Genomic DNA, 72,089 nt, shown 5'->3' with positions numbered 1-72,089 from the left:
CGAAGATCCGCGATCCGACCCCCGCCAACAGCCCCATCACCGGCCAGCAGACATCCAGAAAACAGTAAAACCGGATTTTATTCACTCACCCTTTCGACGAAACTGTCACTTAGATCGATAACTCTGGGGCAGATATCTTTAGCGTAAGTGACGTCAAGTGCGCCTGTCAACGAATTCTCGCTCGTTGGTGGTGGACAGAGGTTCTCTGTTATGGGTAAAACTTTTTTATAAATAGAGATTCAAGTTAAAATAATTAGTTATGCATTTTCAAAATATATTAAAATAAGAAGGTTGGATTTGGTGTCTACTGTGTTTGTCATCAAATATGATCAATTCTTATTTTGTAACATTAAAGGTGCAGTCTCACAGATATAACTTTTTTACAACTTCCTAACTTTTTGTCTTGGAAAAAGCAAAGTTTTGCGTAAATATCTGCAAACCAATGATATAAGAGTGCTTACAAAAAATCAAGATAAATGATATCTTGCTTTTTATTCAGACAAAAATTATGGCCAACACGTTCATAATTTTTTTTAAATATTTCGATCGTTATAATTATCTTTATAGATAAAGCTACCAACATGAGGTAAAGCTGCACCCTCACAGATTGAACATTTTGACAACGTTTTTATTTTTTGTCTTGGAACGAGCCATTTTTTTTGCGAAAATCCTTGGAAAACAGCTATATAAGACTACTGACAAAAATGAGATCGCAGATTTTTATATTCAAGTTCAAAAATTGGTATTTTATGCATTTTTTTTAATCGTTAGACCCGGTTTTAAGTCTTAAAACAATAATTTTCGAAAGGAAATAGGAAAATCTACGATCTGATCTTTTGTCAGCAATCTTTTATCATGGGTTTGCAGATATTTAAGCAAACATTTGCCCTTTCAAAGATAAAAAAGGTGTAAATACGGTATATCTGTGAGAGTGCAGCTTTAACAAAATCCTACGGTATTAATTTATTTCTAGATAACACATGGTTTTCCAGCACATGTAGCAGATTTGGTAGGTACATCTGTGAGAGTGCAGCTTTAAAGAGTTTTGAACCTTTTAAAAAGAGGTAAGTCGGTAATTTTGCGAAATGAAATAAGATACTTGAGTAATAAACGCTGAAGAATTTAAAGGAAGATATATATCAGGAAACATCACAAATGTAGAAAGTTTTAAATTAATATTTTTTAACAATTTCACCCAAATATGAAAATAAGAAAAGTACTCAAAATTACGCATAACTATCGAAACGTAAAGGGAGAGGGAATGGTTAGGAGGAAAATAATGGTCGGTCGGGTAAATGGAATTTTGAATGGTTGGGAGGAAAATAATGGTCGGTCGAGTAAATGGAATTTTGAATGATCGGGAGGAAAATAATGGTCGGTCGGGTAAATGGAATTTTGAATGGTTGGGAGGAAAATAATGGTCGGTCGAGTAAATGGAATTTTGAATGATCGGGAGGAAAATAATGGTCGGTCGGGTAAATTGAATTTTGAATGATCGGGAGGAAAATAATGGTCGGTCGGGTAAATGGAATTTTGAATGGTCGGGAGGAAAATAATGGTCGGTCGGGTAAATGGAATTTTGAATGATCGGGAGGAAAATAATGGTCGGTCGGGTAAATGGAATTTGGAATGATCGGGAGGAAAATAATGGTCGGTCGGGTAAATTGAATTTGGAATTATCGGGGGGAAAATAATGGTCGGTCGGGAAAATGGAATTTTGTTTGTACGCCTTTCAAAGGTTAAGTGTGTTGAAGTTCACATATTTTTCAAGATGCATGTAATACTTACTTGAAATATATCCCCTCATCATTGAAAAATCTCTGCACAGGTCATCAAGCCATAAATCTGAAAGGAAAACAAGGCTATCACTGGAAACGAGGTATATGTATGTTTTCGCTGTACGTTCTTTAAACTGATAATCGGAACTCCTCGGCCATTTTCAATCGAAATCAACCTCGGATGTATATCGACGGTTTACATAGTCATCCATTGTTACATTTTACTCAATCTACTGGAAAAAAAATCTTTTCTATCTTATGTGATGAAATAATGGTGTACTTACAGTAAGAGAACGCAGGCTCATCTGAAAAGAATAAGAAAATAAACTGCCATTCTCTCTCAATATATCATAAATTGTTCGAAAAAAAAATGCATTCCGCATGTTTAAATAGTTTAGATTCTTTTATGTTTCCATGAAACTTATGCTACTGAATACATATAATTCATGAACACACTCTCACACGTATGGTTAATAGCAATGTGATAATTCATGAACACAATCTCACACGTATAGTTAATAGCAATGTGATAATTCATGAACACAATCTCACACGTATAGTTAATAGCAATGTGATAATTCATGAACACAATCTCACACGTATAGTTAATAGCAATGTGATAATTCATGAACACAATCTCACACGTATAGTTAATAGCAATGTGATAATTCATGAACACAATCTCACACGTATGGTTAATAGCAATGTGTTTTCGATATATTGCTATTTTTCCATTATCTTTTAAATCATTCCAATGTAAGTAAGAATAACCAAAACTGATTTCAACAAAAGCAGTCACAGCCTGCCTCATTCCACGCCGATTGAAGTGAAACATCTACTTGCATTTTGATTTGCCACAGGTCGTTTAAAGCTGCACTCTTACAGATTGAACGTTTTAACAACTTTTTTTTATTTTTTGTCTTGGAACGGACCAATTTTTGCGAGAATCCAAGGAAACCAGTTAAATAAGACAGCTGACAAACAAATACTAGATTGCAGATTTTTATAGTAATTTATTAAGTAATTATATTGATGTTTTAGGTATTTCCTCAATTTTGACTGATAAACCTTTAACTACTTACTAAATAATGCATTTATGGAAAAAATAAAATACTGATAACATGATTGTAACCGTGTATTTAATAGAAGAAAGCGCGAAAATATCAAATGATTGGTGAATGCTTAAAGATTTACTGTGGTCTACTATAGTCTCATAAGGTGGAATGTACTGTATTTTATGCTAATTTATTTCAAATTAAACTCGATATCCTTCATAAGAACCATTGTTTTCAATAATTCTTCATCCTTTTTGGAACATTAAACAATATTATTAATTGTGGTAAATCTTATTTGGGAGTAAGAGTGCATCTTTAAAGATCTTAAGATAAAGATTTTGTAAGAGTTATTTCATGTCGCAAAGAACACTAATGTCAAGTGTAAGTAACGTAAGCTCTGTAGAGCTTTTCAGCGACCAGCGACGAACGTGTGTACGGTTTTCAACATCTGTTATGTACATTGTTTGTATACCACGTGATAAATTACGTCATATATGCTACGTCGAAAGGCAAAGATTTGCTTAAAATGGAGATTTTAATCAAAGATAACTTTTCATTTACAACACCACTTTAAATGAAACAAAGGGCAGTCTATGCCGCTTAAAGAGCCACGCATTTGTTTTGTTCCGAAATTTGATTAGGTCATTAGTTTCATCCAACACTTCGACAACCCTGTTTCCAAAATAATGTTTTGACAGTGTTCCGTCAGACGGCCGTATTGTGAAAAGGTTTGTCGAAGTGTTTTAAGAAACTAAACTCGCAATCAAGTTCTGGTAAACGAACGAGGGCGGGGCTCCGTAAGCGGCGTAAACTGAGCTATGTTTCATTTAAAATGGTGAAGAAATTGTGAAGTTATCTTTGTTTGAAGTATTTTGTTTTCAAATCAAAATATAGTGCCTTCCGACGTTGCATTTATGACGCAATTTATCACGTGGTTTACACACACTGATGTACACACGATTAAGAATCATAACATCGACAAAGCTTCGAGTGGGTTCGAGAACCAACCCAGGACCCTTCTAGTCACAGTCCGATACTGTAGCCATTCGGCCATCGCCACCGCGTTTTGCAACTGCTCTGGGGCCGTATTCATGAGCATGTCTTAGCCTCAAATGTAGACTTAAGACTCAAGACTCAGACTTTGGGCTGTAAAACGGTATTCAATAATGTTTCTGAGATCAAAGTTTGAGTCCAAAGTCTGAGTCTGAGTCTGAGTCTGAGTCTGAGTCTGAGTCTCAAACGTTGAGTCTATAATTTAGAAGCTTTGCCACCTTCAAAGATGGCGGCTGGACATAGAGCTATCGTTAGTGATCGTATGTATCAGAGGCAAGTACCACGTCCTCGTGTTGTCCGCGATAGGAGTAACCCTCTAGAGGTATTCTCAGCTGAGTCTGAGTCTAAAATCGTTAGTGAATACGGAAATCAAAATGGTCTCAGCATTCTGAGACTGAGACTGAGTCTGAGTTTGAGTCTATAAAAATGTACGTGAATACGACTCCTGATTTTATGACAATACTACATGTTCTAGACCAATACCTTTAGTATATTTTCATTCATTAGTGATTTGACAACGATAAATTATACGTTGTACGCATAGCATCATCGCTCTTTTGTACGATAATGATCTAAGATATGAATTCCAAAACCCCTCAGCACAACTGTCTAACGCAATACAAATGCAACTTGGAACAAAAGAATGCCAGTAAGTATGTACATGTATTTGGAACTGCCTGTCATTTAAAGCTAAACTGTATCACGTGATCTAATATTAATGAAATTTCAACTTACATTCTGTCGAACTGCCCATACTACCGCCGTCTCCGTCAACGCCAACGGAACCTTCGCCATTTTCTCCATTCTGTCCACTATCGCCCGTAGGGCCGCCCTGTCTCTTGAATCCGCGGAGGGATGCTAGTTTCGCTGCAAGCAAGGATGTTCTTGCAGTATTTTTCCCGGTACGTTGAAAAGCAGCTCCTTCTGCTAAAGCAAGAACCAACGCCAAGCCAAGGCAGACAAGAAGCACCCGCATTGTCGCTCTGTGATTTCGATCCGTAGAATTGAACAGAATCTAAACAGCCCGCAACGAAAGAGTGATTATCTGGGTAAAGACGGAGCTCCTTTATACTGCTTCAGATCTTTCATTCTATAGCTCATCGGTGTCAGATTACCATCACCCCGATCACGCAGGCCCTGAACGAAATTTTGGTTGTCGATAACATTATTTTACTGTAGACATTGTCATTTGAATGTACGTTATATTTCCGTTCATGGTAAAAAGGTCAAAGCAAGATCAAAACAACAACAACAACAGCAACAACAACAACAAAAACTACAACAACAACTACAAAAAAACGAAGACACCACCAACAACAACAACAACAAGACTAGCAACTACTGTAAGAACAGCACAAACAACAATAACAAGAAGAACAACTGGAAGAAGAAGAACAACAACAACACCAACACAACAGCACCACCGACACAACAATCAACACCACCATAACCCCAATCACCACCACTACGATCATCATCAACACAACCACCACCACCAACAACAACAATAACTTTTTATGCACATTTTATAGTTGTAGCGATGCATGTATATTTCGTTACTTTCTTTGGTGAATAAAACAATCTTACCATGCAAATGTGGTTTAAGAGACACCATATTGATAAATAAGCTTTTAAATATTTATATTTTCATCACGATGGGCCTCAGTATTGACGGTGATTTTCAAATACTAACAATGAATAATTATCACAGGCTTATATTTCTTTTCTTCGTGGGCGTAAATTATAGATATGTGTGTTTAAATATACCAGTCTTTGTCAGTTGACAGCTTTGAATGTACCCAATTGTACAACTACTTTTTATTGAAAATCCGAATCTTTTTGAAAAAAAAATTCTTTGTGTAGAAATTAATGATCCTCCAGGTTGCAAATCTCCATTCAAATTCAAATAGGTCAATAATCCAATCATTTTTCATAATAAGAAAGAACTTATAATCTAGAATTTAACCCTGTTTCATAAGCATGATAAAAACAGGCCGTTCAGTAAGGTCTTCTTAAAGCAAGCACCGCTAATATATTGCCACACAAATGGTTTAAGAATATACTTAAAGTGACACCCTTATTCAAAATCAATACATACACGTGTTTAACAAACATACATTTTGATTGATAAACCTTGAACAACTGTCTTAATAATGCATTAATGGAAACCATTTATTGTTGATAACAAGATTTGAACCTTCAAGGCTGTATACGCAAACATATCAAATGAATGGTGAGTGCTAAAAGATTCACTGCGATCTAGTATCGATTCATGAGGTAGAAATGCCGTGTTTTCTGCCCCTTTGTTTCAAATTAAACTCGATTTCCTTCATAAATTCCCTTGGTTTCGACCTTTATTCATTCATTTTGGTGTATTAAAATAATTGTATTAATAGTAGTAAATCTTATTTCGTGGTAATATTGAATTGCAAACAAAATCAGTATATTCCATGCAACAAAACCCCCAGTATATCAATGAGATCTTTGGGGAAAGAAGCATTTCACAAGAGTATCGCATTACCTTGAGTAACGGAGGCGTTTAGCGATGAGGTAATTGCGTTATTAGATGAGGTCATCGTGTAACTTCTAGCCTGGGGTAAAGATGACGTTCATCGATGAGGCCACCAAGTAACGTCTTACCTCGAGTGACAATGGCGTTACGCGATGAGGCCACCAAGTAACGTTTAACCTCGGGTAACAATGGCGTTAAGAGATGAGGTCACCGTGTAACGTCTTACCTCGAGTTACAATGGCGTTACGCGATGAGGCCAACGTATAGCGGCTTACCTCGAGTAACAATGGCGTTCAGCGATGAGACCACCGTGTAACGTCTTACCTCGAGTTACAATGGCGTTCAGCGATGAGGCCAACGTATAGCGTCTTACCTCGAGTAACAATGGCGTTCAGCGATGAGACCACCGTGTAACGTCTTACCTCGAGTTACAATGGCGTTCAGCGATGAGGCCAACGTATAGCGTCTTACCTCGAGTAACAATGGCGTTCAGCGTTGAGACCACCGTGTAACGTCTTACCTCGAGTAACAATGGCGTTCAGCGATGATGCCAACGTGTAACGTCTTACCTCGAGTAACAATGGCGTTCAGCGATGAGACCACCGTGTAAAGTCTTACCTCGAGTAACAATGGCGTTCAGCGATGAGGCCAACGTGTAACGTCTTACCTCGAGTTACAATGACGTTCAGCGATGAGGCCAACGTGTAACGTCTTACCTCGAGTAACAATGGCGTTCAGCGATGAGGCCACCGTGTAACGTCTTACCTCGAGTAACAATGGCGTTCAGCGATGAGACCAACGTGTAACGTCTTACCTCGAGTAACAATGGCGTTCAGCGATGAGACCAACGTGTAACGTCTTACCTCGAGTAACAATGGCGTTCAGCGATGAGACCAACGTGTAACGTCTTACCTCGAGTAACAATGGCGTTCAGCGATGAGGCCACCGTGTAACGTCTTACCTCGAGTAACAATGGCGTTCAGCGATGAGACCACCGTGTAACGTCTTACCTCGAGTTACAATGGCGTTCAGCAATGAGACCAACGTGTAACGTCTTACCTCGAGTTACAATGGCGTTCAGCGATGATGCCAACGTGTAACGTCTTACCTCGAGTAACAATGACGTTCAGCGATGAGACCACCGTGTAACGTCTTACCTCGAGTAACAATGGCGTTCAGCGATGAGACCACCGTGTAACGTCTGACCTCGAGTAACTACAGCGTTCAGCGATGAGGCCACCGTGTAACGTCTTACATCGAATAACAACGGCTTTCAGCGATGAGACCACCGTGTAACGTCTAACATCGAATAACAACAGCGTTCAGTGATGAGGCCACCTTGTAACGTCTTACATCGAATAACAACAGCGTTAAGCGATGAGATCACCGTGTAACGTCTAACATCGAGGCCACCAAGTAACGTCTTACCTCGAGTAACAATGGCGTTAAGCGATGAGGCCACCGTGTAACGTCTAACCTAGAGTAAGAACGGCTTTCAGCGATTAGGCCACCGTGTAACGTCTAACCTTGAGAAACCATGGCGTTAAGCGATGAGGACACCGTGTAACGTCTTACATCGAGTAACAATGGCGTTAAGCGTAGATGATACCGTGTAACGTCTAACCTCGAGTAACAATGGCGTTCGGTGATGAGACCACGGTGTAGCGTCTGACCTAGAGTAACTACAGCGTTCAGCGATGAGGCCACCGTGTAACGTCTAACATCGAAAAACAACAGCGTTCAGCGATGAGGCCACGGTGTAACGTCTTACCTCGAGTAACAACGGCTTCAGCGATGAGGATACCGTGTAACGTCTTAACTCGAGTAACAACGGCTTCAGAGATGAGGCCACCGTGTAACGTCTTACCTCGAGTAACAACGGCTTCAGCGATGAGACCACCGTGTAACGTCTAACCTCGAGTAACAACGGCTTCAGCGATGAGACCACCGTGTAACGTCTAGCATCGAATTACAATGGCGTTTAGCGATGAGGCCAACGTGTAACGTCTAGCATCGAATAACAATGGCGTTCAGCGATGAGGCCACCGTGTAACGTCTAACATCGAGTAACAATGGCGTTCAGCGATGTGACCACCGTGTAACGTCTAGCATCGAATAACAACAGCGTTTAGCGATGAGGCCACCGTGTAACGTCTAGCATCGAGTAACAATGGCGTTCAGCGATGAGGCCACCGTGTAACGTCTTACCTCGAATAACAACAGCGTTCAGCGATGAGGCCACCGTGTAACGTCTAGCATCGAATAACAACAGCGTTTAGCGATGAGGCCACCGTGTAACGTCTAACATCGAGTAACAATGGCGTTCAGCGATGAGGCCACCGTGTAACGTCTTACCTCGAATAATAACAGCGTTCAGCGATGAGGCCACCGTGTAACGTCAAACATTGAGTAACAACGGCTTCAGTGATGAGGCTATCGCATAACGATACACATCAATAAAAATAGCGTCAAGCGATGAGGCCACCGAGAAACGTCTAACATCGAGTAACAACGGCTTTCAGCGATGATGCCACCGTTTAACTAATAACATCGAATAACAACAGCGGTCAGCGATGAGGCCACCGTGTAACGTCTAACATGGAAAAACAACAGCGGTCAGTGATGAGGCCACCGTGTAAGGTCTAACATGGAAAAACAACAGCGTTCAGCGATGAGGCCACCGTGTAACGTCTAACATGGAATAACAACAGCGTTCAGCGATGAGGCCACCGTGTAACGTCTAACATGGAAAAACAACAGCGTTCAGCGATGAGGCCACCGTGTAAGGTCTAACATGGAAAAACAACAGCGGTCAGCGACGAAGCCACCGTGTAAGGTCTAACATGGAAAAACAACGGCTTTCAGCGACGAGGCCACCGTGTAAGGTCTAACATGGAAAAACAACAGCGGTCAGCGATGAGGCCACCGTGTAAGGTCTAACATGGAAAAACAACAGCGGTCAGCGATGAGGCCACCGTGTAACGTCTAACATGGAAAAACAACGGCTTTCAGCGACGAGGCCACCGTGTAAGGTCTAACATGGAAAAACAACAGCGTTCAGCGATGAGGCCACCGTGTAAGGTCTAACATGGAAAAACAACAGCGTTCAGCGATGAGGCCACCGTGTAAGGTCTAACATGGAAAAACAACAGCGGTCAGCGATGAGGCCACCGTGTAACGTCTAACATGGAAAAACAACAGCGTTCAGCGACGAGGCCACCGTGTAAGGTCTAACATGGAAAAACAACAGCGTTCAGCGACGAGGCCACCGTGTAAGGTCTAACATGGAAAAACAACAGCGTTCAGCGATGAGGCCACCGTGTAAGGTCTAACATGGAAAAACAACGGCTTTCAGCGATGAGGCCACCGTGTAACGTCTAACATGGAAAAACAACAGCGTTCAGCGATGAGGCCACCGTTTAAGGTCTAACATGGAAAAACAACAGCGTTCAGCGATGAGGCCACCGTGTAACGTCTAACATGGAAAAACAACGGCTTTCAGCGACGAGGCCACCGTGTAAGGTCTAACATGGAAAAACAACAGCGGTCAGCGATGAGGCCACCGTGTAAGGTCTAACATGGAAAAACAACAGTGTTCAGCGATGAGGCCACCGTGTAAGGTCTAACATGGAAAAACAACAGCGTTCAGCGAAGAGGCCACCGTGTAACGTCTAACATGGAAAAACAACGGCTTTCAGCGACGAGGCCACCGTGTAAGGTCTAACATGGAAAAACAACAGCGGTCAGCGATGAGGCCACCGTGTAAGGTCTAACATGGAAAAACAACAGCGTTCAGCGACGAGGCCACCGTGTAAGGTCTAACATGGAAAAACAACGGCTTTCAGCGACGAGGCCACCGTGTAAGGTCTAACATGGAAAAACAACAGCGGTCAGCGACGAGGCCACCGTGTAAGGTCTAACATGGAAAAACAACAGCGGTCAGCGATGAGGCCACCGTGTAAGGTCTAACATGGAAAAACAACAGCGGTCAGCGATGAGGCCACCGTGTAAGGTCTAACATGGAAAAACAACAGCTTTCAGCGACGAGGCCACCGTGTAAGGTCTAACATGGAAAAACAACAGCGTTCAGCGACGAGGCCACCGTGTAACGTCTAACATCGAATAACAACAGCGTTCAGCGATGAGGCCACCGTGAAACGTCTAACATCGAATAACAACAGCGTTCAGCGATGAGGCCACCGTGTAACGTCTAACATCGAATAACAACAGCGTTCAGCGATGAGGCCACCGTGTAACGTCTAACATCGAATAACAACAGCGTTCAGCGACGAGGCCACCGTGTAACGTCTAACATCGAATAACAACAGCGTTCAGCGATGAGGCCACCGTGTAACGTCTAACATGGAAAAACAACAGCGTTCAGCGACGAGGCCACCGTGTAAGGTCTAACATGGAAAAACAACAGCGTTCAGCGACGAGGCCACCGTGTAAGGTCTAACATGGAAAAACAACAGCGGTCAGCGATGAGGCCACCGTGTAAGGTCTAACATGGAAAAACAACAGCGGTCAGCGATGAGGCCACCGTGTAACGTCTAACATGGAAAAACAACAGCGGTCAGCGATGAGGCCACCGTGTAACGTCTAACATGGAAAAACAACAGCGGTCAGCGACGAGGCCACCGTGTAACGTCTAACATGGAAAAACAACAGCGGTCAGCGATGAGGCCACCGTGTAACGTCTAACATGGAAAAACAACAGCGTTCAGCGATGAGGCCACCGTGTAAGGTCTAACATGGAAAAACAACAGCGTTCAGCGATGAGGCCACCGTGTAAGGTCTAACATGGAAAAACAACAGCGTTCAGCGATGAGGCCACCGTTTAACGTCTAACATGGAAAAACAACAGCGGTCAGCGATGAGGCCACCGTGTAAGGTCTAACATGGAAAAACAACAGCGTTCAGCGATGAGGCCACCGTGTAAGGTCTAACATGGAAAAACAACAGCGTTCAGCGATGAGGCCACCGTGTAAGGTCTAACATGGAAAAACAACAGCGGTCAGCGATGAGGCCACCGTGTAAGGTCTAACATGGAAAAACAACAGCGGTCAGCGATGAGGCCACCGTGTAAGGTCTAACATGGAAAAACAACAGCGTTCAGCGATGAGGCCACCGTGTAAGGTCTAACATGGAAAAACAACAGCGTTCAGCGATGAGGCCACCGTGTAAGGTCTAACATGGAAAAACAACAGCTTTCAGCGACGAGGCCACCGTGTAAGGTCTAACATGGAAAAACAACAGCGTTCAGCGACGAGGCCACCGTGTAACGTCTAACATCGAATAACAACAGCGTTCAGCGATGAGGCCACCGTGTAACGTCTAACATCGAATAACAACAGCGTTCAGCGATGAGGCCACCGTGTAACGTCTAACATCGAATAACAACAGCGTTCAGCGATGAGGCCACCGTGTAACGTCTAACATCGAATAACAACAGCGTTCAGCGACGAGGCCACCGTGTAACGTCTAACATCGAATAACAACAGCGTTCAGCGATGAGGCCACCGTGTAACGTCTAACATGGAAAAACAACAGCGTTCAGCGACGAGGCCACCGTGTAAGGTCTAACATGGAAAAACAACAGCGTTCAGCGATGAGGCCACCGTGTAAGGTCTAACATGGAAAAACAACAGCGTTCAGCGATGAGGCCACCGTGTAAGGTCTAACATGGAAAAACAACAGCGGTCAGCGATGAGGCCACCGTGTAACGTCTAACATGGAAAAACAACAGCGGTCAGCGATGAGGCCACCGTGTAACGTCTAACATGGAAAAACAACAGCGGTCAGCGACGAGGCCACCGTGTAACGTCTAACATGGAAAAACAACAGCGGTCAGCGATGAGGCCACCGTGTAACGTCTAACATGGAAAAACAACGGCTTTCAGCGACGAGGCCACCGTGTAAGGTCTAACATGGAAAAACAACAGCGTTCAGCGATGAGGCCACCGTGTAAGGTCTAACATGGAAAAACAACAGCGTTCAGCGATGAGGCCACCGTGTAAGGTCTAACATGGAAAAACAACAGCGGTCAGCGATGAGGCCACCGTGTAACGTCTTACATGGAAAAACAACAGCGTTCAGCGACGAGGCCACCGTGTAAGGTCTAACATGGAAAAACAACAGCGTTCAGCGATGAGGCCACCGTGTAAGGTCTAACATGGAAAAACAACAGCGGTCAGCGATGAGGCCACCGTGTAAGGTCTAACATGGAAAAACAACAGCGGTCAGCGATGAGGCCACCGTGTAACGTCTAACATGGAAAAACAACAGCGTTCAGCGACGAGGCCACCGTGTAAGGTCTAACATGGAAAAACAACAGCGGTCAGCGATGAGGCCACCGTGTAAGGTCTAACATGGAAAAACAACAGCGGTCAGCGATGAGGCCACCGTGTAAGGTCTAACATGGAAAAACAACAGCGGTCAGCGATGAGGCCACCGTGTAACGTCTAACATGGAAAAACAACAGCGGTCAGCGATGAGGCCACCGTGTAAGGTCTAACATGGAAAAACAACAGCGGTCAGCGATGAGGCCACCGTGTAACGTCTAACATGGAAAAACAACAGCGTTCAGCGACGAGGCCACCGTGTAACGTCTAACATGGAAAAACAACGGCTTTCAGCGACGAGGCCACCGTGTAAGGTCTAACATGGAAAAACAACAGCGGTCAGCGATGAGGCCACCGTGTAAGGTCTAACATGGAAAAACAACAGCGTTCAGCGATGAGGCCACCGTGTAAGGTCTAACATGGAAAAACAACAGCGGTCTGCGATGAGGCCACCGTGTAACGTCTAACATGGAAAAACAACAGCGTTCAGCGATGAGGCCACCGTGTAAGGTCTAACATGGAAAAACAACAGCGTTCAGCGACGAGGCCACCGTGTAAGGTCTAACATGGAAAAACAACAGCGGTCAGCGATGAGGCCACCGTGTAACGTCTAACATGGAAAAACAACAGCGGTCAGCGACGAGGCCACCGTGTAAGGTCTAACATGGAAAAACAACAGCGGTCAGCGATGAGGCCACCGTGTAACGTCTAACATGGAGAAACAACAGCGGTCAGCGATGAGGCCACCGTGTAACGTCTAACATGGAAAAACAACAGCGGTCAGCGATGAGGCCACCGTGTAACGTCTAACATGGAAAAACAACGGCTTTCAGCGGGTCAGCGATGAGGCCACCGTGTAAGGTCTAACATGGAAAAACAACAGCGGTCAGCGATGAGGCCACCGTGTAAGGTCTAACATGGAAAAACAACAGCGGTCAGCGATGAGGCCACCGTGTAAGGTCTAACATCGAATAACAACAGCGTTCAGCGACGAGGCCACCGTGTAAGGTCTAACATGGAAAAACAACAGCGGTCAGCGATGAGGCCACCGTGTAAGGTCTAACATGGAAAAACAACAGCGTTCAGCGACGAGGCCACCGTTTAACGTCTAACATAGAATAACAACGGCTCTCAGCGATGAGGCCACGGTGTAAGGTCTAACATAGAATAACAACAGCGTTCAGCGATGAGGCCACCGTGTAAGGTCTAACATAGAATAACAACGGCTTTCAGCGATAAGGCCACCGTTTAACGTCTAACATAGAATAACAACGGCTCTCAGCGATGAGGCCACCGTTTAACGTCTAACATGGAAAAACAACAGCGTTCAGCGACGAGGCCACCGTGTAACGTCTAACATATAATAATAACAGCGTCCAACGATGAGGCCACCGAGTAACGTCTAACATCTAATAACAACAGCGTTCAGCGATGAGGCCAGCGTGTAACGTCTTACATCGAGTAACAACGGCTTTCAGCGATGAGGCCAACGTGTAACGTTTAACATCTAAGAACAACAGCGTTCAGCGATGAGGCCACCGTGTAACGTCTTACATCGAGTACCAACGGCTTTCAGCGATGAGGCCAACGTGCAACGTCTAACATCGAGTAACAATGGCGTTCAGCGATGAGATCACCGAGTAACGTCTTACCCAGAGCATAGACGGAGTTAAGCGATGAGGTCACCGAAAACGTTTAACCTGGAGTGTAGACGGCGTTCACCGATGAGACCACCGAGGAACGTATAACCTCGTTCGCCTTTGTGAAATTTATTTATCATATGGTATTTCCTCATTTATCCATGTTTTTGAAATGAGTGAAATAAAGGAATCTTGACTTCCAAAAAAATCACCATTGACCCTCGGGGTTGTGATTATACATTTCTGCTAAATCACTCTTATATAATCTTAATAACTCAGGTTGACGGTGTCATAACTATAACATATACCATATATACCGTCTCCGTGGCCTAGTGTTTAAGACGCCCGCCTACAGAGTAGGAGGTCGAAGGTTCGAGTCTCACACGGGGCTTGTTCTGACATTGCCGGTAGCCGCCCCAGCAGCTAGTTAAATCGAGGGTACCGATTGCCTTCCTGCCAGGCGCCTGGCATATGGAATGGAAATTTGATTAAAGATGTTCACAAATGTAGGTGTCTCATAAGCCCAAACGGCTGGCCCTCAACTAACAGGGGTGACACTTTAATAAACTAACACGTTACACTTTTACAAACCTATGACCTACAATCTCATTTACTTTACTGGAAAACGGCAAACGAGCTTTTAATATTTTAATTTAACAATAAGTCAATACATTTCACTTTTGAAGCGTTTTTTTAATTACTTTCTGTTAACCTTATTTTCGAACAAAACAGTTTCTTTCGAAATATTATCTTTTGTTTGAAAAAAGTACAAATAATAAAACTATGTCGTTGCGGACAGCAACTCCGTAAATATTTTGTACAAATTTTATTTCTTTTGTATGCATTTCTGTGTCGAATGAATACAGTCAAAATCTATCTCGTAAACCTGACCATGAACTTATGATCCCCATATTATGAGATCGGACGATTTCACAAAAGAATATGGCATTTTAATAAATTATATTTGAGGCCAAACTTATGAAAGTTATGAGTACTGCGTCTTGACATAAATCGCGTAGAATTCCTTCGTATTGTTTCATGAGAAAAGCGCAACTGTTGTTCATTTTTTTTTAATTTAATGTAAAAACGACACTAACGATTCAGCGTTCTGTTGAACCGTACAAAAAGGCAATGCGTGGAAAACTCGCAACTTTTAAGAAGCTATTGGTTTGATTCTAAAAATGCGTTTAAGCCCTTTTTGACGACGGGCAAACTATTAAGCTTTACCTCTGACTTTTAACTTCATAATGCAGAACTGGTTATAACTTAAGTCCAAAAACATAATGAATTGAAGGTAATAAAGAGTGTTTTCATTTAAACACTTGTTTGTAATTATAATTATTCATTTCAAAATAAACTGCAGCTTTAAAGCTGCACTCTCACAGATTTATCGTTTTTACAACTTTTTTTATATATTGTCTTGGAATGAGCAAATCTTTGCGGAAATATCTGCAAACCAGTGATATAAAACATCTGACTAAAGATCAGATCGCAGATTTTCATATTTCCGTTCGAAAATTAATGTTTTATGGCTAAAAGCGTTACTAAAGGTTAAAGGAAAACGCATAAAACATCATTTTTTGAATAGAAATATGACAATCTGCAATCTGATATTTTGTCAGCAGTCTTATATCACTGATTGTAAGATAGTTACGCAAAAATTGGCTCATTCCAAGACAAAAAAAAAGTTGTCAAAACTTTCAATCTGTGAAAGTGCAGCTAAAATGTGTCAATATTTCATGACCCGAAACCAGTGAGCCCAAATTTAAACTTTCACGGGTAATATGATATGTTATTCAGTTGACGAATAGGTAAATAGTTTGGTTAACAAAGCTCCTATAGAGTGTTTTCAATAACGGACTAGATTAGGAGATTCAACTCCAATTAAGTTATAATTCGCTACCCCCTCCGAACAAATAGTATATGAACTGAAGGTACTCAGTTTATTTTCAATTCTTACAATGTCCCAGTTCAAGTTTTTAGTACGTCAAATGTTTAACTAACATTACTTTTGTGAGAGAGAATATTGAATTTCTTCATAGGTATAAAAGAACGATGTATGCGTATTCTTTAATTTGACCCAAGGCGAATTGAAGTATTTCACTCAATCTCAATTTGATTTCATATATCTCAATATTGAATATTATATTTTCGCTTAATTTTGCGCTGATTTATAAAGGACGCTTTATTGGACAAAATGAAAATGGAAGACTTTCAAATTCAACTGTATAAATTAAATATATATATTGAACCGAACTAATAATTTGATAAAGTTTATTGGCAATTGACATTATTTGCCTTTGGCCATTTACAAAACAATCATTTTATTGCAACATAACATATTTACATATATTCAAATATGTTAAATGTATATAATACATTACTATGATAATTGTATTGTAAATTGTGAAAATAACATGCGTACAGTATATATTATAGGATTATATGCTTAGTAAATAAATCTATATGAACTGCTTATAAAATATTATTGAAAACACTGTATATATTTAAACTAAATATATTGAATGTCCAGGTGAGTATTTCTAAGAAGCTGCTAACAATTTTGATTTTTATTCTCTAAGTTTCATTCCATGGTACCGGAATTTCGCAATGTTGTTAACAAGTTTCTTAATTTTTATTTCTTAATTTTCTTTATTTGATAAATGTATCCCAGTCCGTTAATTGGACGCAGTTTGGCAATTGGTGTCCTTTTCGTCGGACTATTTGTTTGCCTTAAAGCTGCCCTCTCACAACTTTTATTTTATTTTTTGTCTTAGAATAAGCCAATTTTGCGTTAATGTCTGAGGACCAGTGATAAAAGACTGCTGACAAAGGATCAGATTGCAGTTTTTCATAATTTAGTACGAAAATTGATGTTTTATGCGAAAATTCTCATTTTTTTTAAAGCGTTCATAACCTTTTAAGCCACAAAATCTAAATTTTCGAACGTACAAAAATATAAAATAAATATTAAGAACTGCGATCTGATATGTTGTCACCAGTTTTATATCACTGGTTTCCAGTTATTTACGCAAAGATTGGTTCATTCCAAGACAAACAATAAAAAAGTTGTCAAAACGGTCAATCTGTGAGAGTGCAGCTTTAAGCGAAAAATGATATGATCGACCATGTAATTAATGAAATTATAACTTCATAGTAACAAAATGTGTGACGACATATTTAAGTAATACGCATAGTGAGATGACATGAATTAAAATCTTAATGATACAGAAAGGGCGGAGTGAACGTAGCACACGAGCCCTTCTTAATCATGAACATTTACTTCAGGTCATCTAACTGACTTAGAATACAACCTCATTGGCTCATTGTCAGCGCAAAATCTGATGCAGGGATTGTGTATCGGATGAGTGGCAGTGAGCGGACCTTTAAACACCTGCGAAAGTTGAAATTCCTAATAATTTAGCCTAGTACTTAATGATTTCCTATCTGCAATTTCATTGGCTTAAATGCAGGATGTATTCTGATGAACAAAAGATCACATGACTCACGCATCTATCCAAGATAATGAACGGACCTTTGCGCACCATCTACCATAAGTGTTCAGACTCACGCCTCCACCAATCAGATCGCCGGACAGCTTCACACATACTAATTTAGAAGAGCTCTGACCATGTAGTAATAAAACAACCGCCAAATTCCTATTAAACTACTTATTTGTTGTATCAAGTGATATTTTATGTAGCTCGCGCATGCGCACTTAATGCTACTACAGAGGCATTTGTGGGGCATTTTTGTCCGAACAATGAAAAAAGTAGGTATTTATTTTAAATCTTGTAAACGATGAGTCTGTATCGGGCTGCGCCCAAGCCTACTGACCAGATTATTTGGGAGAACGATAACTTTAACATAATAATCAAGAATAATGACAGCTTTTATGACACAAAATATGGCTCACGAACTACTGATAAGACGTTTAGAAGTTTGGAATATATATCAGGTCAAATATAGGTATGGTCAGTGATAGTTAACACAGCTGTTTTAGTTTTGGATGTTTTAAAAAACACAATGTTTGGAGTTTTAGTCTTGTTGTCGCTAACAGGCTTTGGTAAATAAATTTACAATAAATGTTTTATCGTATGTGCACATGTAAATAGTCAAGTCGGCATGTTTCTCCTCGTCGCCGTCGGTTGCGTCGTCGTCTTGCAAATATTATTTTTTAAATTGATTCATTGCGCAAACTTTAATTTGTGATATATATATTTTTAGATTATTTAGACATTAAATAGGAATAATAATAATGAGAATCACAATAAACATTTTTCAATTATCTAAATCAAATTAAAGTATTATTTTAGTTAATTAAAATAAGCTCTTAAAGACCTAGTTTAATGAATGTTTGACATGAAAATCCCCTGCTGTGCATCTCTTGCTAATTGCACTGATGTCACAGTAGGGGCCAATTTCCTGTTTATATATTTATTGGCTCAGGGCCATTTTGGGTCCAATTCTATAATAAAACCTCAAAAACTGCACAGCGGGATATTCAGATTGGAGATCTGATAAGACAATTTAGCAATTAGATCAAGATCAATACATAGAGGTTGTGTACAAAACACGTTTTTTTTTTTTTTTTTTTTTTTTTTTTTTTTTGGGGGGGGGGGGGGTGGGTGGTTGCGGGTCACTTATAGAATAATTAAACTATGCCTTTAATCCTGAAAAGCTTCAGATATTTCGAGAAGTAAGCGCCTGCTGGTGTTATTTTTTTGTCAGGCTACTCGGCGTGTCCCCAGGGCTGGCAATCTGACTACGGACACTGCTACCAGTTCAACACCAGCAACCGTAAAACATGGACTGACGCCGCGGTAAGTATACTACACGAGATCTTCATACTACCTGAAAGCTGCACTCTCACAGAATTACTGTTTTGACAACTTTTTTTAATTTTTGTCTTGAGATGAGGATGAGCCAATTTTTGCGTAAATATCAAACAAGCAGAGATATATGACTGCTGGCAAAAGAGCAGATCTCAGATTTTCATATTTCTGTCAGAAAAATGTTTCAGGCGTAAAAGCGTTACTTACGGTTAAAGAAAAATGCACATATACTCTCATTTTTGAACTTTAATATCAAATTCTGCTATCTGATTTTTTGTCGGAACTTTTTTATCACTGGTTTCCATGCAAAAATTGGCACCTTTCAAAACAAAAAATAAAATTGATGCTGAACGGTTGATATGTGAGACTGCAGCTTAAAATAGTTGCTACTTATAATAAAATTATTCGAATTTGCTACTCATTTTCATAGCTTGCTGGGGCGGTCTAAAATTTTACGTTAAAGGTATAACTTAGGGGCGTAACCTGTTGTCTTGATTTAATGCACCAGTCAATTGTAACCACGCCCCCTCCTGGTCCGGAGAAATCCGAGGACTTTGACCTTCGGTTCAGCCAAACCCGGGTAAATTACCGACGAAATGTTTGTTAAATCCGCACTAAATGCCCCGCACCACAGGGCACCCTAGGTAAGACCCATCCCACGCTATCTTTGGCGCGAGGAAAAAATCACCGCATTCACCCGGCATTGTGGAGCAACCTCGAAGATAAAAAAATGGCTCATTTCCCCAGCTATCCCCGGTTTACCTTGGACCGGGGGATGGGGGTACAATTGACTGGTGCATAAAGTGTTGGCAGAGGTTTGGTTGAGGTCTCCTCCAAGAACATTTTGGCATGCCCTTTTTTACCGGCTTTATAAAAGGTTATTATTTGATGAAGTGTAAGATCGCAATATATTTTTCCACGTGAGCACCTGCTAGATAATTAAAAATGGCGATGTTTTGTTGACTGAAGTCGATCTGAATTAGTGTTTCATGTAACACTTAAAGGAGCTGTACACCGAATGATGAAATAGCGAAAACAAAAGAAAATTGTCGAAAACTTACATAAGCTTGGTATCGATGTGTACAATGCATTGAAACTTAATAACTGAAGTACCGCAATTATTTATTTTTTTTACAGTTTTTTCGTATTTTTCCAATTAACTTTTTTTCGTTGCCATACTGGTGTACAGTCCCTTTACGTGTAATGAGAGAAAGGTATTGGTTAAAATAATTTATGTGTTTTTTTTGTTTTTTTTAACAATGCAGTGTTAAACATTGTGGAGTTACAGCTGAAGGTTATATTTAACATTGGTATGAATCTATCGACTTGTGGCGTTGAGTGAACAAAATGAATATATAAATGTTAAAAAAGTCCTTTAACGCACATTATAGTGGCTACATTTTAATCAGAGGAATGGCCATCGGCAATTTAATTTCAGACAGCATGTCGCTATGAGGACGTGCGCGCGCATTTGGTTTACATCGATTCTGCAGAAGAAGACCTTTACATTGTCTCCAAGCTAAAACCTCTTGTAGATACAGGTAATTCGGCGTAGTTACTGTACTTTGTAAGGCCAGAGTTTAACCCAAATAATAAAAAATAGTAGTTTTTATCTCGCCGAACGTTTCTCCAATGTAAAAAAGAAATTAAAATTAGTGTTCTATAATCCATATTACAGAACCAACAGGTGTACCAATTGACATTCATTATCTGTCTTTTTACTTCAATACCACGTAAACCAGTTGAAAATACGCAGGGAAACTCATTCGGAAGTCCTCGGCCATTTTATCGGAAACAACCTCGGATGTATTTGGACGGTTTACATACTCAAAAAGTGGTACGGATAAGACCGCTGCAAAAAGATCGCGTAGTAATCTTTTTGAGCAGTTAAAGTTTATGACTTAACTCTTGGGAATATTAATTATGTTTGCAATGTAACATTTCACTGGCAATCAATTTAACCTGAGATCAATAATACAACTCTTAAACACTACATTAAATTAATGATATTATTCAAAAATATAAGAACTACTTCAACTATTGTACCGGCATACATCCGAGGTTTTTTTTTAAAATGGCCGAGGAGCTCCGAATGGCGGAAACTTTACAGGTACCCGTAACCATACCAACGTCCTGTCAAAAGTGAAAGTAGTTATTCACAATGTCATAACCACTTATTTCTCGCGATTTCTGCAGATATAGAAAGGTTTTCCTGCAAAAACGTTGCGAAGTTTATGTTTCTTTATTTAAATCAAACCGTCGAGAACTTTAGGCGTGTACAATGTGATTTTTGTAAATCGAGCATACTCAATTGTGTTTATTCTTCTGTTCTTTTTGAATCAACATCACTATGGAAATAGTTCTTGTAAATATGATTATTGCTCGCAAATAGCCACGAAATTATCTTTGCATCAAGAACACAATTGCTATGTTGTTCTACAATAATAAACAGAAGGAGTTACAGTCGAAACCCTTTGCCGGCTTGAGCTCCAAAGGACCAGTGGAAATACCTCGAGCCTCGAGAAATACGAGTCAATCGGAAATTGATCATTTACCAGAGGTTTAATAATGATATATCTAACGCTAATGTTTTACGCATAGCATCCTCACTTTGGTGAACGAGAATGGATTTATTACATTCAGTAGAAACAATTCGGTTTTATACATCTAGTTCCAACCAAAGAGGAAATCGAACCAAGCGAGTTCGAGCTAACGGGTTTCGACTGTAACTGTTTCGAAATGCTCATACAACTGCAAGACAGACCTTCATCGATATGACCTAAAGTTAAAATTGTATCAGTTAACATTCCATTCAGGTCAATCGAGTGATAAGCTGACTTCCGTTTGGATTGGCGGGGAAGATCCGGTTGAAGGGGCGTGGCAATGGTACGGCACGGGCGACCCGATCGTCGAGTACACAAACTGGTACCCAGGTATGGAATTGAAGAACGCTTGGGAACAGAGGTATGCACTAACAGCATCTGGTTTATGGTCAAGTCCTTATATAACTTATGAAATGGAGTGAGGCCATCGTCACGACAGTTGAAACGGGTTACAATGATTTAAAATGTTGCTTCATGTCGAGGCCAACACAGGATATATGTTGTCGTGTATCGCGTGAAGTTGAAAACTAGCCGTTATAACTCGCGCAGTGACGGAACCAGCTTTTAGGAACTTTAAACACTCTAAAACATAAACAGTCGAACCTCGCTGGCCATCCAAACAACCTCGCATGTATGATGGACGTATGTATGATTGTACATCAACCAATGAACGCTGGCAAGGGTTTTCAATGTCGGAAATCTTTACATTTTAACTACGCAGGAAGTAGTTCTCGTAGTAATTTGAATTAAGCGGATAGACTTCAAGACTTTACTCTTTGGAATCTTTTTTAACAATTCAATCATACACTTCACTGGCAATCAATTCAAACTTAGATATAATAAAAAATACACGTTAAAACACTATGTACAAATAATTAATACTATAATTTAAATGTAAACGAACATCTTCTACTGATGTACCGGCATATATCCGAGGCTGTTTTCGATGGTAAATGTCCGAGTGGTTCCGAATGAACTAAGCTGATAATCTAATTAGACATCGTCGTACGCCTGTCGGACACGCTATCGCCATACGTTGTCGCCGTCCATTTAAAACTCCTGCTGGTTACTGACGAACAAATACAACACAATGCGGGTGATGCATGACTTGGTGGCTTAGTTGCTCCATTAAACGGATTCCTTTCGAACACGCACACAACCCGTATCCCCGTCACATTTAAGGGCGAGTTTGACCTCGTCATTTATTAGTTTCTATATTTGATATTACTTTAGAAGTATTCCAACTAAGGGACTAGTTCATAAATTGCAGAACAATGCTTTCAATATTTTCCACGTTGCATGATAAAATGTGAAGTTTAGTATGTTTTATAAAACTTAAGCACTTTAATTGATAATGAAACCTTAAGTTATTATAGCCCTGCTTATCATTTTGAAATATTTGATTTTAAATACCAACTCAATCATAACAACTCGGCCATCTCCGGCAAGATACAGGCCGAGGTGTTCCGATTGATACCAACTTCCTCCCAAATAGCTGAAGGTTACACAGTACTATTACAATATCCTTTATGTTTATAAACCTCCTACGCAGTAATCTGCCTTGGCGACAGCAAAAGGGAGAGTTTTGAAAAAATAACATTAAGCTTAATTTTTTGTTTTGAAAATATCATTCGAACGAATGAACTTTCGATAATTCCCTCTTAATGTATAGTATTTTTTATCCCCGTTCTTTTTACTCATAAGAGTAAAATGTTTTACAAAAACATATACAATATATAAAGCCAGGAATTCACATAACATGCCGGTACAAATAAAAGGTTAATTTCAAAATACGTGTGTATTCAGTTTGTACCGGAGGATTAGCTGCTTGAAAACAACAACAACAACAACAACAACAACAACAACAACAACAACAACAGAATATCTATAATTTCGTGCGTAAACTATCGTAACAATATTATCAACCATAATGTCCTTCGAACATATGTATACCCAACATATTATCATTGAAATAATAACCGTTTTTTGTTTATCTACATGCACTTTTTTCTTCTCATTTTATTGCGCTAACTTGATGCTATGCATCATTTTTTTTCTTTTCGCTATTTGAAATGCCGTGGCATGGGTTTTAAGGTAATGTAGACGCATCTGGTATAGAAGCGGAGATATGTGTTATCTGAGCCTGCGGGAATGGGACATGTGCTTAAAACATCTTTTGTCATTACCTAACATATGTAATTTTCCTTAATTAAGTATCGTTCACTGCTGCTACTTCTGCTTCTGATTTTGTTGTTGCTGCTGCTGCTGTTTCTCATGGTGTTGTTGCTGCTACTGTCCTGCTGCTTTTGATGCGCCTGTTGCTACTGCTGCGGCTACTGCTGCTGCTGCTGCTGCTGCTGCTGATAATGTTTAACGCAATAACAGTTGCTGACTTGATGATGTTATTGAATGGTTCCCTAGTTTCAAATTAACCCCATCCTTTCCATCCAATCCATCCAATCCCAGGTCAGCCTGACAGCGGAAGTGGCGACCACGATGAGGACTGTGTTTGTCTGGTCGGGAACCACAACTACCTCTGGCAGGACCACAGGTGCACGGAGCCCATGTTCTACGTCTGTGATATGGAGTAAGTAAACAGCGACGATTTAACTTTTGTTTCAAAGTTTTGGGGCTTTATTGTATTTAATTGTCCTGAGATAATATTTCGCATTTTCGTGGCGAAAAGCGACAATGCTAAAATTGTAAAATACTACAGGTGGCGGGGCGAAAATGCGGCAATGCGCCAATTTGACAAAGGCTTGACTTATTACTCTAGCCAGAAATGACACCAAAAGTAAATAATTATGAGGTTATCAGGTATCGATAGTTCATCCCTGTTTGGAAATCGTGAACATTTTCATTGATTGATCTAAAATATTTTAATATATTTTGTTATAAGGGACATAACACCAATCATATATCACTAATCGGAAGTGTTATATTTGCCTCCCATGCAGAAAAGTTGCTAGATCATTTATACCTTGAATGTATTTTACATGTTCACTGCATGTTACATTTGTGTGATGTTGTATAATATGTTCGTTCGGCTTGACGTTTTATTGAGATGAATAGGCCTGACACGTGGCGGCTCCGTGATTTGATCTTATATGCGGGTTTACCTTTGGCGGGGCGAAGGGAAGGGGGGATGCGTGCCCGGGCCCTTACACAGAGACGAAATAAAAATGGTTTTAATGTTCTAGTGGGAGGGGGGGGGGGGGCTCTTCTACTGCCAAAATTAGTTGTATTTTTAAGTTGAAATTATGCATTATGGTGTATTTTTTATCTCCGATGTTGTCATTCAAATGCTGCTTTTGACATAGGAGTGGGGCTAGTAAGAAAGTGCGACTCCACCCTAAATCCGCTAGTTAAGTGTATATTCCAGAAACACTTTTATCAAAGCTTTTCCCTTTTTCTTCAGAGATCCAGCCCGTACAGTGGTCGGCTAAACACGCATTAAATTTGAGATATTGTTTATAAATCATTAAAAATATTAAAAATTCGATCTAACAGTGTTATCATTCAAAACAAATGTTCCTTATATACGTTTCAATCAGCGAAACTATCCTTTTCTTGGGCTAATATACTTTAATATGATTTAAACAGCTAACGATCCCTGTTTATTTATGATAAGTTCGCGTTTATGTATCATAATTATTGTAAACAAATTTGTTTACAATAATTTAAATAAATAAACACAAATTTCCGTTGTGATGATTAAGTATACACGTGGCGAAAAGTAAATTGATTCGTTAGATAGTACATCAACCAATGAACGCTGACAATGGTATGGCCTGTTTGTCAAATATCACTCACGAAAACAATTAGTAATGACATCTGCTGACTATTAGCATACTTTCATATTTATCGTTTTCTTAAAAAACATTTCGTTACCGATAGTGACTTCTTTAACATGACCTCGACGGTTTAGCATTTCAGGTCATAGCTCGGAGCTTTTAACCAATCACATTCGAGCGCGCCTAACGATTAGCAAATCAATATCCAGCGCGAGGTCGTATGATCAGTGGTGAGATTTATTTAGAAGGTCAAATATTGTTCAAGTATGAGGCCCGTCACTCCAAAATTATTATCGCTAGCTTGTAACTTTTATAACTTTTATAAAAGCAAAATATATAGCTCCGTTTTGAAGGAAAGAATACTTTAATACACAGTTAAATATCCGAATAAATCCAACATTAATTGCGTGAATTAAAATAAACTTCAGTGTAATGTTAAGTTCACGTAGAGCTCTCTGTATCCTCAAGTTTGATAATATTTTATGATATAGAGGTCTTAACGTCATTAGACCAGGAAAAGCGGTTATTATTATAAAATAAAAGGTATATTAAAAATCGGCATATTTCAATGTAACATGTTTTTGGAGAAACTGAAAAACGGTAAACATTTAAAAAACAAAACAAAACAACCGTAAACACTCTTTAAGGTAGATTTGAATGAATAGTAAACCTGTTTAGATATTTAAAAAATGCGAGTAAAGTGATGGTTAGTTTGCGCTCGTGCATAAGTTCAGGTGCAATAAATGTTTACACCAAGATTTTTTTCAGTCTTACCGTGGAATAGTAGCGTGGGTATAAGTGAATATATACATATACCACGCCTCCAACATATATGACGCAACGCCATTGGTCCAGGACTGGTCATGCGGTGACCCCATTTTTCCATATTGGGTCACCAAATTTATATCGTACCAAAAATGACGTCTATTTTTTCGATTCCGATGAATATTCAGATGAATAATGGAAACATGTAAACAGGTTGTTGACGTGATATATACGTTGCGGGGTAAGTAGGTGATCCGATATGGGATGTACGGGGCGCAGGAAACCATATTCGGGTGAGGGCTTCTAAATCCCGTAATTTATATTATCATTCTTAATATTAACTTATTGCATGGAACTTCTAATATGAAAGTCAATGCATGCACGAAAACAAAGAAAAATACGGTACAAGAAGAAATATTGTTTAAATTAGTAATGTGATTCACCTGCCAATTGTTGGTATAAAAATGCGCCGACCCTAACTATTTTTTTCCGTTTCTGAGCAAAAAAAAAAATCGTTAGTGAAAAGAGAGTTACGAAGGGCGGATAAATGCAGATTTTAATCAGAATTATTGTTTATATGATAAAACAAAGTCAGGCAATGACAGTAATGTAGGAAAGACTGCCATATGCAAGAAAACACTCTGAACTTACGACAGATTAAAAAAAAATATCCCTACCTACCCTACCTAGAAATTTTGGGAAGGTTACCCTAAACAAACAATTATTTTGTGCCTAACACGTAATGCGTTTTTCATACAAACAGCTTATTTTTATGAAGGTAAGACTTCGTTTGTGTTTTATGGATTATATAGATGATATTTAAAAATACGCTGAAACGTTTTACGGTTTATTTACCTTTAAATTGAATACTTCATATTTCATTAATAGTTTATGAAAATAAATTTCAATTCCCTTGCCGGGCCGCATTGTATACAATCGTATGCAAATGAGTTTAGCGCATGATCAATATCATATACACGTGTTTCTGAATTATGGAACAAAACTACAAACGTTTAAGCTTTTATTCATGGATATTTTATTTTACTGGAATAAACTCATGTTAAGAAATGATATTTTATACAATTTACGCCAGATATGTTTATTAACTGCGGCACGGTAAGTTTCTTAATAGTTTGTCTTTCATTTGTTTTTGTTTTTCTAAAAATAGTTCGCGTAATCTGGTTTACATTTACACCGTCTGATCTCACGACGTTTGACCTAATTGTATTTCTACCTTGTCAGCGATCTGCTCTTATTAGTTATGCTATCTGTTATGCACATTCCCATTTTGTTTACTTATGGTTTCAATGAAATAAAATGTTTATCATGATACAAAGAATGTCTCAGTTTTGCAAACACGCAGTCGGTTGATAAACTAAATTTAAACTGTTACCAACATGTACACACGGTCATGTATATTATACACATGTATATAACATACTTCAGATTATCATACGATATTCGACAGACGTCTTGTATTTAATGTAGAACTGTGGGAATCAATGCTTGCCAACAAAAGATTATCTTCGTAAAACAAATGATTAGGTTTTTTTTGCTATGAATGCATTAATATATTTATATATAGGTCGTAATAATCGTTGTTCATAATCGATAAATGAAGTTAATAGGTGGGTTAATCATACTTAATGACAGTGATTGAAGAAGCGCAGCATCTTGTATCGATAATTATGATTGATAACATACAGCCGGAAGGTTAATGTGTACCATCATTGATATTTCTTATTAAGGGTGAGTGTAAATGCTTTAGATATTTTGTTTAAGGTAATGGTTATTAAAAGGTTATACATGCATTTACGACGCGGCTTTTTTATGGGCATACCTTTTACCCGCTATTCAGTGACAGGTGTCTGAAATTATGTTTTGTCTACTGGCCGAGCCTCTGTGAAATTTTACGGATTCACCTGATTTTAATCAATACCGACTGACTGCTATTTACCAACACGAATGTATGGCAGTTTAAAAAAAAAACTGCCATCTCATTGGACAAAATTTAAATTTCGTTCACTAAGGCAAATAAAAACGAGTTTATTCCAAATAGAAGAAGCTTAATCGTATGCGTAGTCGGTAAATTATAACTGTCATTGCTGTGTATATAACTATTGGCTTACCATCTCGCATACATTTGTTAACATATCTTAGTGGTCAACATTCTATTTTGTTTAAAAGACTACAGTATTTTTCAGTGTTACCATACATTTATTTCAGTAAGAAAATCAGTCAGCCGTTATTGATTTTTATAAGGTGAAGCGTTATATGAAAAAGTGGCTGGTCAGTTCGTGCCGCTAATACAGCATTGCTTTCGTAACTTAGTGTGAATCATAAATATATGCGTTCAGTACTTTTTGTAAACATGCATTTCAATTTCTTTGCTTTCTCAGTATATATACGCGATGCCCCTTTGGGCAGTAACATAAAATATTCTCAGTAATGATTCAAATAGCATGTTAAATATTTTAAAAGAAAATAATACTTCGAACATCACGTCCTTGCGTTCGATAACATAATTGCCTAATTTAAATATCCGTTTTGATGGTTTGGAATGCGGATACAAATTAAGGAGCTTCCTGTTTCATAAGTTATTTAATTTCTGAGACAAAAACATACGCGACGTAATTGGTTAAAAAACACTTCTTCATCAAAACTATCGCCTATTTTGATCTCAAGGAGAACGGGATATTTAAAGGAACTCAGTCACTGGTTTTAGCATTTTTTTTTCTCACTTTTCACATCAAATTTCACATCAAATTAATGTTCTGAGGTCTGATCCTATATATAAACATGAACGAGTTTCTTTAAAGGGACTCGCTCATGTTTTGGCATCAACATTTCTTTTATAACTATTTTCTCTCTCATACCGAAATTGCGGAAATACACTTGAGTATAAAAACAATTGTTCTGGTGTAAGAAGGATTCGAACCTCCGCCGCGTTATGGTCAATGAAAAATAAGAAAACAAACAACAAAACCTCACGCCCACAAGGGCTCATACTGAAATTTAAGAATAGCTTAACCTTTAAAGCTTTTGTTAAATCGCGTAACTAACCCTATTTGAAATCGTGGACTTCAAAGACAATATATGAGCATATATAAACATTTGTTGATTGGTTTCAGCCGTCAGTATCTTAGTTTTAACACTCCTTATGATTTACCACACATTTCTTCATGCAAAAAAAATGTGCATTTTATAAAAAAAACATGAGCGAGCCCCTTTAAGAAGCAACGTGCCTTTTATCAGGCTAGTTAACTTTAATATCATATGGCAACAATTACTGTTTATCATTAATATGATGTACTTCTTAGAAAAAGTTTTCGTAATGCGTTCAATGGTTTCTTATGAAGAGAACAGAAAATACATTTATTGAGGCAATTTTGACGTGCATCATTTAAAACATAATTATTCACTTTGAATATGTCACGTGTTTTAACATGGTGAGTGCACAATTTATCATTTATTTTGTATTAAATTAACAACGCATGTATAATTATTATATAGTGGTATTTATAAGGTCTAAGTCAATTTTATGTCAGAGTTTAGGCATTATATCCTTATTTTTATTTAAATATTTATTTAACTATTTCAACATTTAATTAATGTTCATAAGCGTAAACGTGAAAATATTTGATCTAAGTAGTCAAATACCATCAGATGGAATCAAGCTCATTTTGTCATTCACGGCCACCGTCCCATATATAAAACAAATAATCATTAATGTCATACAAAAATAACGGTCATTTTCATGACTACCAGTATCTTAACAATATTTTGCAGAGACCTATTCACGTTGAGTTACTGTAAATAATCACATGTATGATTCGGCATGTTTTATCATCAGAACAATTCGATGTTTTGGTAGCAAAAATGCAGCAAAAACATCTTAAAACGATGTTGTTTAAATAATAATTTATTCTGCGTGCTGAATGCGTTTCAGGTGATTTTGTTAAAAAAACTTTCTTAAATGTTGATTACGTCGCATTGATAGTGATAAAAGATGGATTCAACTTTTCCAATTTTCATTTATGTTCCTTTAAGAATTAAACTTAGAGTAATGTCTGCACACTTGAAATGTTCCTCGAGCTTCTTAAAACTATTTTCCAGAGATGTCGGTACACACGCACGCACGCAAGCAAGCAAGCAAGCAAGCAAGCAAGCAAGCACGCAGGCACGCACACGCATACACACACAGGGTCTCGGCTACTCCCTCATCAAAATTGTTGTTACCGTTCTATAACTACCGTGCGGATAAATAACAAGGCAATTCACTTGAACCTCACGATATTAATTGCACGTTTTCCCGGGAAACATCGTTCGAAACAGTAACGCCACCCGCAGCAATCATGCTTAAAATTATACTCTTGCGCTCAATATTTCGGGTTACGTGGGTGCCGTAAGTTACGTGGGTGCCGTAACTGTTCCGTTTAAACTAATACATCAGGATGCTACTCTCCAGTCCTCATAGAAGAAAATCTATCTTTTAGAAAATGCTTGTTAAGTGATAAATAATTGCTACAACAGTACATGTGGGTGTTTCCAAACAATGAGTGCATTAAGTGTGACCACATATAGTATGTTCCGTGTCTTTTTTAGAGCACTCAGCCGGATATAAAACTTCATTCATAATTAATGATGAACTTTTGCGAGCTTATTGAAGTCTGATTGATTTAGTATTACTTTGTCCCTGAAACGACCTCGAGCCATTTGGACAGTTGCTTCGGGTTTATTCATTACTTAGAGCGCAGACAACCCAAGCATGCGGTTGCTAAATATACATTTAATTATTATTTTCGCAATTTATACAAATTGTGTGGTCGCCTGCATCGCCAATTTCAAAAAATGGTTTTGAATTTTCTAAAACAGTACATCTAGATTGGCAAACAATATACCACATGAAAGCCAACATCAAATGGCTTAGAGTTGGCTAGGTTCATTTTAAATTCGGTTATCGTTTAGAAAGGAGAAAAAAAAACACATCAAAATGCGCGTCATTAAGTCAATTTCCCCGTCGCTGTGGACGTTCATAGTCGTGATTTATTTTGCTCTCTCACAGTGACAACCGCGATTCAACGAAATGCTAACATATCACTTTCTTAACATCGATTCGCTTGTGAAATGAATACATCTAATATTTATTTATATATGTTATTAACTTATTTCATAATATTATCATATTTTAGTGAACCGCAATGTTAAAGTACACTGTCGATTACAGATAAGGGAAAATAACGTGATAAACCACATTCATGAACTCAACAAACATTTCAATGACATGTAAACACCTTGTTGCCTCCCTTCCCCGATTTGGGCTTGGGTTTTCAGGAAGTTTAAAAAGCCCCTTCAGTCTAGTTCCCAGCTTGCTATCCAATCATCGATCGTAGTTTTAGGCTTAGGGCATACCAAATTGTTTATATGTTTAGTGTCAACACTTAGTATTAAACATAGGCCTAAAAACAAATACATTTGGTTCGGGTTACCCGACCCTACCTACGGAATAGGCGCCGACCCTACCGCTTTTATAGTCAGTTTGAATTTTTTTTTTGAAAAACTTAAAAAATAAATAAATCATTTTTTGTTTTTGTTTGTAAATATGGAGTTTAAAACCTTAAATGCTTATACAGGAGATAACTTTAACACTATTCTCCAATGATGAAAATGACATTCTTATATAAAGCTTAATAAAAAAAAAAATGAAAAAAAATGAAAAGCCTACCTACCCTACCTATTTTTGAAAAGGATGTAACCCTAACCAAACAATTATATTTTTAGGCCATATCTAGCTATCCTGAAAAAAACGATCCCCCGAAAAAAACGAACGCTAGATAAGTGATTTCCTTCGCAGAATATAGACACCAGAGCCTCTATTTTCTTATAGATTTACACTGCAAAATGAGTTAAAAAAACTCCTTGTTTTTTAGTGTTTTGATCATGGGAACCATACAAAATGGATCATTTTCTGATATCTAATGTCGAGAATATCATGTTTTTACACACACTTGTGTTCTATTGTCGGAATTACAGTAAAAAGAAATTAGAAATATTCGGCAAATCGTTAATCATATAAAATGTGATGTTTTCTCCATCGGGAAGACCAAAACTTATCCGTCCGCAGACGCTAAACACAGAAACGATTTGGTACGGCCTAACGTATAGAGTATCTTTATCACTTGTTTACATCTGCCTATCCCTGTCAATTTTGCAATTTTTACAACTTTTTCTTTGAAGAAGGTTAATAATAACTTCCCGACTCATAAATGAGTATAAAATGTACATCCTTATAGCTCCCTCTCTAATATCAAGTACAGACGAGCATTAATCAACAAACACACGGCGCAAATTTAAAATAAGATAATATATTATATATTCGTATTGATATTAATCAAGGACAATTGGATTGATACAAACAAGCTAGGTAAATTCTGCACACAGTTGCTCTTTTTTCTTTGGGGCATATATTTTATATATTTATAACTTTAAATGTTTGCACTAAATATTGAGATTTGTTATCGTAAATTGTTGTAATTCTTTCACGTGAAAAGACGTGCCGGTTGAGAACTTTGTTTATAAATATATATTGATTTAGAAGCTATGCTTTTATTACTGCAGTTAAATATAACTACTGCAAATAATGCTAGTGGTGATAATTGTAGTTGCGGTAATGATTTTGGTTGTAATAATGGTAGTGACGACGACGACGACGACGACTACGACGACGACGACGATGATAATGATGATGATGATGATGATGATGATTATGATACTTTTGATGATGATGATGATGATGATGATGATGATGATGATGATGATGATGATGATGATGATGATGATGGTTATGATGAGTATGATGATGATGATGATGATGATGATGATGATGATGATGATGACGACGACGACAACGACGACGACGACGACGGTTATTAATGATGATGTCAATGGCGGTGTTGTATTTGATTTCGTGTCAAGTACCAACCATGTACTAAAGTACATCATAGAATGTAACCTTTAAACGTCGACTATTTCACATGACATCTAGTAATTTAAGATCAATAGCTTTAGAGCTAATGACAGTATTTCCCCATACCTTCTGGTTGCGGCAATGCTGTTTGCAAAATACAAACATTGCCTGGGTGAATCGGATCATGTTTAAATGACTGTTTGTCCTAGATATTGCCCTGGATACGATGTTATGTTGCCTGTCGCCTACCGAGATTGGGTATTACAAAATGCATGCTTTTGTTATTTCTTTGGTGAAAATCGTTACATTTAAATACTAATTCGAGTCCAGGGCTTTGTTATATCGGAATGTTAAGTCGATAAATTAAACATTTATTTCATTAAACAATCATTTACGCAATTTTGTTAAACTTAAAAGCTAAGATCAATTTCAAATACTTACTTTTCAACGGTTAATTGCGTTTATACCCACGGATTGCAAAACGTATGTTAGGCGTAAAAAATAAAGTGTCTTCCCGAAACCCCGAATGACCCTATCTTTTCCTTCCGACCCTACACTTTTTTGCCGTAGTTTGTTTTTATAATTTCCAAAAATCTGCATTTTTTGAGTGAAAATGTTGAAAATTGACCATTTCATATTTAACATTTTCTAAAATAGGGACAAACCATGATATAGGTCGGTTTGATACAGAATCCTTTTCTTAAAACAAAAATAATAGCCAAAAAAACTATGCAATGATAGACTTGCCTCCTTTAAAAAATATTGGAAACGGGGGACTTTTTTTGCCTAATCAGGAGCTAATCAGGCTAAAACCTTTGTTTTATGAAGTATGCTTATACTAAACAGGCGCGGCTCACGGATTTCATGCACGTGGCGCTCATTTCCCGGGACACAAGCTCTAAATATGGCAAGAGGGTGTTCGGGGGGGGGGGGGGGTGGGGTATAGGTCCCTTCCCATAAATAATGGCTAATTTTATTCTCTAATGGTGCATTTGGACATAAATTATGCATAACATCTATTCCATATGGACATTAAATTTTCATAAGGACAATTTTTGGAGGGGCGGGCGCCGGGTACGCCCGTCTCCCCCTCCGCCTCTACCTGGTTAAGCTAGTGCTTAAAAGCCAACCGAAAGCGATCCATGCATGGTATTTATTACAGCCATTTCGTCATACCCCCGCGGTGTCATAAACGAGTACACTCTTAGTATAACCTAGCGTATAAATTGTGCTTTAAGTCAATATTTGAATGGAACTTGGTGTGTATCTTGAAATAATCGATTTACGGATTTTTTACCCAATATCCGTACTTATAAATGAAATATTGACAGTTTCGCAGTATAAAACCATTCGACGGAGTGGTAAAAACATATTTGAGGATTAGTTATTAAGAGACGACGTTATGATAGCGATTGTAATAATGTTTTTAACATTGAAGTGTCAACGTTAATAGGAAGACAAAGTATTTGAGATTGAGACGGATTAAACTTGCATGAAATATTTTAGAAAGTTAAATACGGAACTTCAGAAATTCAGTTTTTACATTGTCCGACCTTGACGTAGACATCTTTTGAGATTGTTTTGAAGTTTTGATAATAATTTTGTCTGATAACCTCGTTTGTGCATTGTCGTTGAAAGTTTAAACGCGAAGAAGGAAGTGTTTTTAATGGTGAAAATCAGGTATGAAATTCTTTAAATTAATCTTTCTTGATCTGTATATTCGCATTTTTAGTATGTGATTTGTCTTTTAAAATGCATTTCCTCGTTTTATTGAGTAATGACGTATTGTCATAAACACAAAAGTATCTATGTTTATAAACAAGCCAGCCATGTATATATAAACATTAACTGTCTGTACATGTATGAGACTTAAATAGACAGACAGACAATTTATTTTGACTTGTACAATGTACATCGTCAACAACACATAATGATATAACATATAATGTCAACGTGTATGTAAAGTAACAGATAATGCAAACAAATGAGTATATATTTACAAATATATATGTACAAAAGTATTCAATACTTCTAAGTAATTAAATTAAATAAACTAATATATATATATCAGAGGATGAACATTAAATAGAATTATGTTCTAACATTAATCATGGCTACGATAAACGTACTATTGTGCTTGGTCTTTGATATTGACAACAAAGCCTTTTTCCGACCGAAAGAGCAATCCCTGGCATGGACATCATCTTAAAAGTTCTTGGTTTGCAAAACACAATGTGTCTGCTGCACTTGAAATAACATTTTACGTGCGAATACGCTTATTTGGTATACTTGTTTGATATACATGACCATTTAAGGTCAATTTGAATCTGCCCACTTTGGTATGCTATTTTCAACGGGTATTTGGTACGCATTGGGGTGTACGCAGTGTGTTAAAATTCGAAAAATCAGCAGTGTTTGCTTGTTGGCCATTTACTTGGCCATTTATGGTCGATTAGAATCTGCCCGCTTTTGTACGCTGTTACAAAGGTTATAAAAGGGGAATTTGGTACGCAATGAGGTGTACGATGTATGTTAAAATTCGTAAATTCCGCAGTGTTTGACTCTAACGAGTGTACTGTTCATTGTGCAAGCTTTGTATATATCTATTAGCTAGAATTCAATTCTGCGTTCAGATCAGAAACAGAGAGCCTTATGTGCTAAATAATTCATAGTTAATACAAGATCAATGTAAATATCACGATTCTATTAGGATATATCAATGACCTGAGCATATGGCGGTGTATTATGTGTATAAACTATTATCATATAATAATTTTATCACAATCCCCGACCGATTTCCACGTATTGACATCAATGTTAATGTTCAGGGCTGTCTTTCGACGAATTTTTTGGCCGGTACAAGACCTTATTCCCCAAGCCAAGGAATTTACTTTACACCAGATTTTGATTAAAGTTCCCAGCCTATAACCTCAAAAAATGTTAACCTTTGAAAAAATTATTTCAATAATTATTGGAACTAAATTGTGTAATGTGTTCTGATACATTTATTTTACAAATATGTTCACGTTTTTTATTTGTTTCTGTCAACTTGCAAAAATCCCCTTATTTAGCAATTATGTTGCTGAATTTCCCTTTATCAGGGACCCGGCCCCATTACAGAAATGTTGAAAGACAGCATTGAGAACAAAATATGCGCACGTTTCAGTTTTTTGTCACCTGCTTTTGAGTAAACAGTGCTTATCTCTAGTTCGGTGACACGTCGAGCCATCGTTTATTATCTAGAGCAGAAAAAGCGAGAGGTTTATTTAGGCCTAAACAAGTGGTGTGTTTCTTGTTACACAATCGAGCCATTTTTTTTGCCAAAATTGAATTAAAAAATACTAGCAAAAAAGCGGTATCCGAAATATTTTGTCCAAAAATATGGCATTTGCTAATTTCACAACTCGATTGTTTTTCAGTAACAAACGGTGCATATGTTTTTTGTTCAATATGGCGTCAAAATGAACATTTACATTAGTTTTACATGCCTTATTAAAAACAAAAAATGAACAACCAATATACCGACCTATAACTTATCGGGTATGTTATCAGAAACACACTTTTTAGGCGTTATTAATATTTTATAATAATAAGTTTATTTCGACTTTATATGCAACAAAGCATCTCGTCAAACTAGTAAACACAATATTCATGCACGTCACCATCGTTACAAGGTAACACTATCAATTCAAGTTTAGCTTAAGAAATATGGACAATGTCCATGTATAGCAATATTGTGAATAATAATAGATATAAAAGCTGTTTAGCTAGTTAATTAGATATATTATGATGTCAACGAATCCCTTTAATATAAAGAAGTTAGTTTAAGTGTTCAGTTGGCGTATTTTGGTAATCTCAGTTAGTTTAAACTTTTTTTTTTTATTTTTTTTTTATTTTACAACGATTGTGAAACAAGTTATTACAACATTATATTAATCACTCTCGTTGACACGATTTTACGCGAGAGTGTGGTCTTGTGTTGTGGGGGAAACCGGAGAACCCGGAGAAAACCCACTAGTCCGGCTTGGTGACCACGAACCAAATTCACATGCGCCCGAGCCGGGAATCGAACCCGGGTCGGGTCGCCTAGGTGAGAAGCGAGTGCGCTAACCACTGCGCTAACCGAACAACCGGTTGTAATCTCAGTTGAGTCAGATATACCTATTGTATTTGTATGTGGTAATAAGAATACAACATTAAAATGTTTCTATACATTTATGGAAAGGCAATGTTTAATGAAAATTCATAATGTTTTTATTTGATTTAAGAAACTTATCTGAACAAGTGTCAAATAGCGTGCGAAATATCTATGAACTATGTTTTAAACGAAACACTTCTAATAAAAAGAGAGAAATCTAGCCCTACTTAATTTAGTAAAATATTTTTAAATATATACTGATAAGTCAGATTCGTGTAAGCATTAGTGCTTATTATAGACTGTCGATAGGAAATTAAATTTTGAATGAAATAGTTTGTACTTTATAAGTACGTCATCACAAATCTTGTTCAACTATGTGAATGAATTTAGAGGTTAAAACGGGTATAATTTTCAAAGTGTTATAATCATTTTGTAGATCATTCAAATGATTTCACAATATTTGGTTTCGATCGTATATGGACGAAAATAGCTCTTTACTACAGTCTTTGATCCGTAATAAAAACGTTTTATGCGATATTTGTATAGTTGTCATTCAATTCGCAGGCTATACAAACCTTTCACGATCTCTAATTCTCACAAATTATGTTATCAAACTGTTATCAATGAATGATTGAAAATGAATGCCTCTTTTTATTGATACGCTTAAAATAGTCAGATATTATTACACGTGGCCAACAAAGCAAAACTTTATCAATTTATCATCCCAAAACTCAAAAATCTCTGTATAACCTGTCAAATCTTATCTGCCCGGCAAACATCTTAAGTTGTTGTTTTTTCTCTTTAATAAGTATTGCTTTGCTTGAAAAGAACTGCTGGATAATGCTTAAATTCATGCATCTGTGTACGTTTTATTTGCAAAAAGTTTACGCATGTGTTTATTTTGCCGTAAACTTGGTTGAGTTGAATACGTTTAATTATGGAATTTTGAAAGTCAGTTATACGTATAAATGTTTTTCTTTAAGGCTACAATCCCACAGGTTGATCGTTCCGACAACTTCTTTTGATTGTGTCTATGAATAAGCCAATGTTCGCGTAATTGTCTAGAACTGTGACGAGTGATATAAGACTGTCGACAATCTGCTGACTGCTGTCTGATCGCATTTTTCATACTTACGGTCAAAAATTGATGTTTATGGCTAAAAGAGTTGCAAACGCTTTAACAAAAAAGGAATTTTCGGTAGTTTGCCAAACAATTGAGATGTGTTCTTTTATCTTATGAGAGTTTGATTAAATGACTGAATTGAAGGCATTGCTGCCAAAATCAGCTGATTTTGAGACAAAAACTAAAAAACTGTAAAGACTCAATTTGGTTTAAACATATTTTATTGCCTTTTTTTCTTTCAACATGATCCGTATTTACAATAATGATAAAAGCAAATAGGTTGGACACAAGTTCTAACAACATTAGTAACGTCCTCTCCATGGACAACTATCAATCGGTAATAGTGCAGCTTTAAGAGCATCTTAACGCTTGAACACTGCTGCTAACTTTGTTTTAAACAGTATTTATTCTATATAAGTACATTAAACAAATGCTGCTGTTTACGTTGTCAACCTGTTGTCAAATGTGTCAAATATTTATTATCTGTTATTTAAAAATAATGGTCAGTTAATGGTCGGGTATGGTAACCAAAACAAATCTTGTTTTATTTGTTTCGAGGTCAGAAGAATTAACGTCAAAGGAAGGTTTTAATTGGACAATAATTCAGCTTTTCAATTTGTCAAACAGTTTGTCGTATATTTGATTGAAAAGAGATATTTCGTCGGCTTTATTTCACATGGCCATGAAAAGTCACTTTTTCGAAGATATTGAGATATTGATACGGTTGGAAACGTCTTGATCAAATTGCTGCATTACTTAGATACTTTCTAGTGGATTGAAGAAGTATATCAAAGGTTAAACAGAGTTTCACAAAAGCCAGAAGTCCTATTTTGAGCCTTTAAATTTAAAACGTTGAAGCCGTTTTTCTCAAAAACCGAAACTGTCAACTTATGACGGTGTGGAAATAAGCCGAATATTTGTCAATTTTGTATGCACACAGTTAATATGTGACCATACATTATAAACTCTAATCAAGATATCTCAAAGCAATAACTTTATTCAAGTTATCCACGGTCGACATGCACGCTTAATTTGAGTTAACGACGGTCGACACATAAGCATTATTCGAGTCATCGGTGGTAGACATTCAAGCGCATTAAAGAATTAGCTGTTGGTTAACCTTTTTTGCGCAAACTGGTGCAATAATCCAGGGATTTTCATTAATCTTTTACAAAGTGCATTTATATTTAACTCCAAACAACAAGACGTTAAACCAATTTAAATGTTCCTGATTTTGACCTACCGCCAGTGTAATTATAGGTCTGTTTAATGTCTACGTGTTTTAAGAACATACAGTGATTTAGTAAGAAATGTTGGCAGTATATAGTACAAGAGTTATAAAGTTGTTCATGGTTAATCCTGGAACCACGATCGTGAACTTAAAACCTCGACTATTGTTTAGATCTTAAAACTTCAAGTTGAGATGTTTGCCGAGAAAATAGTAGGGCCTAAAAATACATTTGGTTCGGGTTACCCGACCCTCCTTACGAAAAAGGTACCGACCCTTCCGTTTTCACAGTCAGTTGTTAACAAAAAAAAGGTGTTTAAGTCTTTTAATATGAAACTTTATTTAAACACCATTTAAAAAAGATGACAATAACGTAGTTATATAAAGCCAAAGTAAAAAAGCCTACCTACCCTACGTGTTTTTGAAAGGGTGTAAAATTAACGAAATCGTTTGTTCAGCAAGGTCTTAGCCCCACCCTGGCGCATTACCCCCCCCCACTCCCCCCCGCCCCACACACATACACAGACAGATAGCGGGCTATGTTTTCAAGATCTATTGCTTTATCATTGTTACTGGCATTTTGTTCACATTTCATGCATTTGTTTAATGTCTTTTCCTATACATCCTGAATGAATAGGTCCATTCAAATGTGTTGTTTTTCAATCTCGCCTGCTCTGGAGCTGTCATTTTCTAGAAATATAAGCTCTTCCAATGCTGATGAAAAAAGATCATCATTAAGAAAATGTTTCTATAAAGTTTCATATTTCTGAGATATTAATTGCTCAATTGTGTTCCCTTTTACAAGAGATGTCTCCCGGTATTCATTTTGTAGCGCTAAAATCAACTGAACAGTTCAAATAAACTATTTTTTCTTGAGTCGATGAAATAAAAACAACTCCCAAGTCGACAAGCAATTGATTTACATTCATTCAAATATTGACAGCAAATAGAAATAACTACAATACATGAAATAGTCTACTAATCAATAAGTTAATTAAAGAGAATGTACCCACTTTGGTATAATTGCTTTTTGCCGTATTTCTATGACAGAGCGAAAATAAATAGTCAGCCGAGTGATTGAATGTTCTGAATGTGGCGTTTATGTCGGTGACGGTTGTTTTTTGTTAGAAGTATACACTAGGCGTACGGTTTCCCGACCTGCCCTACTTTTTGCCCCGACCCTTTACTATTTCATTGCCATGAATTTTTTTTTTTTATCATTTGCTTGATTTTTTTTCTTTAAAATTTCTTTAACTTTAAACATTGTAAGTGATACTAATACTGATTGAATCAAAGTTCTTAAGCATGTTTTGTTTGGTTTTTGGTAACAGAAAAATCTCAAGAAGCAATTTGCCTATAATAAACACACATGCTTGTTATTGAACGCTGTCATTGACAACATGGAAAACATCTGTTACTTTTGCCACAACCCTCGTTTTTGAAATTATACAACTCGCGCTTTCCGCTCGTGTATTATTACAATAAGTCATTTGGCGGTGCAATTACTATTATTTCGGAATTACTGTGTACTTCTGAAGGATGCATCTTCCAGAATGTATATAAAACAATTTTTAAGTTAAATTCTGCCTTATTTTAGTAAAAAAATGAACATGTATTAATCTGAGCCCAGTTTCTTTCCGCTTTCTTCTCTTTTATCAACTTTTGGCAATTTTGTTCGGAATGTACATACTTTAACTTTAATAACATGACACCATGCCAAAGGGTATGACAATGTGAATACTTTTAGTACTAGAATTTGACTGGTATTCCTGATAATGTCTTTTATAACCTGCGGCCTACTAGGTTAATTACTCACTCGGCAAGGTCGCATTTCTATTTGATATTGTATAACTTCTCCAAATTACCCATATTTCACCATCTGTGGAACATAGTTAATAACTGACAGATTACGGACCTTGAAGACATTATCTTGTGATCAAATCCGAAAAAGGCAAAATATGGAACACGGCTTTATATGACCTGGGTTGACAACCATACTATTGACGTATACATTACAGTCAATTGATTGTAACGTAGTCATAGGCGAGTTCCATTGTTAGGGCGGAATGTTTGGTTCTAGATCAATAAGCCTTTTGTTTCAAGGTATTTAAAATGCCGACTAAATTCTTTCAGTCCATTCAATATTTTTACCCCATGACACTCATATTTGTTATTGTTACAAATGTATTGCCTTGTTCAATAACCATTATTAGCACATACGAGGAAACAAAGCCGTTTAAAAGTCACTTTCTAGTATATGTAATAAAATATTTTTTTCCTTTAATACTAAGCGTGTAGGTCTTTGCTTCAACCTAAGTTAAACCCTGAAAGTGAACATGGAGGAAACTTTTGAGAAAATATTATTGAGGACATTAATGGCAAATTTGGATTTCAGTTACGATAATCTTGTGTTTTGATGATTAAACGAAATGTACATGAGGAAGAACAAGTTTATAAAGAAATCACATGAAAAAATAACATGTGTTGAAAACATGAAGTAACTTTTAATGTCAATAAAACGATATTTAATTAAATAGAATTATAATTATTCCAATTTTCTATTTTCAGTTTTATCCAGTACCTCCGACCGAATCCTGACGTCATCGTTCCCATGGTTAAATGTCTCTCAATGAGCAGGGAGGACCTTCACCAGGACTCCTGCACCCTATTGGCCCTTTTGCGCCGGGACGAAGATAGCCTGAACGATGCCGGTAAACAGTTGGTAAAACAAAACCGCGAATACGCGCGTGACGTCTTCACGCACCAAGTTGACGGCTGGGCTCCTTTTCACGCGTTTGTGTTACGTGGAGCGCGCAGAATGGTGAAATTGTGCTTAAAATGTGGAGTCAATCCAAATTTGTCGTTGGGTGCCATTGATGGTCTCCCAAGTGGATGCACTGCGCTACATTTGGCGGCCCACAGGGGTGACGTCAGTATTATAAATGTTTTAATCGCTAATGGTGCCGAGTTAGACGTCAAAGATGACATTAACAGAACTCCGGTGCTCTACGCTTCATTAGCGAATAATACTCTTGCGGTGAAAACATTAAAGCGCGCAGGCGCGGACATGACAGGATGTGATACAAATAAAACGTCAGAGGACATGACGTCATCTCCAATAATGTGCCTACTTCCGTTTGTGTGTTCCGGGGTTAGACGGTAGCACATGATCGTATATTTATTATTTCACCGTTTCGTTTGAACTCCCATTTTTATCATTTAAGGTGTAAACGGGTACCCCCATGTACCCATCAGGGGTTTTATATTATGAGATAAGGGGTGGTATTCAATATAAGTCTTACTTGGATCTAAGAACGATGTAGCTAATCGGATTACGTGCTATAACTAGCGAACCAATACAGTGAGACGAATCAATGATGTATGACCGTTAGATCTACTTAAGTTGCATATTGAATGCCAATCCAGAGCAACTTTCAGCATTATTTGAGTTTAATAGAACACAAGAGAACACATCAGAAAAGTATGCATAATTGTTTGGTTGTGGAAAATGAGATGTTTACTATATATGTTTTATTTAAGTGTGTGTGAGTGTGTTTTTGTAACTGGAAAACCTTTTTTAAGTTTTTTTCCATCTTTTTCTTTAAACAGTTAGTAACTTACCTACTATTTTGTTTCTTTAGGTGATTGTTATTCTACGAACAGGAAATGTTTGTTATTAAAATACATAATAGAATCAAAGTGCTTTAAGAAGAAGGCTGTGATATTTTACCTCGTATGTGTAGTACTTGTTTGAAGCTTAAAGCCTTACAATTACAATTGTCTGTATTTTGAATGACAATTTTTAGAGACCTTATACTATCGCATTGACAATTATTGGCTTTTTAGAGGAAATACTGTAATTGCCGATTTTTGAAATATCTGGTGTCTAGTCCCTTTAAGTCATTTTCTAAAGTCCAGTATCTCTCTGGTCATATAACAAAATGACTTTTAGTACTATACTTTATTTTTATTAAGTGTATATAATATACATACCTATGTGTAAAAACATGTGTACTTTTCATCAAATTATGAATTAGCTTTGTAAACTTTAGGATTGGCTTGAGCTATTTTTATAGATACCAGCTCTGCTGGAGTCCGAGGGCAAAGCGATTCCATTGATTTCTAATATTTACTTAATACCTTTTTTGAACATGTTTTCATTTCAAACCCATTTAGCTCAACGGTTTGTTAACGGAGCGAGCGCGTTTTAAGTATAAAGAATGTTAACGAGTTTATCGTAATATCGAGACAAACATGGCGGGTATGGTTTTTGTGCCTTTTAAAAGACAACTATTTGGGACCATTTTTATCAGCGAGCGTATTGTACGATCCATTTTCGAACTTTTCAATTTTCATTGTGATAAGATACATTTTGAAAGTAACATAATCTTATAATGTAACAACCGATTGTATTGAATGTATAAGGTGACCTTGTAATTCGATTTGAAACACACCCGTGATGCTAAAATGACATTCATAATCGTACGATAGTGAGCGTAAAATGACATACACGATCGTACGATAGCTGAGCGTAAATTGACATTCATGATCGTACGATAGCTGAGCGTAAAATGACATGCATGATCGTACTCTAGCTGAGCGTAAAATGACATGCATGATCGTACGCTAGTTGAGCGTAAATTGACATTCAATATCGTACGCTACATTAGCGTAAAATGACATGCATGATCGTACGCTAGCTGAGCGTAAATTGACATTCAAGATCGTACGCTACATGAGCGTAAAATGACATGCATGATCGTACTCTAGCTGAGCGTAAAATGAAATTCATGGTCGTACGATAGCTGAGCGTAAAATGAAATTCATGGTCGCACGGTAGCTGGTCGTACGCTCTTTGAAATAATGGCCCCAAACAACTTCCATTAGAGCCTCTTCATAGACTACAGTTTGTTTGAAACACACACACCCATTTTAACCAGGACAATCATTTTCTGCTTTACCATTTATTTTGCTTTATATTTATGTTTTTTGTAAAAACTTTTTATGCGACAATTTGAGTCTCACGGGCTATGTTATGCAATTTAAATATTTGTACCACTTCTGATACTGCTTCTTTCTTTGTGTTTATTCATGATCATTATATTTAACGATGTTAACAGCTACACGTAGAATAGGCGTAACCATTGTATTACTACTGTAAGATATAATGCTATTGAAATATTCCTCACGCTATTTATTGAACGACCTGATTTTTTTTGTTACGTATAATGTTTAAATCACGAATGTTGCTCTGGTGATTTACAAATTCCACTCTCACGCTTAAGCGCTCGTGTTTAGTAACTATTACTTAACATGCTAAATGATCGTTACCTTTGTACGGACATATGTGACACAGTATTTCAACAGAGAAATTCAATTCTAACATACTGTTATTAAGCCGTCTTTTTTCTACCTCTGTTGATGTAATATGAAACTCTCCTTTTATACTGTGTACCTGATATTGCTATTTCTCCATTATTTCTAACGATATATTTTTTCTCCTGGCCAAAGGTGTCTTGTTCTCCAATAACTAATTTGATATAAGAAACTGATTCCAAAATCAATATATTCTTGTATGAAATATACATCTCTTCATTTTTGCATCACTTTCGCGCTGTTGTTTTTTTATCATAGAAATGTCATTTGGAATGACAGCCATTTTTTCATCAACATCTTTTATTTCATTGTTATTTCTTTTTGTTACATTTTGAATGTTTACCTGACACATGTTTTTTATAGTTAAGTTTTATTTCAATTTAAACTTAAACTGTCAACGATAAAAATGTCTTTAAATGATGTCATATTAGCTTTGTTAAAAAACTCAGAATATCAGATTGCATGGATGTTTTGAAAAATGAACTGAATTTTAACTGCTTTTTTGTAAAACGATAGTATCCAGGTCAAACGAATTGAATATACTGTGCTATTGAAATGTTATTGTTGACTCCGAATAACACACATTTGATAATAACAAAGCTTTCTTTTTGTTGACAGAAAGGACAGCAGAACCATGAATAAAGTTTAAAATATGTGTGGCTATTTCTCTTTATACTCCCATATTAGAGGCCTACCCAGAGGCGGATCAAGGGTGTGACGTTAGAGGGGCGGTATCCTAGGGCCTAACGTTTTGACTTTGACTTTGACACATCTCCCAAAGAACCGAAATGTATTTGTGTGAAGTGTTGACATGCGAGTTTCTTGTCCGAAATGGTGCAGTTTGGCGTGTATTTGATTTCTTTGAAATAAAAAGTAAACTTGGACGACCTAAGGTGGGGGGAGGGGCGCCCGGTATGTCCCCCTCCACCAGGCGCCCCCTCCCCCGGTGTACAGATAAAGATATTTTGGCATTTATTTCAAGTGGACAATTTGTGACCTAGTAGCTAATTGAAAACTCAATTTATAAAGGCAATGCTTTCATACAGACATATGACTGTCAATCCGTTCCCTGTGCCTGAGTGGCGTTTATTGAAAGGAATCAGTATCATTGCTCATTTTCTGTAAAGAAATGAATTCATTCTTGTTAGTTTGAGGTTATCAATGTCTGTCCGCGCCCATATGCTGCATTATGGCTTGAACCCGCGTGACGACATCTCAGATTAAACTGTATATATATAGTTTAAACATTATATATTCAACAACGATTGCAGAGAAAGTAATGATAACTTATACTATGACACTCTCGTTGGCACGATGTTGCGCGAGAGTGTGATCCTGTGGTGTGGGGGAAACCGGAGTAACCGGTGAAAAGCCAATTGTCTGGCTTGGTATCCACTAACCAAACTTACATGCGACCAAGGACGTCTTGGTGAGAGGCGAGTGCGCTAACCACTGAGTTAAATGGACAGCCCTCAATATACTGGTATATATAACATACATATCAAGTGAATATAGTCAATTATGTATGACCATGAGATTCACTTGAGGTGTATATTGAAAACCAACCCAGGGCAATAAATAGGGGAAACATAACTGGCGATTAAAAAAGCATACAACTCCATGAACTTGGCCTTAAGTGTAACGTGTTTGTCGTATAAATCTCCTCGCAATAGTATATTTTTAACTACGTACTGGTCTTTCGGGACCGATCATTGAAAATGATTGATCAATTCTAGACAATTGAATACCGATTTACGGGATTTCTCATATGTGCTATGTTATTATTTCATACACTTCGGGCTATCGCTTCAATGCTTAATAACGGATACATCGAATGCAAACAGATGGAAAATAAAATAATTTTCGCTGGAAAATTCTATGGATCATTGGCAATTCTCTCATTCGGACTAAACGGATATTGCATAAAGCAACACGTGGCATCTTCAAAGAAACATACTAACGTGACACTATAATTTGATGAAAACTGTCTCGCAACTGGCCTATTTCCACGTGGCATATTCGTGTGTATCCTTAAAGCACGCTAAATTAATGAAAAGTGTTTCGCAACTGGCCTATTTCCACGTGGCATATTCGTATGTTTCCTTAAAGCACGCTAAATTAATGAAAAGTGTTTCGCAACTGGCCTATTTCCACGTGGCATATTCGTGTGTTTCCTTAAAGCACGCTAAATTAATGAAAAGTGTTTCGCAACTGGCCTATTTCCACGTGGCATATTCGTGTGTTTCCTTAAAGCACGCTAAATTAATGAAAAGTGTTTCGCAACTGGCCTATTTCCACGTGGCATATTCGTGTGTTTCCTTAAAGCACGCTAAATTAATGAAAAGTGTTTCGCAACTGGCCTATTTCCACGTGGCATATTCGTGTGTATCCTTAAAGCACGCTAAATTAATGAAAAGTGTTTCGCAACTGGCCTATTTCCACGTGGCATATTCGTGTGTTTCCTTAAAGCACGCTAAATTAATGAAAAGTGTTTCGCAACTGGCCTATTTCCACGTGGCATATTCGTGTGTTTCCTTAAAGCACGCTAATTTAATAAATACTGTTACACATCTGGGCGATGACCACGTGGCATGTTCAAGTGTTACCTTAAAGCACTCTTATTTTATGAAAACCGTTTCGGAACTGGCCCATTACTGCTTGGTATGTTCGTGTGTTACGTTAATGCACGCTATTTTTAGGAAAACTGTTTCGAAACTGTCCCAACACCGCGTGGCCTGTTCTAGTGTTACATAAATGCACGCTTATTTTATGAAAACAGTTTCGCAACTGGTTCATTTCCACGTGGTATATTCAAGTGATACATTAAAGCACGCTATAAAACGAAAAATGTTTCAAACTGGTCCATTATGGAAGTGGCATGTTCGAGTATTACATGAAAACACTTTGATTGAATAAAACACTGTTTCCAACATGGTCCATTACCAAGTGGAATGTTAATTGCAAAACACGCTTGCACCGCATACCATGATTATGTCCAATTTCCTCTATGAAGGAACATCATACCGTTCTAGTTCCCTAAAGCCAGGGTTTTTTGTAGACAAAACAATAATATTCATCTTTGAGCGGTAAACGTTTTGTCTGGGACCAATAAACATTATACTCCGAGGTTTGGCGTGAGACCACAGTTATTTTTACTATATGTTTCGTATAGACACTAACCTGGCTTTTGACTTTATACACACCCCAATTGAAAAACAAGGACATGGCATCTCTAGAACAATTCAAGACACAAAATATAATCACAAGAAAACACCATGTTGACCATTGACCCGACTGTCAAAATTGAGTTCAAATACATAACCCCTCCGCCAGGGAGTCAATCGGCTACAAACAACTAATTTTCAGACTTCCACAAGCTATGATTTTTCCAATATTTACATTGAAAACTATCAATTTCAGCAATAGAGTGTCAAATTCAGTCAAGTTCTCTGCAAAAAGAACATTTTTTGCTTCTTTTTCATTCAATTTTAATAAAATATTGATACTTGAACACAAGCACTCTTTGTTTCTGTATTCACATCCGGATCTTGGTCAACGGGGGGCAGATAACTGTGGTCTTGAGCCGTATCGTGCATAGCCAACAGAATGTTGGCACCCTAGGATTTCTAAGAGTAAAACACACCACCGGTTCATTAAGTCTGTCAGTTTTATAAAGTGCCTTACAGCATGGCTATATGTTATTCTATAGTTATTATTTTTTTTATTAAGATCATGAAAAATAAGTACAATATATAATATTTCTCATTTTATTTTTGTTACAAATGACCAGTGGTTCCGTGCACGTATTAATCCTTGCGTATAAAAAGTAATTTTCTTTACTGTACAGACGGATGATTCCGCAAATGGGGTTGCTTGATAGATTCACATTTAAGATTGCCACTATTTCGCAACTTACGGCCATCGAACCCAAACTCGTCTTTAGTTTACTTTTACTTTTTTATCACCCCCCACCCTTCTTCCCAAAAGTCGTCTTAAGTTTATTAAAACTATTAATTTCAACATAGCAGACAAAAATCATTCAATGTGACCCAAATGCACCATTTTGACTAGAAATCGTTTAAACTCAGAACACTTTTAACCCAATAAATCTCGGTTCTGAGGGAGGCGCGCAAGTGAAAAAGGTTATGCACCTAAGTTACACCCCCTCTAACGTCATATCCTGGATCCGCCCCTGGGTTCAAATACTGCTTTCTTTTCGTTCGTCCCCTCTTGCATGTAACTTCCATTTGTCAAATACTCTATCATTATGTAACTACCATTTGTCAAATACTCTATCATTATGTAACTACCATTTGTCAAATACTCTATCATTATGTAACTATCATGTGTCAAATACTCTATCATTATGTAACTACCATTTGTCAAATACTCTGTCTATCATTATGTAACTATCATTTGTCAAATACTCTATCATTATGTAACTATTATTTGTCAAATACTCTGTCTATAATTATGTAACTTTCATTTGTCAAATGCTCTGTCTATCATTATATAACTACCATTTGTCAAATACTCTATCATTATATAACTACCATTTGTCAAATACTCTGTCTATCATTATGTAACTATCATTTGTCAAATACTCTATCATTATGTATCTATCATTTGACAAATACTCTGTCTATCATTAAGTATCTATCATTTGTCAAATACTCTATCATTATGTATCTATCATTTGTCAAATACTCTGTCTATCATTAAGTATCTATCATTTGTCAAATACTCTATCATTATGTAACTACCATTTGTCAAATACTTTATCATTATGTATCTATCATTTGTCAAATACTCTATCATTAATTATCTATCATTTGTCAAATACTCTATCATTATGTAACTATTATTTGTCAAATACTCTGTCTATCATTAAGTGTCTATCATTTGTTTAATACTCTATCATTATGTAACTATTATTTGTCAAATACTCTGTCTATCATTATGTAACTATCATTTGTCAAATACTCTGTCTATCATTATGTAACTATTATTTGTCAAATACTCTGTCTATCATTATTTAACCATTATTTGCCAAATACTCTATCATTATTTAACTATTATTTGCCAAATACTCTGTCTATCATTATTTAACTATTATTTGCCAAATATCCCCAAACTCTTAGAAATACGTGTGTTGAGACATATAAATGCAAGTGAGCTAAATGTAATAATTACAAAGAAGGGACAGTACAAAATAGATCATAGCGGACAAAAGATTAGTTGAACATGTAGAATGTTGATCACCTTATCTGTCGCTACATATTTCTCATATTCAGCAGCACTTGGAACTAGAAAGGCCATATATGCAAGTATATGGCTGATGTGAACGTTATTTAATGAAAGCATTATGAACGCATGGTATGGTCAAATGAAAGCGATGCGCGCATTGAAAAGGCGTTTACATGATACCAGTAGCGGAGCTAGGGCGCCTCAACACCACCAAAATCGTCCAAGTTTACTTTTTATTTGATTATAGGAGAGTAAACGGTAAAAATAAGCCCAAAATGTACCATTTCAGAATATAAATTGTTAGCATTTTCGTGGGGGTGGGTGGAGGGGGGTGGGGGGTGGGGGGCACTCCAAACTCTCTTGTCTACATTTTTAACCAATAAGATTTTGGTTCTAAAGGAGCGGCGAAAGTAAAAAGGCTACGGCCCTAAGTCACATCCCTCTTATATCAAACCTTGGTTCCGCCCCTGGTTTAAAAGATACATCCAATTTGCAACGATTTACTGCCTAATTAACTTGAACATTTATTCCTCTTCCTAATTGTCCATGGATATATTTATTTCGCATTATTGATTTCGTTATTAAAGGACGCTTTATTCCTCATACTTAGTCATAATTGATGATAACAAACTATCAAGTTTCATTTCATTTGATATAAGCTTAAAGTCGATTTAAGATTCACGCTTTCATAAATGCCTCAAGTTACTTCAAGGATGCGTTACGTATGGATGCTTGCTTATTTAATTTACATAACGTTACTCGCATGGAACCGTTCAATACCAATAACTGAATAACAAACAGTTCGGTGATATATTCACGGGTAAAATGCTTAATCATGATGATTTTATAAACATCAGGCAAATCTTGAAACAGCTCTTCTGTTGACCGGGCGTCAGACTACGTGGTCGCCGTTCAATGAAAGGATGATCAAACAATGCTCATATTTCTTAAACACGGTTAACTACGATCGAATTGCATCACATGACGAACTAAAATCATAAAGGTATATGTCTTTGACAAGTTTGTATGTCTATGTCTGTGTTTCATTTCTCGCAGTGATTTGAGTTTGTTGAATGGAGCACGTATAACTTTGAGTAAACTTTCTTTTTCACAATGGAAATACTATTAAATCTAGTACTTGTTTGCGACCTGGTTGACAAATTAGGAAATGACTTTATTCATAAAACGAGGACGAATGAATTAAAAAATGAAATATTTCGGCCTGGTATTCGTTAACTTGTGCGGCTTCCATATCAAGTACGCTTCGTTGTGGCATACTTAAGTTGTCAATGTGGTTGCCTATTCTTTTAAATTATTCAAATATCAAATATTCTAGAAGCAATTATCCCAAGTATCGTTTGAACAAGAAAGTATGCCCTGTTTGTTTGCATTCATTTGATGGTTCATAAAAGTGCATTTTTCATTATTTTTATTTTCATTTCAGACAAAAGCTGGTTATGTTTATGTTATTATTCAGGAATCAAATGTTACTTTTCATTGTGGTTGGCTATCCTTTGATCGCATTCAAAATTCAAATATTTTAAACCTTGATTCAATTGCAATATAATTAATGCGCTGTACTGTTGAAAACTTGCGTTAGTTCTATGGTTCAGATTTCATTACTTTTTTATTTCAGTCAAAGGCTAGATATGTTTATGTTGTTATTTTGAAAGCAAAAGCAACTTTTTAAATTGATCGTCTATATCAAAATAAACACCATTTTCATCTTAGCTTTAGACATTATTTTGTATTTGTAGTGTTAAAAATGTCCATATAGCAAGTTTACAACATTTCTGTAGATCGTAAAAGGTTCTAATTGCAAGATTTTAGCCTCGACTGCCCATGACTTTCAAATTTATTGTGATCTTGATAATTCGTAGATGCAGGCGTTAAAGGCTTAAAACAGTCGCAAATGTGTTACAATTTACTACGAGGTTTGATTTCAAAACATTATAAGTGCAGTCGTAACATAATCAAGCATAGTCGTACGAGCATAGAATAGGCATACGATAATCATACCAGTACCTTTGTTAAGTAAACAACAGTCATACGAATGGTCCAGGATAGCACGTCCTTGGGCTAGTCCTACGATAATCATACCCCTTACTTACCGTAACCAAATGCCACCAGTGAACAAAAGGCCGCTATAGTGCAAATTTAAAGACTGGAGTCTGTGCTTTGTAGAGGAATTAGTAACGTTAATAAATCATAGTAAAGCCAGCAGACACCGTGGTTATGACTGGAAATGATTTCGATAATCATGATGGATTTTGAAAAGAAATGATTAAAAAACATCCGCCTTCGGCATTTGCATAAAATTTGGTAAATCTCGATTTGTCCTGATGAATCTTTAAGAGCCATGACAGATTATCACTGTTTGAAAAAGTCGTGATGGTCCTACGATTTGCTTTTTGTTTTAAAACGGCGTAGCGCACAATTATCGCAGTCATAACTAAACGGGCACATTCTTACGACCGATGCCGTCAGGATTGTAACCATGATTTGTAAAGATACAGCAATTTCAAATATATGTGTTGTATCAACGAAATGACACGATCCATAGCAGCACGAACTACATTGAAAACGTTTAAAATGATATTGTGATATCATGGAATTTAATACATCGATACGAACCACTCTAGCAACGATGAGGTAATATCCGTTTGAAACAAAAAATATGAGAATGCACTCATTTGTTCTTTAATTTGATCGTTCCTACAATGAACGTAGATGCACGTATTCAACTGGCAGGAAGTCACTGTCCGGAGATGACTTGCAAAGAAAGCCGTCAAAGGCAAAACCTATATGGAACGCAGGGTGTAATCCATTTTCAGCCTTCACACATTGGTTTAGCCCTCTGCTGGAAGCTTGGTAAATCTGTATAAGATACACGTTATTTTCCCCACAAATGAACTAATTACAATAAAGAAATTGTCAGATAAATAGTTACATTTGGCTAATAATACAAACATATATGCATATGTTATATCGCGCCTTATGCCATTAATTTCGAAAAATAACAGTACGATGCTACTATTCATGTCGAAGAAATCACACGCCAATGATGCCATGCCTCATATTAATGTGGATGAACATGAATAACATACGCCTAAATCGCTAATTCAGCACCTAAGCAATCAAGGAAAAGAGTACTTAGCCCAATACTGAACAGATTTCCATTTCTCCCACCTCAGATAAGTAGATCCAATAATTTAACCATGCTAGATAATCTTATCTTGCCCACGGGCGAAGATAAAATGCCCGTATGGAACTCCTTTTTAATGGTTACCACATTGTAATTACCTCCCTTGTTGAAGACTGTAGCATCAAGGAAATCTTGTCTTATGGTAATATTTAGAACGCTAATTAATTATTTCTCGCTTCAAATGTCATCATAAAACAGTTTTCACGCACCATTCAAGAAATAATGCTTCATTCTCTTTAGAACTATTTAAAAAGACCGATTTGACTATTAACATATTCTGAATCATTGCGCGAATATGGCTCAAGACCACAGTTATCTGCCCCCCGTTGACCGGATCCGGATGTGAATACAGAAAAAAAGAGTGCTTATGTTCAGGTATCAATATTTTATTAAAATTGAATGAAAAAGAAGCAAAAAATGTTCTTTTTGCAGAGAACTTGACTGAATTTGACACTCTATTGCAGAAATTGATAGTTTTCAATGTAAATATTGGAAAAATCATAGCTTGTGGAAGTCTGAAAATTAGTTGTTTGTAGCCGATTGACTCTCTGGCGGAAGGGTTATGTATTTGAACTCCATTTTGACAGTCGGGTCAATGGTCAACATGGTGTTTTCTTGTGATTATATTTTGTGTCTTGAATTGTTCTAGAGATGCCATGTCCTTGTTTTTCAATTGGGGTGTGTATAAAGTCAAAAGCCAGGTTTAATAGTGTCTATATGAAACATATAGTAAAAATAACTGTGGTCTCACGCCTGAATAGAGGAAGCTTTTGGAAGGGTGGCCTATTTTAAATTGTTATAAATTCTTAATTTATACAGCTATCTGGTTGAAATTTGGCCACTTGACAGTGCTTAGCCATAGAATATTGGTGTTTGAGTATGAAATGTGAAAATCTCATATTACATAATATAAATTAATAACATATAATTTTCTTATATATTTTTGACATTTAAAAAAAAAAACTACTTTCACTTTCAATTTAATGTTTGGAAATAGTTCCAAATGATGGTAACTAATGAATGAAAGCCTCACTTTCAATTCCAAAGTATAAATGGAGGGATTTTTAAACATAGGAAGCAGACCCAGGAGGAACTGTCTGTTGAAGAACCAGCCAGACAGCCCCCCCCCCCCCCCCGCACCAAGCTGCCCACCAGGCCAAGCTGTACTTGGTGTTTGCCAACATGCTGTAATTTGTAAGTACTTTAAGATAACAAAGTGAGACAGTTTGGTCATAAAAGCCCATTGAGAGTGTTTGTTCCATTCCTAAATGAATTTCTTTCATGTTGTCAATCATTTCTGATGTGGCTTTGATAATAATATTATTTTCTAATGAAACTGCTGACTTGTATCAGTCTTTGGTCTGTATTGTGCATCTATTCACACATTTTGTTTGCTCTTTTAAGCAAACATTACATTTCATTTGTAATTGCAAATTCTATAAGCAATTAAACAAAACTTACTGCACATAGGATGCAGAATGATGTTTTATTTAGTGTGCATATGATTTTCAGCTTATGGACAAGAAAACATATACTTTAACAATCACAGCAACACAATGAGATCCCAATTTTAAAGAAATAATGCCACCTTTCATTAACTCATCAATTCATTCTATCAATCATTCATATATATTCATTTATTCCTTCATTTATTCAGTTTATTCATTGAAAAACTTGACATTTCTCAAGGCAAAATAAATAAAAAGTGAGCAGCTTTCATAAAGAATAGAGCCTTTTCCCTTCATGCATTAAAAAATCACAACCTTAAAACATTATAAATGTTTTAAAAACCCTAATTTATTGCTTATTTTAATAGCCAGCCTGGTTGCTGTAGCCACAGAGGAATTTTCAAGGACAAGAACCAGTGCTGGTAAAACTGTGGTCTCGTGTGGTTTTCCATACCGGCTCTCGGCAAGGATTTTCAAGAAAGGAATACCATCTCCAAGTAAGAAGAAATTCTAAGCATGTCTGGTTTGAATGCTTGCAAAATGCATCTGGGTACTCAATAAGATGAGATTTACCTTTGAGTTGTTAAAAACTGATTGCAAATTGTCCAAAAGACTATATATTCTATTAATTTTGTCCTGAAAATCTTTAAATTCATGAACTTTTCTGCATATTTATCACATTTATGACTATATTAAAGGTTGTGTATGCCTCAAATGAGTGTTTACAGGCCTTTTTCAAACTTTAACAGAAGTGGCAGATAGTTTTATTTGTGTAAAACATTGCTTTTGTGTGTTGCTTGCAGATCATGATGTGCCAATAAGCTCCAGTTAGCTGCGGCCTTTTCCCCAGGCGGTAGTCCTGCAATCTGAATCCAGGAGATGCAGCTCTGAATCCAATATTTCAGAAGAATGAAGATGTTAGTCAACTCTGTAGTACTTGTTTGTGTGTAAATGATTCCAATAAGTGAGATTTATAGCAAATCAGGTGTAAATAAGCATCTTATAGACAATGGTGAAGTGCTGTACTCTGAATTTAATGCCAAATCTAGCCTTCAAAACAGATTCTTAAAGTATTTTTTTTTTTAAATGGGCATAATAATGCTATCTCTGCATTTTCTACATCATGTAGCCACCTCATACATGAAAACACTAGCAGTTGTCATGAATCTTTAAGTTTTGGTGTGTTTTTTGCCATTTCCTTTGTTGCGCCATTTGTCTCGGAAGCCAACAATTTGGCATATAGTGTTGTTTAGACTGTCTATTAACACATGATCACTAAATTTCTTGTGTTAAACTGAACAGTTCTGTTACCTTTGTATAAAAGTGGACCAGAAAATCAAAATTTTGACAAGTTGAGGCATTTCAGTTTGGCTCCATGTCATTTTTTATATAAAACACTAAGCCGATGAAGTGGAAAAACCTTATTTTGCTTAGAAAAAATCTTAAAAGAGTAGGCAGGCCATTTTTGTGGTGCTGTTCTATAGACACCATTAAAAGCTACAAGGAAAACTTTACTTGGTCAAATTATTCCAATGCATAAGGAAATAATGGCTCTTCAAAGGTTTGCGGCTTAACATTTGAGGGAAATGGCTGTTTCTGCTTTTTATGAAAATACCACAGGTGCTAATACTTGTCTCATTCATTTAGTGTTTGATATATCATTGCCAAACTTTCAGTATGTGTTGCATATAGCCTGAAGCTGAACTATAGGAGTTTAGAAGTCTGTTTCTGAAAAAAATGTTGCTTAAATAGGCTCAAGACCACAGTTATCTGCCCCCCGTTGACCAAGATCCGGATGTGAATACAGAAATAAAGAGTGCTTGTGTTCAAGTATCAATATTTTATTAAAATTGAATGAAAAAGAAGCAAAAAATGTTCTTTTTGCAGAGAACTTGACTGAATTTGACACTCTATTGCAGAAATTGATAGTTTTCAATGTAAATATTGGAAAAATCAAAGCTTGTGGAAGGGTCGGTGGAATTACCGAAAATCCGAAAATCCCCGTAAATACCGAAAATCCCTTCCATTCTCTGAGGTATATAGCGTTTTCTTTAATACGCCCGGATTTACTACTTTATTGTGTTCGAATGTTGTATGCCGTAATTGTTGGAGGTTGGAGAGGGGTGGGGAAGCCTGGGGAGGGTGGGGGTGGGGGTCGTGGTGACTAAAACCCGGGACCCCCTTTCATTTTACATCGAGTGTGCGAGGTGGTTTGTACGCCGGGAGTAATAACTTATTATTAGTGTCATCGCTTGTATGCCATAGTTGGTTGTAGAGAGGGGAAGGGGAGTCGGTGGAGGGGTGTTGGGGTGACTTAAACGTAATCAAAAACAACGAAGTATGATAACAAGATTTATTCATTCAGTTTCGTTTATGAAAATTGTACTGTATTGGATGACACCGCACAGCAAGACACTTAAATGTGCGATCTGATAAGACAGCAGACGGTAATAAAGATACACAGAAGTTGTGTACTTTACATGGGCTGGAGTTATTTTGTGATCGTAGATATTGATATTTAATGTTTTAACTTCAAACTAGTAATTCAATTGATATCACATTATATTTTTTTATTGATTTTCTGATTTTTAATATGTCGTACATTGATTGTTTAATAGCTTTTGTATTGATATTGCTTGTAATTAGTTATCAGTGTATATTGTTGAAAGCGCCTTTGAACGTGTATATAGAAATGGTGCTGTATAAGTTAATCGATAAATAATAATTAATTGTGTATTGTAAACAAGTTGTGTGTCGAGAAAGGTGAATAACTGGTATCAAGCGGGAGTTGATTATACAATTGTCCTTATGTGTATCATAACGAATTGTATGTGTCTCAACTGTTATGTGGAATCGCTTGGTAATTTTTATTGCACAATCTCGCGACGAAATAAATGCAATTTGTACAATTTCACTTAAATACCATCACTGCACCTAAATACGAATCATCAACATCATATTAACATTGGTCATGATAGGAAAGTGTTATTAATGAATAAAGGCATAATCTAATATTTTATATCGTAAAGCATACCGTTTAAATACTTACATGCAATACTCGTCTCAATATCGATATGGACATGTCATTGTGAGATATTGGTCCATGTCTGTTATCTATCAGTAATGACACCCCGCTGTGACAGATTCTTATCGTGCGGTCAGTACCTGGAACCATGCTGTCACTGATGACTATAATACGATGTGTATTGAACCCCAATCAATGGCGTTCTGGTTCAAAACGGAATGCTCCTGTGAACCAGAAATTAAATCTTGTATTTACACGGAGGTAACAAGTAAGAGTACGCGGTGTATGAAAGAAACATCGGAAGTCTAAATATTTATTTCTTAGTGTAATGCAGTTCAAGAGTACGTTGCACGTCAGTGTTTACGATATTAAAGAAATTTAATATAATACACCACTGAGGGCCATATGACATAATAAGGACAGGCCATTTACCAATCGAAGGTGTATATGGACCGAGGCGTAAGCCGAGGTCTGTTCACCTTCGGGGGCTGAGTAGGCGGTTATTATAATGCCATATGTCCCGAAGTGGTATATTATATGAAAGAGGATGATCTTAAGCGAAGTGATATTGCTAATTTTCGACCATATGAGAGCGTTCAGTTATGGCAGGATGAATGTGGACTTGAATTGGACCAAAGATTTGTATTATATATATATTTTTTTTTCTAATTTAGATGAAAACAGATTGTTCATTCACCGTGCCATATCCAGGCCACACCACGAGGAGGCGCTCTCGTCATGGCCCATACCCCACCCCCACCCAAAACCTACCCTCATTTAGTTGAAGAAGTTTCAACACATTCCTAATTTGTTACGTACTACAGCTTCAGAGAACATTGAAATGCAACAGCATCTTCAAAAAATCATAAAAAAATTGGTCTAATTGAAAATAACCTCCCTCCCTTATGGACTTTCATTTCGTATTATTTTAAGACAACAATTACGGCATACAACATTCGAACACAATAAAGTAGTAAATCCGGGCGTATTAAAGAAAACGCTATATACCTCAGAGAATGGAAGGGATTTTCGGTATTTACGGGGATTTTCGGATTTTCGGTAATTCCACCGACCGCTTGTGGAAGTCTGAAAATTAGTTGTTTGTAACCGATTGACTCCCTGGCGGAAGGGTTATGTATTTGAACTCCATTTTGACAGTCGGGTCAATGGTCAACATGGTGTTTTCTTGTGATTATATTTTGTGTCTTGAATTGTTCTAGAGATGCCATGTCCTTGTTTTTCAATTGGGGTGTGTATAAAGTCAAAAGCCAGGTTAGTGTCTATATGAAACATATAGTAAAATAACTGTGGTCTCACGCCATATCCATGACAACCACGTGCTATCGCCTCGTTTCCGCAAAACACCCTACGCTCGGGTCAGAATGAATCTATCTATCTATCTTACACTCTCGGCCATGGAAGATACTTATATTCTAGTCTTTCGGGACCGATCATTGAAAATGACATATCATTTCTAGACAATTGAATACCGATTACCGAGACGTCTGTTATGTGCAATGTGATTATTTCACACGCTTCAGGCTAGCGCTTCAACGAATAATAACGGATACATCGAATGGAGAACCGACGGAAAACGTGCTGGAAAATTCTATGGATCATTTGCAATTTTCTCATTCGGACAAAACGAATATTGCATAAAGCAACACATGGCATCTTGAAAGTAACATACTAACGTGACACGAAAAATTTATGCAAACTGTTTTACAACTGGCCAATTAATGTGTGGCATGTTCGAGTGTTACCTTAAAACACTCTTATTTAATGACAACTGTCTCGCAACTGGCCAAATACTGTGTGGATTGTTCGAGTGTTACCTTAAAGCACTCTAATTTAATGACAACTGTCTCGCAACTGGCCAATTACTGCGTGGCATGTTCGAGTGTTACCTTAAAGTACTCTAATTTAATGACAACTGTCTCGCAACTGGCCAATTACTGCGTGGCATGTTCGAGTGTTACCTTAAAGCACTCTAATTTAATGAAAACTGTCACGCAACTGGCCCATTACCACGTGGTACGTTCGAGTGTTACCTTAAAGCACGCTAATTTAATGAAAACTGTCTCGCAACTGGCCCATTACCACGTGGTATGTTCGAGTGTTACCTTAAAGCACGCTAATTTAATGAAAACTGTCTCGCAACTGGCCCATTACCACGTGGTATGTTCGAGTGTTACCTTAAAGCACTCTAATTTAATGAAAACTGTCACGCAACTGGCCCATTACCACGTGGTATGTTCAAGTGTTACCTTAAAGCACTCTAATTTAATGAAAACTGTCTCGCAACTGGCCCATTACCACGTGGTATGTTCGAGTGTTACCTTAAAGCACGCTAATTTAATGAAAACTGTCTCGCAACTGGCCTATTACCACGTGGTATGTTCGAGTGTTACCTTAAAGCACGCTAATTTAATAAAAACTGTCTCGCAACTGGCCCATTACCACGTGGTATGTTCGAGTGTTACCTTAAAGCACGCTAATTTAATGAAAACTGTCTCGCAACTGGCCTATTACCACGTGGTATGTTCGAGTGTTACCTTAAAGCACGCTAATTTAATAAAAACTGTCTCGCAACTGGCCCATTACAACGTGGCATGTTCGAGTGTTACCTTGAAGCACGCTAATTTAATGAAAACTGTCTCGCAACTGGCTAAATACTGTGTGGTATGTTCGGGTGTTACCTTAAAGCACTCTAATTTAATGACAACTGTCTCGCAACTGGCCAATTACTGCGTGGCATGTTCGAGTGTTACCTTAAAGCACTCTAATTTAATGACAACTGTCTCGCAACTGGCCAATTACTGCGTGGCTTGTTCGAGTGTTACCTTAAAGCACTCTAATTTAATGAAAACTGTCACGCAACTGGCCCATTACCACGTGGTACGTTCGAGTGTTACCTTAAAGCACGCTAATTTAATGAAAACTGTCTCGCAACTGGCCCATTACCACGTGGTATGTTCGAGTGTTACCTTAAAGCACGCTAATTTAATGAAAACTGTCTCGCAACTGGCCCATTACCACGTGGTATGTTCGAGTGTTACCTTAAAGCACACTAATTTAATGAAAACTGTCACGCAACTGGCCCATTACCACGTGGTATGTTCAAGTGTTACCTTAAAGCACGCTAATTTAATGAAAACTGTCTCGCAACTGGCCCATTACCACGTGGTATGTTCGAGTGTTACCTTAAAGCACGCTAATTTAATGAAAACTGTCTCGCAACTGGCCCATTACCACGTGGTATGTTCGAGTGTTACCTTAAAGCACGCTAATTTAATAAAAACTGTCTCGCAACTGGCCCATTACCACGTGGCATGTTCAAGTGTTACCTTAAAGCACGCTAATTTAATGAAAACTGTCTCGCAACTGGCCCATTACCACGTGGCATGTTCGAGTGTTACCTTAAAGCACGCTAATTTAATGAAAACTGTCTCGCAACTGGCCCATTACCACGTGGTATGTTCGAGTGTTACCTTAAAGCACGCTAATATAATGACAACTGTCACGCAACTGGTTCATTACCACGTGGGTATGTTCGAGTGTTACCTTAAAGCACGCTAATATAATGACAACTGTCACGCAACTGGTTCATTACCACGTGGTATGTTCGAGTGTTACCTTGAAGCACGCTAATATAATGACAACTGTCACGCAACTGGTTCATTACCACGTGGTATGTTCGAGTGTTACCTTAAAGCACGCTTATATAATGACAACTGTCACGCAACTGGTTCATTACCACGTGGTATGTTCGAGTGTTACCTTGAAGCACGCTAATATAATGACAACTGTCACGCAACTGGTTCATTACCACGTGGCATGTTCGAGTGTTACCTTGAAGCACGCTAATATAATGACAACTGTCACGCAACTGGTTCATTACCACGGGGGCATGTTCGAGTGTTACCTTAAAGCACGCTAATATAATGACAACTGTCACGCAACTGGTTCATTACCACGTGGTATGTTCGAGTGTTACCTTGAAGCACGCTAATATAATGACAACTGTCACGCAACTGGTTCATTACCACGTGGCATGTTCGAGTGTTACCTTGAAGCACGCTAATATAATGACAACTGTCACGCAACTGGTTCATTACCACGTGGTATGTTCGAGTGTTACCTTAAAGCACGCTTATATAATGACAACTGTCACGCAACTGGTTCATTACCACGTGGTATGTTCGAGTGTTACCTTGAAGCACGCTAATATAATGACAACTGTCACGCAACTGGTTCATTACCACGTGGCATGTTCGAGTGTTACCTTAAAGCACGCTAATATAATGACAACTGTCACGCAACTGGTTCATTACCACGTGGGCATGTTCGAGTGTTACCTTGAAGCACGCTAATTTAATGACAACTGTCACGCAACTGGTTCATTACCACGTGGGCATGTTCGAGTGTTACCTTGAAGCACGCTTATATAATGACAACTGTCACGCAACTGGTTCATTACCACGTGGGCATGTTCGAGTGTTACCTTGAAGCACGCTAATTTAATGACAACTGTCACGCAACTGGTTCATTACCACGTGGCATTTTCGAGTGTTACCTTGAAGCACGCTAATTTAATGACAACTGTCACGCAACTGGTTCATTACCACGTGGCATTTTCGAGTGTTACCTTGAAGCACGCTAATTTAATGACAACTGTCACGCAACTGGTTCATTACCACGTGGTATGTTCGAGTGTTACCTTGAAGCACGCTAATTTAATGACAACTGTCACACAACTGGTTCATTACCACGTGGTATGTTCGAGTGTTACCTTGAAGCACGCTAATATAATGACAACTGCCACGCAACTGGTTCATTACCACGTGGCATATTCGAGTGTTACCTTGAAGCACGCTAATATAATGACAACTGTCACGCAACTGGTTCATTACCACGTGGCATATTCGAGTGTTACCTTGAAGCACGCTAATTTAATGACAACTGTCACGCAATTGGTTCATTACCACGTGGCATATTCGAGTGTTACCTTGAAGCACTCTAATTTAATGACAACTGTCACGCAACTGGTTCATTACCAAGTGGTATGTTCGAGTGTTACCTTGAAGCACGCTAATTTAATGACAACTGTCACGCAACTGGTTCATTACCACGTGGTATGTTCGAGTGTTACCTTGAAGCACGCTAATATAATGACAACTGTCACGCAACTGGTTCATTACCACGTGGTATGTTCGAGTGTTACCTTGAAGCACGCTAATTTAATGACAACTGTCACGCAACTGGCCCATTACCACGTGGCATGTTCGAGTGTTACCTTAAAGCACGCTAATTTAATGACAACTGTCACGCAACTGGTTCATTACCACGTGGCATGTTCGAGTGTTACCTTGAAGCACGCTAATTTAATGACAACTGTCACGCAATTGGTTCATTACCACGTGGTATGTTCGAGTGTTACCTTAAAGCACGCAAATATAATGACAACTGTCACGCAATTGGTTCATTACCACGTGGTATGTTCGAGTGTTACCTTAAAGCACGCTAATATAATGACAACTGTCACGCAATTGGTTCATTACCACGTGGTATGTTCGAGTGTTACCTTAAAGCACGCTAATTTAATGACAACTGTCACGCAACTGGTTCATTACCACGTGGTATGTTCGAGTGTTACCTTAAAGCACGCTAATATAATGACAACTGTCACGCAACTGGTTCATTACCACGTGGCATGTTCGAGTGTTACCTTGAAGCACGCTAATTTAATGACAACTGCCACGCAACTGGTTCATTACCACGTGGTATGTTTGAGTGTTACCTTGAAGCACGCTAATTTAATTACAACTGTCACGCAACTGGTTCATTACCACGTGGTATGTTCGAGTGTTACCTTAAAGCACGCTAATATAATGACAACTGCCACGCAACTGGTTCATTACCACGTGGTATGTTCGAGTGTTACCTTGAAGCACGCTAATTTAATGACAACTGTCACGCAACTGGTTCATTACTACGTGGTATGTTCGAGTGTTACCTTAAAGCACGCTAATTTAATGACAACTGTCACGCAACTGGTTCATTACCACGTGGTATATTCGAGTGTTACCTTGAAGCACGCTAATTTAATGACAACTGTCACGCAACTGGTTCATTACCACGTGGTATATTCGAGTGTTACCTTGAAGCACGCTAATTTAATGACAACTGTCACGCAACTGGTTCATTACCACGTGGTATGTTCGAGTGTTACCTTAAAGCACGCTAATTTAATGAAAACTGTCTCGCAACTGGCCAATTACTGCGTGGCATGTTCGAGTGTTACCTTGAAGCACGCTAATTTAATGACAACTGTCACGCAACTGGTTCATTACCACGTGGCATATTCGAGTGTTACCTTAAAGCACGCTAATTTAATGACAACTGTCACGCAACTGGTTCATTACCACGTGGCATATTCGAGTGTTACCTTGAAGCACGCTAATTTAATGACAACTGTCACGCAATTGGTTCATTACCACGTGGTATGTTCGAGTGTTACCTTAAAGCACGCTAATTTAATGACAACTGTCACGCAATTGGTTCATTACCACGTGGTATGTTCGAGTGTTACCTTAAAGCACGCTAATATAATGACAACTGTCACGCAATTGGTTCATTACCACGTGGTATGTTCGAGTGTTACCTTAAAGCACGCTAATTTAATGACAACTGTCACGCAACTGGTTCATTACCACGTGGTATGTTCGAGTGTTACCTTAAAGCACGCTAATATAATGACAACTGTCACGCAACTGGTTCATTACCACGTGGCATGTTCGAGTGTTACCTTGAAGCACGCTAATTTAATGACAACTGCCACGCAACTGGTTCATTACCACGTGGTATGTTTGAGTGTTACCTTGAAGCACGCTAATTTAATTACAACTGTCACGCAACTGGTTCATTACTACGTGGTATGTTCGAGTGTTACCTTAAAGCACGCTAATATAATGACAACTGCCACGCAACTGGTTCATTACCACGTGGTATGTTCGAGTGTTACCTTGAAGCACGCTAATTTAATGACAACTGTCACGCAACTGGTTCATTACTACGTGGTATGTTCGAGTGTTACCTTAAAGCACGCTAATTTAATGACAACTGTCACGCAACTGGTTCATTACCACGTGGTATATTCGAGTGTTACCTTGAAGCACGCTAATTTAATGACAACTGTCACGCAACTGGTTCATTACCACGTGGTATATTCGAGTGTTACCTTGAAGCACGCTAATTTAATGACAACTGTCACGCAACTGGTTCATTACCACGTGGTATGTTCGAGTGTTACCTTAAAGCACGCTAATTTAATGAAAACTGTCTCGCAACTGGCCAATTACTGCGTGGCATGTTCGAGTGTTACCTTGAAGCACGCTAATTTAATGACAACTGTCACGCAACTGGTTCATTACCACGTGGTATGTTCGAGTGTTACCTTAAAGCACGCTAATTTAATGACAACTGTCACGCAACTGGTTCATTACCACGTGGTATGTTCGAGTGTTACCTTGAAGCACGCTAATTTAATGACAACTGTCACGCAACTGGTTCATTACCACGTGGTATGTTCGAGTGTTACCTTAAAGCACGCTAATTTAATGAAAACTGTCTCGCAACTGGCCAATTACTGCGTGGCTTGTTCGAGTGTTACCTTAAAGCACTCTAATTTAATGACAACTGTCACGCAACTGGTTCATTACCACGTGGTATGTTCGAGTGTTACCTTAAAGCACGCTAATTTAATGACAACTGTCACGCAACTGGTTCATTACCACGGGGCATGTTCGAGTGTTACCTTAAAGCACGCTAATATAATGACAACTGTCACGCAACTGGTTCATTACCACGTGGTATGTTCGAGAGTTACCTTAAAGCACGCTAATTTAATGACAACTGTCACGCAACTGGTTCATTACCACGTGGCATGGAAGCACGCTTATATAATGACAAGTGTCACGCAACTGGTTCATCACCACCTGGTATGTTCGAGGTTTACATTGAAGCACGCTCTTTCATGAAATATATTTGGCATCTTGTACATTACCACTTGAAATGTTTTAAAATGCAGGTTTTGTATGTAGACAATACACTTACATTCGTCACTCAGCGGTTAATGTTTTGTCTGAGACTAATAAACACTATACTCCGAGGTATCGTGCAAAGCCAACAAAATATTGGCACCCCAGGATTTGTATGCTTAAAACACACCACCGGTTCATTATGTCTGTCAGTTTTTATATAGTGCCTTACATGATGGCATATATGATAATCTATAGTTATTACACTTTTATTAAGATCATGAAAAATAATTACATTATATTAAGCTCATTTTTATTTTTGTAACAAAAGACCAGTGGTTCCGTGCACGTATTAATCCTTGCGTATAAAAGTTATTTTCTTACTGTACAGGCTGATGATTCCGCAAATAGAGTTGCTGGATAGATTCACATTTAAGATTTGAGTACTATTTCGCAACCTACCCCACCCCCTTCCCCCCTTAAATCGTCTTAAGTTTACTTTTCCTTCTTTTATTTCCCCCCTCCCCTATAAAATCGTCTTAAGTTTACTTTTACTTTTTTATTTCAATATAGCAGAAAAAACCCATACAATGTGACCAAAATGCACCATTTTGGACTAGAAATTGTTTAAGCTCCGAACACTTTTAACCAAATAAATCTCGGTTCTGAAGGAGGGGCGCAAGTCAAAAGGTTACGCACCTAAGTTACGCCCCCTGTAACGTCATATCCTAGATCTGCCCCTGGTTTCAAATAATGCTTTCAATTCTCTTGTTTCCTCTTGTATGTAACTATCAATTGTCAAATACTCTGTCTATCATAATGTAACAATCCTTTGTCAAATATCCCCGGACTCTTAGAAATACGTCTGTTGAGACATATACAAATAAACTAAATTTAATAATTACGAAGAAGAGACAGTACCAAATAGATCATAGCGAAAAAAGAGAAGTTGAACATGAAGAATGTTGATCAACTAATCTGTTGCTACATATTGTTCATATTCAGCAGTACTTGGAACTCAATAAAGCTTTATGGGCAAGTATATAGCTCGCAAAATGTTGATGTGAACCATTCGGAACTCCTCGGCCATTTTTTTTTCTCGAAAACAACCTCGGATGTATGCCGGTACATCAGTTAAAGTAGTTCGTATTTTTTTTAATTAAATCATTTAAGAAATGTAGGGTTTTAGAATTGTATTTATTGATCTAAGTTTAAACTGATTGCCAGTGAAGTATATTTTTGCAAACATAAAATTATTAAGATTTCCTAGAGTAAAGTCATAAAGTTTAACTGCTAAATAAAATTACTACGCGATCTACTTGCAGCGGACTTAAACGTACCTCTTTTTTAGTATGCAAACCGTCCAAATACATCCGAGGTTGTTTTTAAAAAAATGGCCGAGGAGCTCCGAAAGTTTAACTGCTAAATAAAATTACTACGCGATCTACTTGCAGCGGACTTAAACGTACCTCTTTTTTAGTATGCAAACCGTCCAAATACATCCGAGGTTGTTTTTAAAAAAAATGGCCGAGGAGCTCCGAATGGATGTGAACGTTATGCCTTAGGTGACATTCTGCTCTCGGGTTGACAATATCAATGTCACACATGCTGCCATATGATATTTATATAATAGCATTACGCCTTTAGCGCATGGTATGGTCATATGTAAGCAATGCGCGCATTGAAAAGGCGATTACATGATACCAGTAGCGGATCTAGGGCGCCCCACCTACCCCACCCAAATCGTCCAAGTTTACTTTTTATTTGATCATAGGAGAAAAGGGTAAAAAAATACGCCCAAAATTTACCTTTTCAGAATAGAAATTGTTGACATTTTCGTGGGGGAGCACTCCATACCCCTGTCAACATTTTAAACCAAGTAGATTTCGGTTCTAAAGGAGGATCGCAAGTAAATAAGTTACGACCCTAAGTTACGCTCCTCGAATATCAAACTCTGGTTCCGCTCCTGGATAAAAGATACATCCAATTTTCATCGATTTACTGCCTAAACAACTGGAAAATTAATTTCTCTTCCTCAGATTACATGAATATATTTATTTCGCATAAATAATTTCGTTAGTAAAGTACGCTTTATTCCTCATATTTAGTCATAATTGATGATAACAAACTATCATATAATATTTCATTCCATTTAATATAGGTTTGAGGTCGATTTAAGATTCACGCTTCCATAAATGCCTTAAGTTACTTAGAGAATGCGTTAGGTGTGAATGCTTATTTATTTAATTTACATAGCGTTACTCACATGGAACCTTTCAATATCAGTAACCAAAGGCAGTTCGGTGATGCATTCACGGGTAAAATGCTTGATCATGATGATTTTATAAACATCAGGCAAATATTTAAAATCATGCTTCATTTGTATAAACTATTCAAAGACTTTATGTAATAGTTAGATAACATTAAGTAATAGTTTAATAATTAAGCATTGGCGGAATGAGCAATGTGAACGAGCCCTTCTTAATCATTAAAATGTTATTCAGGTCATCTAACTGTCTTAGAATACTACCTCATTGGCTGACACATTGACAACGCAAAATCTGACACAGGGAGTAGGTATCTGATGAGTGGCAGTAGGCAGACCTTTAAACACCCGCGGAAGTTGAAATTCTTAATGATTATTCCTAGTACTTAATGACTGTCTTTCTGCAATTTCATTGCCCGCAAATAAAGGTTGTATTCTAAGATCAGTTGTGAATTGGCCGGTGTAACATTGAATTTTACCAAGTTGAAAATTGACCCCATGGGTCATTTTTCAACGGATGATGTATCACTGTTGAACACTGACCCCGACCGTTAATTAATGACCCTTCGTTGCGTGAAAAGGTTGTCCGGTTAGCGCAATGGTTAACGCACTCGCTTCTCACCAAGGCGACCCGGGTTAGATTCTCGGCCTGGGCGCATGTGAGTTTGGTTAGTGGTCACCACGTCGGATAAGTGGGTTTCTTCCGGGTTCTCCGGTTTCCCCCACACCACAAGACCACACACTCGCGCAACATCGTGCCAACGAGAGTGACTTAGTATAAGCTATAGCTCTCTTCACAATCGTTGTAAATTATATAATGTTTAGAGTGACCTGTCCTTCGTTAAAAGATTATCCATGGTGGTATTCAGTATCAAATTTAGTCAATTCTTAGGTCATCTTTCATCGAATCTATTAATTATAAATGCTTGTCATTGATGCAATGCAATCCGATTGGCTGTATCACTCTTATATCCAAATAAAGCTGCACTATCACAGATTGACCGTTTTGACAACTTTTGATTATTTTTACTTTGAATTAGCCAATTTTTGCATTAATGTCCGAATATCAGTGATACAGGGCTGCTGACATAAGATCAGACCGCAGTTGTTCATATTTACGTGCGAAAAATAATGTTATATAGCTTAAAGCGTTACTAACGCTTTAAGAAAAATGAGTTTTTCAGCAGTTTTCCAAACAATTTAGATCTATTCATTAGTGAGTTATTTTATATGACTGAATGGAAGGCATTTTTGCAATAATCACCTGAGACAAAACATAAAATAAAAGTCAAAACTATCAATCTGTGACAGTGCAGCTTTTCGAACAAGGGTGGTATTCAATATGCGACTTAAGTCATTCTTATGGTCATACATGATTGACTGCATTTACTCAATTGGTCAGTTATTAATAACAAGTAATCCGGTTAGCTACATCGTTCTTAGATCCAACCAAGACCAATATTGAATGCCAGCCCAATACTGAATATCACATCAACTGAAGTCGGGTCATTTTTCAACGTTGAAAACAGACGCCAATATTCGCGTGCAAGGTCTTTATCATGCTCATTTCAGTCGATAAACATTTGGTTGGATTGTAAATAATGCTTTAGTCAAACATATAGCACATGCTGAACATGCTATGTATTTCCTTAGTCTAGGGCACAGGCGACAGAAACAAATTATGTTAAGAAAATTATTTGTTTCTGCCCCCTGTGGTCTAGGGCAACATCCATGTTGATTTCCGCCGATTATAACTTGTCGGAAAAGTACAATGACTGTAGGTATTATTTTTCAAGTAGAACTTCAAATATAATAAAAGCGCTGTTTATGCTGTAGCTCTTTGTGAAATGGTATAAACAATATAGTCCTATGACCTAAAACATTGTTGTTGTGTGTGCTATTCTTTTTATTTTAAGTGTTATATTAAGTTACGTTATAACTTAATTCAAAGTGCCCAGATTTGGTTCAGGTCATGCACTCTCTATATTTTAGTTTGAGAATGCTATTTTAGGTTTGTATTTTGTTCTAGTTTGAGTATTGCAGAATATTCGTAGTTGTGATTACTTTGAATTCAGTCCAATACCTTCAATAATTAAACAATCAATGCACGAATAGCTCAGATATTAATAGCTGTGTTAAGTTAGCTAAACATTGGACATTGGACATTCAAAATCGAATGTTGTGCTGGCACGACATTGGACATTGGACATTCAAAATCAAATGTTGTGCTGGCACGACATTGGACATTGGACATTCAATATCGAATGTTGTACTGGCACGACATAGGACACTGGACATTCAAAAGTGAAAGTCGTGCTGGCACGACATTGGACATTCAAAATCGAATGTTGTGCTGGCACGACATTGGACATTGGACATTCAAAAGTGAAAGTCTTGCTGGCACGACATTGGACATTGGACATTCAAAATCGAATGCTGTGCTGGCACGACATTGGACATTCAAAATCGAATGTTGTGCTGGCACGACATTGGACATTGGACCATCAAAAGTGAAAGTCGTGCTGGCACGACATTGGTCATTCAAAATCGAATGTTGTGCTGGCACGACATTGGACATTGGACATTCAAAAGCGAAAGTCGTGCTGGCACGACATTGGATATTGGACATTCAAAGTCGAATCAACACAACATTAGATTTTGAATGTCCAATGTCCAAATCGTATGTTTAGCTAACTTCACACAGCTGATATCGATATAGTTTCTGCTGGATAAGAATTGTTCTTATTTCCGGCCTGATGTAAAAATAGATAACATGAACAATGAACGGTGCTTTACTTCAAATTAAGGAGAAACATGACATACCCTTTTTATTGCTTGTATCAATTGAATTTGAACTGATTTTAAAGGAAATATATGGTTGTCACATATGTGAAACCACAGGAATTGGACTCAGTATTTGGCCTGAAATGATATATCAAAGACATTTTATGTCCAAATACAGACAAAAATAATGCTTTCAGACATAAACCGGGTCATCAATACTTTTTTTAAAGAAAAGACCGTCTCTACGGCCATCCAACGAACAGATATGTCAAATTAATCTTAATTTTCTCTTAAACAACCAAAGAAACTTTAAATACCGTGCATTATTAATAAGCTCAACCCATAACCTTTACAATGCTATACAACGCTTGACACGTCTTTGGCAAAACAAAATAAATGGAAGTAAAAATGTAGTTGAACTCATAAATTCATTTTGCACATACGAAGTCTTTAGTCCCGAAGATGGATATGAACGTAATTTGATAAATGTTGTCAAAACAGGGACATATGTACGGCTAAAGCCTGGTCCAAACTGTGAAGACATTCTCGATTTAAAAAACAACCTATAGTTTTCTTGTCTTTCAATCTTGGCGTGGCTACGACAGAGGAGATTAAAAGATGATTGAAATGTGTGAAGTACCGATAACGTATACATTATAATATAGACCGTGGCTGTCGAGTCAAATCATCCGATGATCCTACTAAAGTCATAAGATAGAATTATAGTCGCAGGACTTAACCACCCCTGTCACAAGGGCGTACGATTGTGGAACGTAACATAGGACAATTGTATGATTAACGTGTGCTTTTATAATGCGCTCGTACGACTATGCTTGATTAAGCTACGACTGCTTTTATAAGTTT

General features: G+C 37.5%; 3 protein-coding genes across 5 annotated transcripts in view; 2 read left to right on the top strand and 1 right to left on the bottom strand.

Annotated features, from left to right (window-relative positions):
• The window catches only part of LOC128204105 (uncharacterized), an 11,149-nt gene extending 6,215 nt beyond the window's left edge, over positions 1–4,934 (bottom strand). Inside the window, exons 1-4 of the mRNA XM_052905451.1 lie at positions 4,622–4,934; positions 2,063–2,083; positions 1,789–1,845; positions 90–205 (exon numbers count right to left, since the gene is read on the bottom strand). Of these exons, the coding sequence (XP_052761411.1) occupies positions 90–205; positions 1,789–1,845; positions 2,063–2,083; positions 4,622–4,862 (435 nt within the window). The 5' untranslated portion in view covers positions 4,863–4,934. The remainder of the gene's footprint in view (positions 1–89; positions 206–1,788; positions 1,846–2,062; positions 2,084–4,621) is intronic.
• A 13,427-nt stretch (positions 4,935–18,361) lies between these two features.
• On the top strand, positions 18,362–24,411 carry LOC128204855 (perlucin-like). The gene is made up of 5 exons (XM_052906263.1): positions 18,362–18,448; positions 19,114–19,205; positions 20,656–20,758; positions 22,034–22,150; positions 24,287–24,411. Exons 1-5 carry the CDS (start codon positions 18,409–18,411, stop codon positions 24,409–24,411), a joined length of 477 nt encoding a protein of 158 aa, XP_052762223.1. The 5' UTR covers positions 18,362–18,408.
• A 2,959-nt stretch (positions 24,412–27,370) lies between these two features.
• Positions 27,371–45,866, top strand: LOC128206168 (ankyrin repeat and protein kinase domain-containing protein 1-like). 3 transcript variants are annotated; one of them, XM_052908469.1, is made up of 2 exons: positions 27,371–27,495; positions 42,404–45,866. In XM_052908469.1, exons 1-2 carry the CDS (start codon positions 27,407–27,409, stop codon positions 42,996–42,998), a joined length of 684 nt encoding a protein of 227 aa, XP_052764429.1. In that variant the 5' UTR covers positions 27,371–27,406; the 3' UTR covers positions 42,999–45,866. The 3 variants fall into 3 exon arrangements, with proteins under 3 accessions (XP_052764429.1, XP_052764431.1, XP_052764430.1); XM_052908471.1 differs by lacking the exon at positions 27,371–27,495 and adding an exon at positions 32,674–32,803; XM_052908470.1 differs by lacking the exon at positions 27,371–27,495 and adding an exon at positions 34,548–35,026.
• The last annotated feature ends 26,223 nt before the right edge of the window (positions 45,867–72,089 follow it).

The sequence above is a fragment of the Mya arenaria genome, chromosome 10 (assembly GCF_026914265.1).
Source record: "Mya arenaria isolate MELC-2E11 chromosome 10, ASM2691426v1".
Taxonomy (NCBI): domain Eukaryota; kingdom Metazoa; phylum Mollusca; class Bivalvia; order Myida; family Myidae; genus Mya; species Mya arenaria.
Note: the sequence above shows the minus strand (reverse complement) of the source record. Positions and strands in the feature narration are given on the sequence as shown.

Excerpts from the sequence above, each read along its gene's own strand:
- LOC128206168 (XM_052908469.1), top strand. The coding sequence starts at position 27,407 with ATGGATATTTTATTTTACTGGAATAAACTCATGTTAAGAAATGATATT. Across the intron at positions 27,496-42,403 it reads TGTTTATTAACTGCGGCACG|TTTTATCCAGTACCTCCGAC; the intron begins GTAAGTTTCTTA and ends TTCTATTTTCAG.
- LOC128204855 (XM_052906263.1), top strand. The coding sequence starts at position 18,409 with ATGTTTGGAGTTTTAGTCTTGTTGTCGCTAACAGGCTTTG. Across the intron at positions 20,759-22,033 it reads AAAACCTCTTGTAGATACAG|GTCAATCGAGTGATAAGCTG; the intron begins GTAATTCGGCGT and ends CATTCCATTCAG. Across the intron at positions 22,151-24,286 it reads GTACACAAACTGGTACCCAG|GTCAGCCTGACAGCGGAAGT; the intron begins GTATGGAATTGA and ends ATCCAATCCCAG.